This window comes from Triticum aestivum, chromosome 1A, assembly GCF_018294505.1.
Source record: "Triticum aestivum cultivar Chinese Spring chromosome 1A, IWGSC CS RefSeq v2.1, whole genome shotgun sequence".
Taxonomy (NCBI): Eukaryota; Viridiplantae; Streptophyta; class Magnoliopsida; order Poales; family Poaceae; genus Triticum; species Triticum aestivum.
In genome coordinates this window covers 399770340-399842428 of record NC_057794.1, presented here as the reverse complement: position 1 = coordinate 399842428, position 72089 = coordinate 399770340, and the positions used below count along the sequence as shown (strand labels likewise).

General features: G+C 43.6%; 3 protein-coding genes across 5 annotated transcripts; 1 reads left to right on the top strand and 2 right to left on the bottom strand.

The window, feature by feature from the left end:
* Nucleotides 1–23953: 23953 nt before the first annotated feature.
* LOC123138484 (F-box/FBD/LRR-repeat protein At1g16930) lies at nt 23954–28044 on the bottom strand. Of its 3 annotated transcripts, none has more exons than XM_044558582.1 (7): nt 27877–28044; nt 27686–27741; nt 26502–26837; nt 26348–26425; nt 24881–25717; nt 24667–24804; nt 23954–24509 (listed from the first exon to the last, which is right to left on the bottom strand). In XM_044558582.1, exons 1-7 carry the CDS (start codon nt 27920–27922, stop codon nt 24114–24116), a joined length of 1887 nt encoding a protein of 628 aa, XP_044414517.1. In that variant the 5' UTR covers nt 27923–28044; the 3' UTR covers nt 23954–24113. The 3 variants fall into 3 exon arrangements, with proteins under 3 accessions (XP_044414517.1, XP_044414424.1, XP_044414476.1); XM_044558489.1 differs by having other exon boundaries at nt 23955–24509; nt 24881–25864; nt 27877–28043; XM_044558541.1 differs by having other exon boundaries at nt 23956–24509; nt 24667–24801; nt 24881–25864; nt 27877–28042.
* A 1312-nt stretch (nt 28045–29356) lies between these two features.
* Nucleotides 29357–31237, bottom strand: LOC123138411 (putative FBD-associated F-box protein At5g56820). The gene is made up of 3 exons (XM_044558405.1): nt 30272–31237; nt 30050–30184; nt 29357–29910 (listed from the first exon to the last, which is right to left on the bottom strand). The coding sequence occupies exons 1-3, from the start codon at nt 31076–31078 to the stop codon at nt 29521–29523; spliced, it is 1332 nt and encodes a 443-aa protein (XP_044414340.1). The 5' UTR covers nt 31079–31237; the 3' UTR covers nt 29357–29520.
* Nucleotides 31238–42295: 11058 nt separating this feature from the next.
* On the top strand, nt 42296–43136 carry LOC123138343 (uncharacterized). The gene has a single exon (XM_044558328.1). The coding sequence runs from the start codon at nt 42460–42462 to the stop codon at nt 42952–42954; it is 495 nt and encodes a 164-aa protein (XP_044414263.1). The 5' UTR covers nt 42296–42459; the 3' UTR covers nt 42955–43136.
* Nucleotides 43137–72089: the final 28953 nt, after the last annotated feature.

Sequence of the window (72089 nt, the reverse complement as noted above, 5' to 3'; positions counted from 1 at the left end):
TGGGTTTGGGCGCCCCCACCCCTAGGAAACTTGCCCCCCAAGCCGGGAGGAGTGGCTGCCCTAGGGGAGGCACCCCCACCTCTCCAGGTTACGTGAGATGGGGTGGGAGGGGCGCTCAACCCCTTAGTGGGCTGATGTGCTCCCTCCCCTTGGCCCATAAGTCCCCCAATGCTTGCCGGGGCCTCCGAAACCCCTTTCGGACACGCTGGTCGTCACCCGGTACCCCCGGAACAATTCCGGACTCCAATACCCTTCGTCCAATATATCGATCTTCACCTCCGGACTATTTCGGAACTCCTTGTCATGCCCGGGATCTCATCTGGGACTCCGAACAACCTTCGGTAACCACATACTATTTCCCATAACAACTCTAGCGTCACCGAACCTTAAGTGTGTAGACCCTACGGGTTCGGGAACCATGTAGACATGACCGAGACATCTCTCCGGCCAATAACCAACAGAGGGATCTGGATACCCATGTTGGCTCCTACATGTTCCATGATGATCTTATCGGATGAACCATGATGTCAAGGATTCAATCAATCCCGTATGCAATTCCCTTTGCCTAACGGTATGTCACTTGCCCGAGATTCGATCGCCGGTATCCCCATACCTTGTTCAATCTCGTTACTGGCAAGTCTCTTTACTTGTTCCGTAACGCATGATCCGTGACCAACTCCTTAGTCACACTGAGCTCATTATGATGATGCATTACCGAGTGGGCCCAGAGATACCTCTCCGTCATACGGAGTGACAAATCCCAGTCTCGATTTGTGCCAACCCAACAGACACTTTCGGAGATACTTGTAGTGCACCTTTATAGCCACCCAGTTACGTTGTGACGTTTGGTACATCCAAAGCATTCCTACGGTATCCGAGAGTTGCACAATCTCATGGTCTAAGGAAATGATACTTGACATTAGAAAAGCTTTAGCAAACAAACTACACGATCTTGTGCTACGCTTAGGATTGGGTCTTGTCCATCACATCATTCTCCTAATGATGTGATCCTGTTATATATGACATCCAATGTCCATGGTCAGGAAACCACGACCATCTATTGATCAACGAGCTAGTCAACTAGAGGCTTACTAGGGACATATTACGATATATGTATCCATACATGTATTATGGTTTCCGGTTAATACAATTATACCATGAACAATAGACAATTATCATGAACAAGGAAATATAATAATAAACATTTTATTATTGCCTCTAGGGCATATTTCCAACACCATTGTCACCACAGATAAGCACATGCAAGACATACATCAAGTGTTCTCAAATCCTTAAAGACTCAATCCGATAAATAACTTCAAAGGGAAAACTCAATTCATCAAAAGAGAGTAGAGGGGGAGAAACATCATAAGATCCAAATGTAATAGCAAAGCTCGCGATACATCAAGATCGTGCCGACTCAAGAACACGAGAGAGAGAGAGAGAGATCAAACACATAGCTACTAGTACATACCCTCAGCCCTGAGGGAGAACTACTCCCTCCTCGTCATGGAGAGCGCCGGGATGATGAAGATGGCCACCAGAGAGGGATTCCCCCCTCCGGCAGGGTGCCGGAACGGGTCTAGATTGGTTTTCAATGGCTACGGAGGCTTCTGGCAGCAGAATTCCCGATCTATTCTGCTCCTCGATGTTTTTAGGGTATATGCACATATATAGGCGAAAGAAGTTGGTCAGGGGAGCCACGAGGGTGGGGGCGCCCCCAGGGGGGTAGGGCGCGCCTCCCTGCCTAGTGGCTTCCTCGAAGCTTCCCTGACGTCTACTCCAAGTCTCCTGGATTGCTTCCATTCCAAAAATAACTCTCCCGAAGGTTTCATTCCGTTTGGACTCCGTTTGATATTCCTTTTCTTCGAAAAACTGAAATAGGCAAGAAAACAGCAATTTGGGTTGGGCCTCCGGTTAATAGGTTAGTCTCAAAAATAACATAAAAGTGTAAAATAAATCCCATTAACATCCAAAACAGATAATATAATAACATGGAACAATCAAAAATTATAGATACGTTGGAGACGTATCAGCATCCCCAAGCTTAATTCCTGCTCGTCCTTGAGTAGGTAAATGATAAAAACAGAATTTTTGATGTGGAATGCTTTCTAGAATATTCTTCAATGTAATTTTCTCTATTGTGGCATGAATGTTCAGATCTGAAAGATTCAAGATAAAAGTTTATTGTTGACATAAAAATAGTAATACTCCAAGTATGCTAATCAAGCAATTATGTCTTATGAAAATACCATAGCCAAAGAAAACTTATCCCTACAAAGTCATATAGTTTGGCCATGCTTCATTTTTGTCACACAAAATGCTCTCATCATGCACAACCCCGATGACAAGCCAAGCAATTGTTTAATACTTAGCCTTTTCAAACTCTTTCAACTTTCACGCAATATATGAGCGTGAGCCATGGACATGGCACTATGGGTGGAATAGAATATGATGATTGAGGTTGTGCGAGAAGACAAAAAGGGATAAAGTCTCACATTGATGCGGCTAATCAATGGGCTATGGAGATGCCCACCCATTGATGTCAATGCAATGAGTAGGGATTGCCATGCAACAGATGCACTAGAGCTATAAATATGTGAAATCTCATCAAAGAAACTAAGTGGGTGTGCATCCAACTCGCTTGCTCACGAAGACCTAGGGTATTTGAGGAAGACCATCATTGGAATATACAAGCCAGGTTCTATAATGAAAAATTCCCACTAGTATATGAAAGTGACAAAATAAGAGACTCTCTATCATGAAGATCATGGTGCTACTTTGAAGCACAAGTGTGGAAAAAGGATAGTAACATTGTCCCTTCTCTCTTTTTCTCTCATTTTTTTCGTTTTTCTCTTCTTCTTTTATTTGGGCCTTCTTTTTTTCTTTTGGCCTCTTTTTTTCGTCCGGAGTCTCAACCCGAGTTGTGGGGGAATCATAGTCTGCATCATCCTTTCCTCACATGGGACAATGCTCTAATGATTATCATCACACTTTTATTTTCTTACAACTCAAGAATTACAACTCGATACTTAGAACAAAATATGACTCTATGTGAATGCCTCCGACGGTGTACCGGGATTGCGATGAATCAAGAGTGAAATGTATGAAAAAATTATGAACGATGGCTTTTCCACAAATACAATGTCAACTACATGATCATGCAAAGCAATATGACAATGATGATCTGTGTCATAATAAATGGAACGGTGGAAAGTTGCATGGCAATATATCTCAGAATGGCTATGGAAATGCCATAATAGGTAGGTGTGGTGGCTGTTTTGAGGAAGATATAAGGAGCCTTATGTGTGATAGAGCGTATCATATCACGGGGTTTGGATGCACCAGAGAAGTTTGCACCAACTCTCAAGGTGAGAAAGGGCAATGCACGGTACCGAAGAGGCTAGCAATGATGGAAGGGTGAGAGTGCGTATAATCCATGGACTCAACATTAGTCATAAATAACTCACATACGTATTGCAAAAATCTACAAGTCATCAAAACCAAGCACTACGCACATGCTCCTAGGGGGATAGATTGGTAGGAAAAGACCATCGCTCGTCCCCGGCCGCCACTCATAAGGAAAGCAATCAAAGAACACCACATGCTTCAAATTTGTCACATAATGTTCACCATACGTGCATGCTACGGGACTTGCCAACTTCAACACAAGTATTCATCAATTTCACAATTACTCAACTAGCACACTTCTAATATTACCACCTTTATATCTCAAAACCATCTATCAAGCATCCAACTTATCTTAGCATTTAAAATTTATAACCAAAGTGAATTACCATGCTGTTATAAAGGACTCTCAAAATGATATAAGTGAAGATGTGAGAACAAATATTTCTATAAAATAGAACCACCGCCATGCTCTAAAAGATATAAGCGAAGCACTAGAGCAAAAATTATCCAACTCAAAAGATATAAGTGAAGCACATAGAGTATTCTAATAAATTCCAATTCATGTGTGTCTCTCCCAAAAGGTGTGAACAGCAAGGATGATTGTGGTAAACTAAAAAGCAAGGACTCAAATCATACAATACGCTCCAAGCAAAACACACATCATGTGGCGAATAAAAATATAGCTCCAAGTAAAGTTACCGATGGACGAAGACGTGGTGACGATCTTGATGCACTACAGCAGCAGGGCTTCGCCTAAACTCCGCTACAGTATTATCGAGGAATATGGTGGCTGGGGGCACCGCACACGGCTAAGGAATAAATCACGTGGATCAACTTGTGTGTTTCTAGGGTGCCTCTACCTCAGTATATAAAGGACTAGAGGGGGGAGGCTGGCCGGCCAAGCTTGGCGCGCCAGGAGAGTCCTACTCCCTCAGGGAGTAGGATTCCCCCCCCAATCCTAGTTGGAATAGGATTCGTGGAGGGGGAAAAGAGAGGGAGGGGGCCGGCCACCTCTCCTAGTCCTAATAGGACTAGGGGAAGGGGGAGGCGCGCAGCCCATGTAGGGCTGCCTCTTCTCTTTTCCACTAAGGCCCATCATGGCCCATTTCATTCCCGGGGGGTTCCGGTAACCTTCCCGGTAGTCCGGTAAAATCCCGATTTCACCCGGAACACTTCCGATATCCAAACATAGGCCTCCAATATATCAATCTTTATGTCTCGACCATTTCGAGACTCCTCGTCATGTCCGTGATCACATCCGGGACTCCGAACAACCTTCGGTACATCAAAATGCATAAACTCATAATATAAATGTCATCGTAACCTTAAGCGTGCGGACCCTACGGGTTCGAGAACAATGTAGACATGACCGAGACACGTCTCCGGTTAATAACCAATAGCGGGACCTGGATGCCCATATTGGCTCCTACATATTCTACCAAGATCTTTATCGGTCAGACCGCATAACAACATACGTTGTTCCCTTTGTCATCGGTATGTTACTTGCCCGAGATTCGATCGTCGGTATTCCTATACCTAGTTCAATCTCGTTACCGGCAAGTCTCTTTACTCGTTCCGTAATACATCATCTCGCAACTACCTCATTAGTTGCAATGCTTGCAAGGCTTATGTGATGTCCATTACCGAGAGGGCCCAGAGATACCTCTCTAACAATCGGAGTGACAAATCCTAATCTCGAAATACGCCAACCCAACATCTACCTTTGGAGACACCTGTAATGCTCCTTTATAATCACCCAGTAACGTTGTGACGTTTGGTAGCACCCAAAGTGTTCCTCCGGTTAACGGGAGTTGCATAATCTCATAGTCATAGGAACATGTATAAGTCATGAAGAAAGCAATAGCAACATACTAAACGATCAGGTGCTAAGCTAATGGAATGGGTCATGTCAATCAGATCATTCTCTTAATGATGTGATCCTGTTAATCAAATAACAACTCATTGTTCATGGTTAGGAAACATAACCATCTTTGATTAACGAGCTAGTCAAGTAGAGGCATACTAGTGACACTTTGTTTGTCTATGTATTCACACATGTATTATGTTTCCGGTTAATAAAATTCTAGCATGAATAATAAACATTTATCATGATTATAAGGAAATAAATAACAACTTTATTATTGCCTCTAGGGCATATTTCCTTCACGGGATGCCTTCCGGGGCATCCCCAAGTTTAGGATCTTGGTTGTCCTTGAATATTACCTTGGGGTGCCTTGGGCATCCCCAAGCTTAGGCTCTTGCCACTCCTTATTCCATAGTCCATCAAATCTTTACCCAAAACTTGAAAACTTCACAACACAAAACTTAAAAGAAAATCTTCGTGAGCTTCGTTAGTCAAAGAAAACAAACCACAACTTCAAGGTACTGTAATGAAATCATTATTTTTTATATTGGTTTTAAACCTACTGTATTCCAACTTTTCTATGGTTCATAAACTCTATTACTAGCCATAGATTCATCAAAAAAAGCAAACAACACACGAAAAACAGAATCTGTCAAAAACAGAACAGTCTGTAGTAATCTGTAGGTTTCGAATACTTCTAGAACCCCAAAAATTATAAAATAAATTTATGGACGTGAGTAATTTATCTATTAAGCATATGCAAAAATAATTAACTAAATATCACTCTCCAGTAAAAAATGACAGCAAATCTCGTGAGCGCTAAAGTTTCTGTTTTTAACAGCAAGATCGCAAAAACTTTCCCCAAGTCTTCCCAAAGGTTCTACTTGGCACAAACACTAATTAAAACATAAAATCACATCTAACCATAGGCTAGATAGATTATTTATTGCTAAACACGAGCAAAAATCAAGGAACAAAAATAAAATTGGGTTGCCTCCCAACAAGCGCTAACGTTTAACGCCCTAGCTAGGCATGATGATTTCAATGATGCTCACATAAAAGATAAGAATTGAAAATATAAAGAGAGCATCATGAAGAATATTACTAGCACATTTAAGTCTAACCCACTTCCTATGCATAGGGATTTTGAGAGCAAACAACTTATGGGAACAAGAATCAACTTGCATAGGAAGGCAAAACAAGCATAACTTCAAAACTTTAAGCACATAGAGAGGAAACTTGATATTATTGCAATTCCTACAAGCATATATTCCTCCCTCATAATAATTTTCAGTAGCTTCATGAATGAATTCAACAATATAACTATCACATAAAGCATTCTTTTCATGATCTACAAGCATATAAATTTTATTACTCTCCACATAAGCAAAATTCTTCTTGTTCGGAATAGTGGGAGTATCATAAGAAACTCGAATACTATAAATTGTTTCCATATTAAAAGAGTAATGTTCAAAAAAGGGGTAATCATAATCATGACAAGTTTTAATATAATCATCACTACTTTTTATAGCATACATGTCATCACAATAATCATCATAGGTAGCAACTTTGTTCTAATCATAATCAATTGAAACCTCTTCCAAGATAGTGGAATCATTACTAAATAAAGTCATGACCTCTCCAAATCCACTTTCATCAATATAACCATCATAAATAGGAGGCATGCTATCATCATAACAAATTTTCATATCAAAACTTGGGAGGCTAAAAATATCATCTTTATTAAACAATGCATCCCCAAGCTTGGGACAAACATTAATTGCAGCAAATACATTCTCAAACATGTCATTCTCATCAAACATAGCATCCCCAAGCTTGGGCCTTTTCATATCATAAGCATAATCATTCTCATCATTAATAGTATGGATAGCACCAATATTATAACAATTATCATCATCACAATGAGTAGTAGGAGCAACATCATTTGGGAGGGATACATTTTTACCTTTACTTCTCTGTCTTTTCTTTTTCTTATTCACATTATGTGTGGGTTCAATCCTCTCTTTGGAGCTCCTTATTAATGAGATTGGTTGAATAGAAGGCTCCTCCTCGTTACTTGATTCATCATAAGAAATAATAGGCGGATATTGGGAAGCCTCTTCCCTTTCATTAGTATTCTCTTCATCCTCTATTTGTTTTCTTTTCTTTATGTAATTGGCAATATAACAATTTTCAATGCAATTCACCGCACAATACATAAAAATTTCTTCTAGATCAATATCGAGGAATTTCTCAAGGTTATATTCTGGAATATGCTTAGTTATACGTTTCATTTCTTCATAACCCAAAAGCAAACTAAGTTCATTATGATGTGCAAGGGAAATCAAATCATCACAATTTTTGGACACGATACGATCATGAAAAAATTTGCATTTGAGATTTAAGTGACCATGTTCATTGCAAAGTTCACAAGTATGGCGAAGAAATTTTAAATTTTCAGCACAAACATCTAGCCTCTATTGCAACCATTTGGTTTCTAAATACTTATGCCTCTTGCAACACCTATCTTCCCTATTTGGTGTGTACTTGCAAACTCTATGCACTCCACAAAAGTTGGCATGCTTATAAGAGACATTTTCAGCATGACTAGTGCAATCATCATTAGTACTATGGATATTCAAGGAGTTCATAATAACAACATTGCAATCATGCTCATCATTCAAAGATTTAGTGCCAAACATTTTAGAGACTTCTTCTTCTAGCACTTGAGCACAATTTTCCTTTCCATCATTCTCATGAAAGATATTAAAAAGATGAAGCGTATGAGGCAAACTCAATTCCATTTTTTTTTTGTAATTTTGTTTTATAAACTAAACTAGTGATAAAACAAGAAACTAAAAGATTCGATTGCAAGATCTAAAGATATACATTCAAGCACTCACCTCCCCGGGATGATGAAGATGGCCACCAGAGAGGGATTCCCCCCTCCGGCAGGGTGCCAGAACGGGTCTAGATTGGTTTTCAGTGGCTACGGAGGCTTCTGGCGGTGGAACTCCCGATCTATTCTGCTCCCCGATGTTTTTAGGGTATATGGACATATATAGGCAAAAGAAGTCGGTCAGGGGAGCCACAAGGGGCCCACGAGGGTGGGGGCACGCCCAGGGGGTAGGGCGCGCCTCCCTGCCTCGTGGCTTCCTCGAAGCTTCCCTGACGTCTACTCCAAGTCTCCTGGATTGCTTCCGTTCCAAAAATAACTCTCCCGAAGGTTTCATTCCGTTTGGACTCCTTTTGATATTCCTTTTCTTTGAAACACTGAAATAGGCAAGAAAACAGCAATTTGGGTTGGGCCTCCGGTTAATAGGTTAGTCCCAAAAATAATATAAAAGTGTAAAATAAAGCCCATTAACATCCAAAACAGATAATATAATAGCATGGAACAATAAAAAATTATAGATACGTTGGAGACGTATCACGCATACGTACGAGAGAAACGTGCATCACTCAGCCCCCGACCACCACCGTAACTGGGAACTCCCCCGATATTTTCCTCGCCCTTGCTTCTACCACAGTTTTCTCCATCATGGACGACGCAAAGAATGTCATGCAGCTGCGTCTCCGGCCCGCCCAGGACGAATGTCATGATTTTTTGTCATAGAAGTAGGACCCCACCATATCTATAATGATACCGGGTTTTGTCACAATTATCGTCATAGAAGTGTCATAAGCATGACAGGAAAAAAATTCGTTCGGCCCAAAATGTCACGGATGTGTCTTTTTTGTAGTGTCTAGTGCAAGTGGGAGACTGAAGGAAATATGCCCTAGAGGCAATAATAAAGTTGTTATTTATATTTCCTTATATCATGATAAATGTTTATTATTCATGCTAGAATTGTCTTAACCGGAAACTTGGTACATGTGTGAATACATAGACAAACAGAGTGTCACTAGTATGCCTCTACTTGTCTAGCTCGTTAATCAAAGAGGGTTAAGTTTCCTAACCATAGACATGAGTTGTCATTTGATGAATGGGATCACATCATTAGATAATGATGTGATTGACTTGACCCATCCGTTAGCTTAGCACTATGATCATTTAGTTTATTGCTATTGCTTTCTCCATGACTTATACATGTTCCTATGACTATGAGATTATGCAACTCCCGAATACCGGAGGAACACTTAGTGTGCTATCAAACGTCACAATGTAACTGGGTGACTATAAAGATGCTCTACAAGTGTCTCCGATGGTGTTTGTTGAATTGGCATAGATCGAGATTAGGATTTTTCACTCCATGTATCGGAGAGGTATCTCTGGGTCCTCTCGTTAATGCACATCACTATAAAGCCTTGCAAGCAATGTGATTAATGAGTTAGTTGCGGGATGATGCATTACGGAATGAGTAAAGAGACTTGCCGGTAACGAGATTGAACTAGGTATTGAGATACCAACGATCGAATCTCGGGCAAGTAACATACCGATGACAAAGGGAACAGCGTATGTTGTTATGTGGTTTGACCAATAAAGATCTTCTTAGAATATGTAGGAACCAATATGAGCATCCAGCCTCCGCTGTTGGTTATTGACCGGAAGTGAGTCTCGGTCATGTCTACATAGTTCTCGAACCCGTAGGGTCCGCACGCTTAACGGTCGATGACGATCGGTATTATGAGTTTATGTGTTTTGATGTACCGAAGGTAGTTCGGAGTCCCGGATATGATCACGGACATGACAAGGAGTCTCGAAATGGTCGAGACATAAGATCGATATATTGGAATGCTATGTTTGGACATCGGAATGGTTCCGGGCAAGTTTGGGCATTTACCGGAGTACCGGGGGGTTACCGAAACCCCCCGGGGAGTGTATGGGCCTTATTCGGCCTTAGTGGGAGAGAGGAGGAGGCGGTCAAGGTGGAGGGCGTGCCCCCCCCAAGCCCAATCCGAATTGGGTGGGGGGGCCTTTCCTTCCTCTCCTACTCCAACTAGGGAAGGGGGAATCCTACTCCCACTGGGAGTAGGACTCCCCCCTTGGGCGTGCCATGAGAGTGCCGGCCCTCCCCCTCCTCCACTCCTTTATATACAAGGGAGGGGGCACCACATAGACACACAAGTTGATTGTTTTAGCCATGTGCGGTGCCCCCCTTGACAGATTTCCACCTCGGTAATATCGTTGTAGAGCTTAGGCGAAGTCCTGCGTCGGTAACTTCATCATCACCGTCATCACGCCATCATGCTGACGAAACTCTCCCTAGACCTCAGTTGGATCTCGAGTTCATGGGATGTCACCGAGCTAAATGTGTGCAGATCGCGGAGGTGTCGTACCTTTGGTGCTAGGATCGGTCAGATCGTGAAGACGTACGACTACATCAACCGTGTTGTCATAAGGCTTCCGCTTACGGTCTACGAGGCTACGTGGAAAACACTCTCCCCTCTCGTTGCTATGCATCACCTAGTTGGATCTTGCGTGTGCATAGGAAATGTTTTGAAATTACTGCGTTCCCCAACAAGGAGCACTTTTGCCCTCCGGCGGAGCAATTCCGTCGGGAAAACTTCCCTCACAGAGGGGCAAATCATCGTCACCAACAACTCTCCCATCTTGTGGAGGGCAATCTCCATCAAAATCTTCAATAGCACCATCTCCTCTCAAACCCTAGTTCATCTCTTGTGTTCAATCTTGTTACCGAAACTATAGATTGGTGCTTGTGGGTGACTAGTAGTGTTAATTACATCTTGTAGTTGATTACTATATGGTTTATTTGGTTGAAGATTATATGTTCAGATCCAATATGCTATTTAATACCCCTATGATCATGAGCATGTTTATCATTTGTGAGTAGTTACCTTTGTTCTTGAGCTCACGGGAGAAATCATGTTGCAAGTAATCATGTGAATTTGATATGTGTTCGATATTTTGATAGTATGTATGTTGTGATTCCCTTAGTGGTGTCATGTGAACGTCGACTACATGACACTTCACCATATTTGGGCCTAAGTGAATGCATTGTGGAGTAGCAATTAGATGATGGATTGCGAGAGTGACAGAAGCTTAAACCCCAGTTTATGCGCTATTCCGTAAGGGACCGATTGGATCAAAAAGTTTAATGCTATGGTTAGAATTTATTCTTAATACTTTTGTCATAGTTGCAGATGCTTGCGAGAGGGTTAATCATAAGTAGGAGGTTTGTTCAAGTAAGAACAACACCTAAGCACCAGTCCACCCACATATCAAATTATCAAAGTACCGAACACGATTAAACCAACATGATGAAAGTGACTAGATGAAATTCCCGTGTACCCTCAAGAATGCTTTGCTTATCATAAGAAACCGTTTGGCCTGTCCTTTGCCTCAAAAGGATTGGGATACCTTGCTGCACTTTTGTTACTACTATCGTTATTTGCTCGTTACAAATTATCTTGCTATCAAACTACTCTGCTACTTACAATTTCAGCACTTGCAGACATTACCTTACTGAAAACTACTTGTCATGTCCTTCTGCTCCTCGTTGGGTTTGACACTCTTACTTATCGAAAAGAGCTACAATTGATCCCCTATACTTGTGGGTCATCAGTGTTTTGCAGTCTGAATGGCATCATGATATAACAAAAGTAGAACAATGGCGGTGATGAATGTTTTTTATTTCATTCGGACTATACATTCGGATCTGGTGGTACCCGGAGTACCCACCAGAAAAGACAAGCGCTCGCACCCCGTGAAGGAAATATGCCCTAGAGGCAATAATAAAGTTGTTATTTATATTTCCTTATATCATGATAAATGTTTATTATTCATGCTAGAATTGTATTAAACCGGAAACTTGATACATGTGTGGATACATAGACAAAACACCGTGTCCCTAGTAAGCCTCTACTAGACTAGCTCGTTGATCAAAGATGGTTAAGTTTCCTAACCATAGACATGTGTTGTCATTTGATTAACGGGATCACATCATTAGGAGAATGATGTGATGGACAAGACCCATCCATTAGCTTAGCATAATGATCGTTAAGTTTTATTGCTATTGCTTTCTTCATGACTTATACATATTCCTTTGACGATGAGATTATGCAACCCCCGGATACTGGAGGAATACCTTGTGTGCTATCAAACGTCACAACGTAATTGGGTGATTATAAAGATGCTCTATAGGTATCTCTGAAGGTGTTTGTTGGGTTGGCATAGATCGAGATTAGGATTTGTCACTCCGAGTATCGGAGAGGTATCTCTGGGCCCTCTCGGTAAAGCACATCGTAATAAGCCTTGAAAGCAATGTGACTAATGAGTTAGTTGCGGGATGATGCATTACTGAACGAGTAAAGAGACTTGCCGGTAACGAGATTGAACTAGGTATGAAGATACTGACGATCAAATCTCGGGCAAGTAACATACCAATGACAAAGGGGATAACTTATGTTGTCATTACGGTGCGATCGATAAAGATCTTCATAGAATATGTAGGAACCAATATGATCATCCAGGTTCCGCTATTGGTTATTGACCAGAGATATGTCTCGTTCATGTCTACATAGTTCTCGAACCCGTAGGGTCCACACGCTTAACGTTTGATGATGATTTGTATTATGAGTTATGTGTTTTGGTGACCGAAGATTGTTTGGAGTTCTGTATGAGATCATGTACATGACGAGGAGTCTCGAAATGGTCGAGAGGTAAAGATTGATATATTGGATGATAGTATTCGGACACCGGAACAGTTCCAGATCCTTTCGGGTATTTTTCGGAGTACCGAAGGTTACCGGAACCCCGCGGGGAAAGTAATGGTCCATTATGGGCCATATGGGAGAGAGGAGGCAGCCCACAAGGGGTGGCTACCCCCCCCCCCCCATGGGAGTCCGAATTGGACTAGGGGAGGGGGCGGCGCCCCTCTTTCCTTCTCCTCCTCCCTCTCCTTCCCCCTTTTCCCCCTCCATGAGAAGGAATAAGAGGGGGGCGAATCCTACTAGGACTGGGAGTCCTAGTAGGACTCCCCCCAGTTGGCGCACCCCCTAGGGCCGGCCTCCTCCCTCTCCCTTCTTTATATACATGGGCAGGGCACCCCTTGGAGATACAGCAATTGTTCCAAGCCGTGTGCGGCGTCTACCTCCACAGTTTACTCCTCCGGTCATATTCACGTAGTGCTTAGGTGAAGCCCTGCATGGATCACATCGCCATCATTGTTACCACGCCGTCATGCTGACGAAACTCCCCCTCGACACTTTGTTGGATCAAGAGTTCGAGGGACGTCATCGAGTTGAATGTGTGCTAAACTCGGAGGTGCCATACGTTCGGTACTTGATCGGTTGGATCGCGAAGACGTTCGACTACATCAACTGCGTTAACCTAACGCTTCCGCTTTCGGTCTACGAGGGTACATGGACACACTCTCCCCCTCTCGTTGTTATGCATCTCCTAGATAGATCTTGCGTGATCGTAGGAATTTTTTTGAAATTGCATGCTACGTACCCAACAGTGGCATCAGAGCCAGATTTATGCGTAGATGATATGCATGAGTAGAACACAAAGAGTTGTGCGCGACCATAGTCATACTGCTTACCACCAATGTCTTATTTTGATTCGGCAGTATTGTTGGATGAAGCGGCCCGGACCAACCTTACATGACCACGTTCATGAGACCGGTTCCACCGACAAACATGCAACTTGATTTGCATAAAGGTGGTTGGCGGGTGTCTGTTTCTTCAACTTTAGTTGAATCGAATTTGACTACGACCGGTCCATGTTGAAGGTTAAAACAACACACTTGACGAAAAATCATTGTGGTTTTGATGCGTAGGTAAGAACGGTTCTTGCTAGAAACCCGTAGCAGCCACGTAAAACTTGCAACAACAAAGTAGAGGACGTCTAACTTGTTTTTGCGGGGCATGTTGTGATGTGATATGGTCAAGACATGATATGATATAAGTTATTGTATGGGATGGTCATGTTTTATAAAAGTTATCGGCAGCTGGCAGGAGCCTTATGGTTGTCACTTTATTGTATGAAATACAATCGCCATGTAATTGCTTTACTTTTATCACTATGCATTAGCGATAGTTGTAGAAGCAATAGTTGGCGAGACGACAACGACGCTATGATGAATATCAAGGTGTCAAGCCGGTGACGATGGAGATCATGACGGTGCTTTGGAGATGGAGATCAAAGACACAAGATGATGATGGCCATATCATGTCACATATTTTGATTGCATGTGATGTTTATCTTTTGTGCATCTTATTTTGCTTAGTACGGCGGTAGCATTATAGGATGATCCCTCACTAAAATTTCAAGGTATAAGTGTTCTCCCTGAGTATGCACCGTTGCGACAGTTCGTCGTGCCAAGACACCACGTGATGATTGGATGTGATAAGCTCTACGTTCACATACAATGGGTGCAAGACAGTTTTGCACATGCGGAATACTCGGGTTAAACTTGGCGAGCCTAGCATGTACAGACATGGCCTCGGAACACTGGAGACCGAAAGGTCGAACGTGAATCATATAGTAGATATGATCAACATAGAGATGTTCACCATTGAAAACTACTCCATCTCACGTGATGATCGGACAGGGTTTAGTTGATATGGATCACGTGATCATTTAGATGACTCGAGGGATGTCTATCTAAGTGGGAGTTCTTAAGTAATGTGATTAATTGAACTTAATTTATCATGAACTTAGTCCTCATAGTTTTTTCATATCTATATTGTAGATCAATAGCTCATGTTTAGTTCCCCTATTTTATTTTGATATGTTCCTAGAGAAAACTAAGTTGAAAGATGATAGTAGCAATGATGCGGACTGGGTCCGTGATCTAAGGATTATCCTCGTTGTTGCACAGAAGAATTATGTCCTTGATGCACCGCTAGGTGACATACCTATTGCAGGAGTAGATGCAGACGTTATGAATGTTTGACAAGCTCGGTATGATGACTATTTGATAGTTTAGTGCACCATGCTTTACGGCTTAGCCGGGACTTAAAAAACGTTTTGAACGCCATGGAGCATATAAGATGTTCCAAGAGTTGAAATTGGTATTTCAAACTCATGCCCGTGTCGAGAGGTATGAGACCTCTGACAAGTACTTTGCCTACAAGATGGAGGAGAATAGCTCAGCTACTGAGCATGTGCTCAGAATGTCTAGGTACTACAATCGCATGAATCATGTGGGAGTTAATCTTCCAGATAAGGTAGTGATTGACAGAGTTCTCTAGTCACTATCACCAAGTTACTAGAACTTCGTGATGAACTATAATATGCAATGGATAATGAAAACGATTCCCAAGCTCTTCGCGATGCTGAAATCGGCGAAGGTAGAAATCAAGAAATAGCATCAAGTGTTGATGGTTAACAAGACCACTATTTTCAAGAAAAAGGGCAAGGGATAGAAAGGGAACTTCAAGAAGAATGGTAAGCAAGTTTCCACTCCCATGAAGAAGCCCAAAGCTATACACAAACCTAAAACTGAGTGCTTCTACTGCAAAGGAAATGGTCACTGGAAGTGGAACTGCCCAAAAAACTTGGCGGATAAGAAGGATGGCAAAGTGAATAAAGGTATATTTGATATACATGTTATTGATGTGTACTTTACTAGTGTTCATAGTAGCCTGGGTATTTGATACCGGTTCAGTTGCTAAGATTTGTAACTCGAAACAGTAGTTGCAAAATGAACAGATACTAGTTAAGGGCGAGGTGACGATGAGTGTTGGAAGTGATTCCAAGGTGATAAGATCACCATCGCACACTCCCTCTACCTTCGAGATTAGCGTTGGGCCTAAATAAATGTTATTTGGTGTTTGCGTTGAGCATGAATATGATTGGAGCGTGTTTATTGCTATACGATTATTCATGTAAGTCAGAGAATAATTGTTGTTCTATTTACATGAGTAAAACCTTCTATGGTCATGCACTCAATATAAATGGTTTATTGAATCTCGATCGTAGTGATACACATATTCATAATATTGATGCCAAAAGATGCAAAGTTGATAATGATAGTGCAACATATTTGTGGCACTGTCGTTTAGGTCATATTGGTGTAAAACGCATGAAGAAACTCCATGCAGATGGGCTTTTGGAATCACTTGGTTATGAATCATTTGATGCTTGCAAACCATGCCTCATGGGTAAGATGACTAAAACTCCGTTCTCTAGAACAATGGAGTGAGCCACTGACTTATTGGAAATAATACATACTAATGTATGTGGTCCGGTGAGTGTTGAGGCTCGCGGCGGGTATCGTTATTTTCTGACTTTCACAGATAATTTGAGCAGATATGGGTATATCTACTTAATGAAACACTTGAAAGGTTCAAAGAAATTCAGAGTGAAGTGGAGAATCATTGTAACAAGAAAATAAAGTTTCTATGATCTGATCGTGGAGGCGAATATTTGATTTACGAGTTTGGCCTTCATTTAAAATAATGTGGAATAGTTTCACAACTCACACCACCTGGAACACCACAGCGTAATGGTGTGTCTGAACGTCGTAACCATATTTTATTAGATATGGTGCGATCTATGATGTCTCTTATCGATTTACCACTATCGTTTTGGGGTTATGCATTAGAGACAAATGCATTCACATTAAATAGGGCACCGTCTAAATCCGTTGAGACGACACCGTATGAACTATGGTTTAGCAAGAAACCAAAGGTGTCATTTCTTAAAGTTTGGGGTTGCGTTGCTTATGTGAAAAGGTTTCAACTGCTAAGCTCGAACCCAAATTGAAGAAATACGTCTTAATAGGATAACCAAAAGAAACTGTTGAGTACACCTTCTATAACAGATCCGAAGGCAAGATTTTTGTTGATAAGAATGGATCCTTTCTAGAGAATGAGTTTCTCTCGAAAGAAGTGAGTGGGAGGAAAGTAGAACTTGATGAGGTAATTGTACCTTCTCTCGAGTTAGAAAGTAGTTCATCATAGAAATTAGTTCCAGTGATGCCTGCACCAATTAGTGAGGAAGTTAATGATGATGATCATGAAACTTCGTATCAAGTTACTACCGAACCTCGTAGGTCAACCAGAGTACGTTCCGCACCAGAGTGGTACAGTAATCCTGTTCTGGAAGTCATGTTACTAGACCATGAAGAACCTACGAACTATGAGGAAGCGATGATGAGCCCAGATTCTGTAAAATGGCTTGAGGCCATGAAATCTGAGATAGGATCCATGTATGAGAACAAAGTGTGGACTTTGGTGGACTTGCCCGATGATCGTCAAGCCATTGAGAATAAATGGATCTTCAAGAGGAAGATGGATGCTGATGAATGTGTTACTATCTACAAAGCTCGACTTGTCGCAAAATGTTTTCGACAAGTTCAAAGTGTTGACTACGATGAGATTTTCTCACTCGTAGCGATGCTTAAGTCTGTCTGAATCATGTTAGCAATTGCCGCATTTTATGAAATCTGGCAAATGGATGTCAAAACTGCATTCCTTAATGGATATCTTGAAGAAGAGTTGTATATGATGCAACCAGAATGTTTTGTCGATCCTAAAGGTGCTAAAAAAGTGTGCAAACTCCAGCGATCCATTTATGGACTGGTGCAAGCATCTCGGAGTTGGAATATACGCTTTGATAAGGTGATCAAAGCATATGGTTTTACACAAACTTTCAGGGAAGTCTGTATTTACAAGAAAGTGAGTGGGAGCTCTGTAGCATTTCTGATATTATATGTGGATGACATATTATTGATCAGGAATGATATCAAATTTTTGGATAGCATAAAACGATAATTGAATAAGATTTTTCAATAAAAGACCTCGGTGAAGCTGCTTATATATTGAGCATCAAGATCTATAGAGATAGATCAAGACGCTTGATAGGACTTTCACAAAGCACATACCTTGACAAGATTTGAAGGAGTTCAAAATGGATCGGTCAAAGAAAGGGTTCTTACCTGTTCTACAAGGTGTGAAGTTCAGTAAGACTCAAAACCCGACCACAGTAGAATATAGAGAGAGAATGAAAGTCATTCCCTATGCCTCAGCCATAGGTTCTATAAATTATGCTATGATGTGTACCAGAATTGTGTACCTTACCATGAGTTTGGCAAGGGGGTACGATAGTGATCCAGGAGTGGATCACTGGACAGCGGCCAAAGTTATCCTTAGTTACCTAAGAGGACTAAGGAAATATTTCTCGGTTATGGAGGTGATAAAGAGTGCGTCGTAAAGAGTTACATCGATGCAAGCTTTGACACTAATCTAGATGACTCTGAGTCTCGATCTGGATACATATTGAAAGTGGGAGCAATTGGCTAGAGTAGCTCCGTCCAGAGCATTGTAGACATAGAAATTTACAAAATACATACGGATCTGAATGTGGCAGACCCGATGACTAAACCTCTCTCACAAGCAAAACATGATCACACCTCAGTACTCTTTGGGTGTTAATCACATGGCGATGTGAACTAGATTACTGACTCTAGTAAACCCTTTGGGTGTTGGTCACATAGCGATGTGAACTATGGGTGTTAATCACATGGTGATGTGAACTATTGGTGTTCAATCACATGGCGATGTGAACTAGATTATTGACTCTAGTGCAGGTGGGAGACTGAAGGAAATATGCCCTAGAAGCAATAATAAAGTTGTTATTTATATTTCCTTATATCATGATAAATGTTTATTATTCATGCTAGAATTGTATTAAACCGGAAACTTGATACTTGTGTGGATACATAGACAAAACACTGTGTCCCTAGTAAGCCTCTACTAGACTAGCTCGTTGATCAAAGATGGTTAAGTTTCCTAACCATAGACATGTGTTGTCATTTGATTAACGGGATCACATCATTAGGATAATGACGTGATGGACAATACCCATCCATTAGCTTAGCATAATGATTGTTAAGCTTTATTGCTATTGCTTTCTTCATGACTTATACATATTCCTTTGACTATGAGATTATGCAACTCCCGGATACCGGAGGAATACCTTGTGTGCTATCAAATGTCACAACATAACTGGATGATTATAAATATGCTCTATAGGTATCTCCTAAGGTGTTTGTTGGGTTGGCATAGATCGAGATTAGGATTTGTCACTCCGAGTATCGGAGAGGTATCTCTAGGCCCTCTCGGTAATGCACATCATAATAAGCCTTGCAAGCAATGTGACTAATGAGTTAGTTGCGGGATGATACATTACGGAACGAGTAAAGAGACTTGCCGGTAACGAGATTGAACTAGGTATGATGATACCGATGATCGAATCTCGGGCAAGTAACATACCGATGACAAAGGGAATAACTTATGTTGTTATACGGTTTGACCGATAAAGATATTCGTAGAATATGTAGAAGCCAATATGAGCATTGAGGTTCCGCTATTGGTTATTGACCGGAGATGTGTCTCTGTCATGTCTACATAGTTCTAGAACCCGTAGGGTCCGCACGCTTAACGTTCGATGACGATTTGTATTATGAGTTATGTGATTTGATGACCGAAGTTTGTTCGGAGTCCCGGATGAGATCACAGACATGACGAGGAGTCTCGAAATGGTCGAGAAGTAAACCCAATCAATATGAATAAACCTCATCATTTTGTCCTTAATGGCAACAATACAAATACATGTCTTGTCCCTTTCTGTCACTGGGATATAGCACAATGCAATATTGAACCCATCACAAAGTACCTCTCTCATTGCAAGATAAATCAATCTAGTTGGCCAAACCAAACCGATAGATCGGAGAGAAATACAAAGCTATAACAATCATGCATAATAAAGTTCAGAGAAGACTTAATCAATATTCATGAATAAACTGATCATAAACCCGCAAATTCATCGGATCCCAACAAACACACCGCAAAATAAGATTACATTGGATAGAACTCCAAGAAGATCAATGAGAACATTGTATTGAAGATCAACGAGAGAGAAGAAACCATCTAACTACTAGCTATGGACCCGTAGGTCTGTGGTGAACTACTCAAGCATCATCGGAAGGGATCAGGATGATATAGAAGCCCTTCGTGATTAATTCCCCCTCCGGCGGAGTACTGGAAAAGGTCTCCAGAAGGGATCGTGGAAGAACGGAAACTTGCGCTGGCGAGAAAAGTGTTCCGGGTGGCTCTCTGTTGGTTTCCTGATTTTAGAGAATTTATGGAGGTGGAATTAGGTCAGAGGGAGCGACATGGGACCCACAAGGCATCAGGGCGCGCCTACCCCTGGGCGCGCCCTGTTGGCTTGCCTTCTCCTTGCTTCTTGTTTGGTCTCCTCCCAAAGCTTACTGGGTCTCTCTTGTCCAAAAAAAATCGTCAAAAAGTTTCGTAGCGTTTGGACACCATTTGGTACTGATTTCCCAGAAAACAAAAAATAAGCAGAAATCAGCAACTGGCACTAGGCATTGGGTTAATATGTTAGTCCCAGAAAATGATATAAAATAGCATATAAAACATCCAATATTGATGCTATAATAGCATGGAACAATAAAAAAATTATAAATACGTTGTAGACGTATCATCCTTCTGCAGGCACTCTTCCGCTATTTTCCTGTTCCCCGAGATGGTGATCACGCCATTCGGCCCTGGCATCTTAAGCTTAAGATACACGTAACATGGTGTGGCCATGAAACGTGTGTAGGCGGGTCTACCCATGATGGCATGATAGGCACTATGGAAGTCCATCACCTCGAAGCTCAACCTCTCCTTCCTGAATTTTTTCTCGCCACCAAATATGACGTCTAGGGCTATCTGTCCGAGTGACTTTGCCTTCTTTCCGGGTTGATCCCATGGAACTGCATGTTGCTTTTGCTCAGTCGGGACATCGGAATGTCCATCGCCTTCAAAGTGTCGGCGTAAATGATGTTCAATCCGCTGCCTCCGTTCATGAGGACTTTGCGCAGTCGGACTCCACTGACAGCTGGATCAACCGCTAGCGCCTGCTGCCAAGGGGTCGGTATGTGAGCTGGATGATCCAACTGGTCAAAATTGACGGGTGTCTAGGCCTAGTCAAGATACTTGGTGACAGTCGGCACGGCCATGTTAACCTCTCGCTTTATGACCTCCAACATGCGCTTGATCTCGACGCCTGTGAATATCATCAGGACTTTCTCGACATTGGGATAGCTAGAAGCATGCTTCTTCCCTTCGTCATCATCGTCCTCATCTTTACCCTCTGAGGGTTCTTCTCACATTTCTTGCTTGAGCAATCGGCACTCCCGAGTGGTGTGCTTTGGCAGGATCAGGTCGCCATCTTCGTCTCTTTTGGTGTGAATCTGACAGGGTTGATCAAGAATGTCGCCCTTTGGGTAGCTCTTCTTCTTGCCAGCCCATTCCTTCTTCTGCTTCAGCTAAACTTTGCCCTTGCTTTGCCCAGCTGGGACCGCAGCTTCAGCATTGTCTGCGGAATCGGCTTTTCACTTTTGCTTCCGACTGGAGTATTGCCCGACTGGTGGGCCTCTCCAGCTCGACCCTTGCCGCTTCTCAGCCGGTCTTCTTCTTCGTTGTTGGCATATCGACTGGCAATCTCCATTGCTCAGCTCAAAGTTAGGATCTCGGTGCGGCCAAACTTCAGAATAAGCTCTCGGTATTTGATACCCGCCTTGAAGGCGCAAATGGCTTGGTGCTCAGTGACATTCTCCAAGGTGTTGTGCAGAGTGGTCCACCGTTGGATCTACTCTCAGAGAGTCTCATTGTTTTTCTGTACGCAGTTTTGCAGCTCTGATAATCCACTCGGCCGTTTGTACGTGCCCTTGAATGTTTTCACAAAGACTCGGGCCAGGTCATCCCAGCAATAGATGCTCCCGGGTGTGAGCTGGTTCAACCAGGCTCTCGCTGACCCCTCAAGCATCAGTGGCAGATGTTTCATGGCCACATTGTCATTGCCGTCACCGATCTGGACAGTCACTCGGTAATCCTCCAACCAAGTCTATAGCTTCGACTCGTCAGTGAACTTGCTAATCCTCGTCACCAACCTGAAGTTGGACGGGATATCAGCAGCACGGATATACCTGCTGAAGCACTCTGGTCCTGAAGGTGTGGATCCACTCGGGACATCCCTGTCGAGCTCGTCTCTTTGGGCTCAGCCCATGTCAACCAAGCTCTGAGCGAGAATAGATCTCGCGTTGAACTGCGGGTCCCGAAGACCTCCCGTGGCCGTGCGGAGGACTCGGCCTCCGATCATCTTTGTACGGTTGCCTCGCGTCATAGGGCCGGCGCCCATATGCAACGTCTCGCGGAGGGGGCGTCCGAGTCCGACGATAATCGTCGTGTCGCCATGGAGGAGTGATTTGGTCACGTCTTTGGTCTCCGTACTGATCTCTCAGAGGGGGCGATGGTCTATGCCTTCCCGATGCAATCGGATTGTGAGCCGACTGGACTGTCTTGACACGAACAGATGCGCTATGGGTGCGATCCCGCGACTGTGACACAACCGCATTTTGCGTCAAAGCTATCTTCAACATGGCCCGGATCTGTCAAATCCCTTCTTCAGCAGTTGAGCCGGGGGCCTGGATGGATTCAGCGATTCAGGCCGTTGCCACCAAATTCTGCAATGCGACCACCATGTCGCAAAGGGGCTGGAGTTGGAGCTGAACCATCTCCACCAAACGAGAGGCGGTGAAGGCTTGCAGCTCAACTCTCCAAAATGGATATCAACCTTCAAAATAAAACCGAGCGTTCTAGAAGCCCTACTATCCAGTCGTAGCTGCCTGCGCTAATTAGCTTCCATTTCTCGGCGAATGTGTCATCCCAAACACCAGTTTCCATTCATAACAAAGAACTGGGGAAAGAAAATCCGACTGTTTGCCTTCATAACCCTTCAGGACTATACTTCTATATCCAATGTGATCTTTTTTTAGTGATAAAACATCCAATTTGAAATTATGGATTAAGACGGCGCACATTTTCTTTTTTCATATCAATTTCCATATGTGCCTGCCTGTTGAAAATTTTAAATTACCTGCAAATGTGGCGCCCGATGCACGGAAAAGCGACATACCATGACTAGAAAAGGCGAATCTGCTGATCCAATCACTTCAGAGTTCAAACATCGTTGAGTGATCTCGCTGATGCCTAATCTTCTGTACTTGGGGCTGCATCCTGGATTTGCATTTTCGCTTGTCAGGGTCGTACCCGTTCGGAACCTATGTTGCATGGCACTTATGTTTACCGCTCATGCGTTGAGTTTCATTTTTGTAAGAGCATCTCCAACAGGTGCATAAAAATTTTGCGTCCTAAAATAGTTTTAGCGCGTCACTCTAGCACTTTTAGTGGGTCAGACCCAACGTTACTTTCGCAGATGCCCAAAAACGCGCGCCCAAAAGAACACGCAGTGTAAATTGTGAAGGCGCGCAATCCGGCGCTTCAAATTTGCAGCTTTTGATAGCATTTTTCAACCCGCGCACAACCCCTTTTTGCGCGCGCGCTGTTTTACAGCTTCTGCTGGAGCTGTCCGGCGTCCAAAAAACTCGGATTTTAGCGCACGGCCCAGTTTTTGGGCGTCTGTTGAAGATGCTCTAAGGCCATGCACGGTGGTTTGCTGCTTTATTATTTATATAACCTTTCATCTAAAAATACATGTTCCAGGACGAGACAAGAACCACAATGTCTTGCATACGCAATTTCTGCATCCTCCAACAGCTCCGACCACTCGTTTTATGTCTTCCATAACACTACATCAATACACGATATAAGAAAGAAGCATAGTTGCGGATTGCCAACTACTTATAACTAGCAAAAAGCAAATAGCATTAAAACTGACGCCAAACTGGCTAGTGAATTTTGATTGCACATAACACAAGTATTGACTCAAAACATTCAACATAGTCATGAACATGTGTTAAAGGTCTTCCAAAACATTCAAATGAGAGACATACTGCAATGTTTGCACATAAAGGGGAGGGATCAGCCACGGACAAAACATGAAGAGCTATCAACCTGCTCAGGCATCTCTGCAGTGACTACAAGAAGAGCTATCGAAGGGATTAGCCATGGACAGGACATGCTCATTATGGTGATTGCCCCTTCGGATACATCCAGCAGGATATGCATGACCAGAGTAAGATCTAAAATCCAATAGAGCATTTGGAGAAGCCCTGCTATCAAACTGTAGGCACTTGTATTGATCAGTTCTCCATTTCTGAGTGCATCTGCCTTCGACAACAAATTTCATCAACTCAAGCGCCTTAGCATTGTGAACAAAGAACTTAGCAAAGTCAACATCCGAATCCGTGCCCGTGTAACACTTCAACTCTACATATCTGATATGGTGAAGAGACTCAATCAGAGCTGTTGGCTCATGATGATGCACATTTTGCATATCCTTCTGCAGAGATGACTGGAAAGAGTATAAACAATTCAGAAACAGTTATTACAAAGCTAGAAAATAAAATTTTCTAACTGGCAATGTCAGGTAAAACAATGACTGATTGGATAACATATAAAATAAGTAAAACAGATTTTCACACTACTGAAGAAGAGATTCAACAACTCACCATTATGTATAGCTTCTCCAAGAAAGGAAAGACTCTGAGGAAGCCAAGAACTGCATCAAGATTAGGGCCACTAGACGTGATATTTAAAACCTTAACACCTCGCATCAACATTTCCAGGTTACCAGCGACCATTTCCTGCTAACAGAAAAACATTGCAAAAAAGTCAGTGTATGCTTCGTGGCATGTCGAATATGAAATGGCCATCCGCAGCTACCTGTGAAACTCTGGTTCCAAGCTTGAGTTTATCAACGTTGTCTGTCAGTGAGCCCAAGATCGCCAGTTTCGGCGCACTAATTACCCGGAAGACTGGTGCTCTGCGCAGTGGGCTGGTTCTGCGAAATAAATCTGATCTGACGAATCTTTCCAGGCAAGGGGCATTCTCGATGACTATTTCACTCATGCTGCCCATATCATTACAGACACCGATGCTCCTAAGTGTCTGCGAGTTGATCACCAAGCGCCTGAAGCCATCACAACTGTCAAGCAGCAGGTCCTCGAGGACAGGGCAGCCAGAGAGAATGCTGTGGAGGGTACCTTCATATACAGAAAGGAAGCCCAGAACGAGTGTTTTCAGGTATGGGAAGTTAAATACTGGGACCTCCTCATCCTCAAAGAAGCTGCAGTGGGCAATGCGGGCCACACGGAGGGTCGGTGCGAAGCGGAGCACAGACAGTGGCAGCACATCATCAAATTTAGCGACATAGATGTCGAACTCCTGAAGATTAGCAAGGGCTGGGGACCTGAACCAGCCATCAAGATCAGCAAAATAGAGGCTGTTGAGGTGAAGGCGGCGTATGGGGCCCTGGTGCTCAGAAAGGATCTCGGTTACAACCTCAATTTGCTCGGGACAAAACCCAGGGATATGGGCAGTGTCAAGGTTGATCGAAGCGGAGCGCCACAGGTGACGCCAGCGGCGAGAGAGGGCAGAAGTGCGCACGGCATCATCAGTGCGGAGGAAGGAGATGATGGTGCAGAGCGTCTCATCCGGGAGGTCACTGATCAGATCGATTCCCTCCCGTTTCACCTTCTTCACTCCACAGTCTGCCGCCGCCTGCATGTTGGAATGTGCAAGTGCACGCACGGCTTCAGCTGCTCGTTCACGAATAACCAGTTTGGGATCGTTCAAAGCTTTCAGTATAACATCAACAAACTCAGGGATATAATTCTTGAAAACTGTGAATGCATTTTCAGCCATCTCCTACAACAAGAGAAGGAGGAACTTTATACAAATCATAATGTAGGTCATCTGGAAAAAATATTGGCATAAAGTTAAACTACTATCATAATATACTAAGTTGCAAAACTGAAACAACTCAGGATGCTAATTGTACTGTGCATAGGGTTATTTTCAGGGCATCTTGGAGTGAAAGAAATGGTACACATGGTTTAATAAGAAGATAGCTAGCACGAAGCCACGAACCAATATTATTTAATTTGTACACTCAACTGAATATTTGTGACTTGCAGATCAGTCACGGGCACGGCTAGTCATAATTAGTTGTCCACTAGTTGTTGTTGATCATGACTTGCTTGCTAAAAATACTATATATATGCAGAGAAAACAATCATACACATACTACAAATCAGTGGTACACAACTACAGTACATGCTAAGAATCAGGGGTAACCTCATGATCTTGATTGTTGATTAAACACTACAGAAGCTGATCGGTTCAACTTACTTTGAGAATAAGGAGAGCTGCAAAGCGGCGATATTCCACTCGATCAGCACCAAGCCACCCTAACGCAGTTGTAATAATCTAAAAGAAGTGCTTCTTAGAGAACTGGAAAAGAATGTCCATGAAAACTGGAACCAGTAGTAAAGTTATAACTCACCTGTCGCTCAACCTCGTGTCCAGTTAATGCTCCCCCAGCATTTGCCAAATGACCAAGCACTGTGCTAGCTGGAACTAGGATTTCAGGATCACGCTTGACTTCAAACACATTTTTTAAGACATTAGCCAGCTTAGAAACCTTTGAAGCGCCTCCAACTGGTAAATCAATCAGAGCATCGATAGCATGAAGAGCCAGTAAACTTTCAGTAGCATCATTGCTTTGTAATAAGCTAGATATTTGCTCATAGAGCTGATCCATAACGCTTAGAAGATCTTCACTGCTGAGATGTCGAGCTTCCTCCTCAACATGTTTCCGCAGGGCAGCAGCAATACCACCCTATTATAGATGAGAACAAATTATATCATCCTAGAAAATATCATTGTTCGGCGTAAACGAAAGTACAGTTAACATAGAGAGTCTGTGGGTTAACATCAGGCCCCTGGTTAACATCCCAGGAACCTAAACCTCCCAATGAGCAGCAAAGGTACCAAATTTATGAATGCATTTATTCTGCATTACCATGAACACACAAGGCATAGATGTGAACTATGCGCTTCACGTTATCCCCGCCAACAAATCCATAAGATCAGCATTTGTTCATAATGTTATCTGACAGGCCAGCACATTCATAGACCCCAACAGTACTTCAACAGTCAAGTCCTCAGCAAAATGTGTACATGGTGCAAGAAATCTACTCCCTCCGTAAAGAAATATAAAAGCGTTTAGATCACTAAACTAAAGTAGTGATATAAACTCTCTTATATTTCTTTAGAGAGGGAGTACATAATTACAGTACTCTAGAGTAGGCACGAAAAGCACTGACTTTTATGTACTGCTACTGAGCATTGACACAAGTAAAACAGCATCACAAAGCCCGCAAGCCCAGATCACCAATACCCACAACCACAAAAGGCACCAACCCAAGCAATTAACTTGGCAATTGATCGTCCCATGCCCATCCATCTATCCATTCCACACTGGCCAGCACCCATGCAGTGCCCTAACAAGAAACAACCAACTAGGTTCAATTCACACCCTCGGCTGATTAGCCTGTACACGCACAGAACCCCGCACGCAAACCCAACACCACCGGCCAAAACCAAAGTCTACCATAACCGCGCCACAGCGAGGACGGCGATATCTCACAGCATGAACAAGAGAGGGCGATCGAGCGAGACACGAACCTCTCCAGATGAGATGTAGGCGGCGATGCTGAACCAGCGGTCCTTGGCGATCAAACCTGCGCGCCAGGCAAATCGATGGTTTAGCCATGGCCAGAAGAGAAACCCCGGGCGATCGAGATCGGCGGGGAACAATCCGGGAGCGAGGGAGGCGTACGCACGGCGGCGCCGGGATCTGGGGAAGGAAGGCGTACCTTGAGGCTTGCCCGCGGCCTCCGGGGAGAGCCGCGAGGGTTCCATGTCGGCGGCTCCTCGGGAACCGGCGGTGCCAAGGGAGGCGGAAGGTTTTAGCCAATCCCAGCCTCGGCCTGGCGCAAGGCGCAGTTACACGGCGAAATGGCTCGGGAATTTTTTTTTTATTTTTTTGAGAAAAGCGAAATGGCTCGGGAATGTAGTGGAATGGGGAGATGCCGGCCTCGCACGGGCTTGGGCCGTGACATCATGGGTTGATCGTGTCCCCAGATCGCTCCACCAAAACTGGCCTGCGACCCCTCAAAAAAAAAAAACTGGCCTGCTATTTTACAGTTTTGTACCGCTACAAAAAATACAGTTTTGTGCCACTGTTTATCCATCCCTGTCCCATCCTATAGAGAACTCTCTCTATCCAAGGTTTTTTTCGCCGGAAATCTCATTGACCCCCAAGGAATTTTGCTACCGTTAAAAAAAAAGGTTGCAGATGCAGGCGTGATCCATGCACTATGTGCCCCTTGCCCCTCTTGTTGTGGTCGTGGTCGTCGTCGCATTTGGAGCGTGAAACAAAGGTTGCCTCAATGCCAAGCTTAGGCAAGAATGAATCTAGCTCGCTCGATTTAGCTTCAATGGGGCTACCTTGAGCCTAAATCGAGGAAGGCGGCGCTTCCAACTTTGTTGCTGCGAGATTGGTGAATTTAGTATGAATTTATGTTGCACAGGTTATTTGCATGTGTCGCAAGCACACAAATTTCCTTATTGCATACATACAGACATTGTGTTGCAATAATTATGGTGTGCTGCAAAATACTCGATTTATACTACAAAAAAATTGTCGTAATTGCACATGTTATATTTATATATTATTTAGTGGAAATAGAAGAGTCTAACCGCAAAAAAAAGGTGTCTGATGTTATTCAACGATTGGTGAGCTGAACCACGTGCATGCCTTCACCACATCAGAGTTGCTTAACAAATCCAATGGCTCACGCAGTTCAACAAAAATTTGTAAAAGGAACAATCCTTATGCACCCTTACGAATATTTGGATTGCAAGCGACAAATCCTGATCCATTATGTTAGCAAAGCTCACCTGGCTACTCCTAAGGTTGAGTGACAACATCTCTACTATGGAAGTCTTTCATAAATAAAATTTCATTTCATTGAATGGTTACAATAACTTTGGTTACACGACCTGGCATCAATCATATTCTGCCAGATATGTAAATATCTGATGCATTTGTTCTAATGCCTGAATGATGAAACGTGTTTTACGTTTTGCACACATCTCTACTGATAAAAGCCCGAACAAACAGCCCAAACTGTTTCAGCAAACCATATTATCCAGCGCATCCTCCTGTAGGAACTGCTGGTTTCTTCAGGTAAAATGAAAAAGAAAGAAAATAAATCCCTGAAGCAGAACCACATTCAACTGAACAGTTCACCCATAATTTCCAAAACCCAACAACCTATTTCCAGAAATATAAGCAGTTCATAACCAAGGGTATATTGCAAAATTAAAGTAGCCTGATGAGGTTGTCCTCAGGCCTTTTGCAGTTCTAAATAGAAAACAAGTGCTGGTCGTAGTACATGATAAATAACATAGCTGCATACAGAAAAAGTTCGAAATACACGTGAAGGGTGATTTCATCAATCAGTATGCCCGCAAACTCCGCAAGAGGTACCAACAGGATCAGCCATGGTCAAAACATGAGCATGCTTGCTGCATGCAAATGTAGTGAAGGGATAAGCTTCTCCAAACTCAAACCGAGCATTTCTAGAAGCCCTGCTATCCAGTTGTAGCCGCCTACGCTGATTAGTTTCCCATCTCCTGGTGAATGTGTTATCCTGGACACGGAGTTCCATTGACTCAAGCACCTTAGCATTCAGAACAAAGAACTTGGCAAAGTTAAGATCCGACCGCTTGCCCTCGTAACCCTTCAGCACTACTTCTTTCAGACTGAGGTCAAGACATTCAATGCGATCTTGTGGGTCGAGATGGCGTACATTTTTCTTTTTCATATCAACTTCCAGGTATAACTGAAAAGAGCAGAAGTGCATTGTATTACTTGTATGTTTGTTATATAAAGGCTAGTTTCTACCTGGACCGATGGATAACGTATGAACTGAATGGAGTTTATCCGGCGCTATAAGCTACCAAAAAGATCAAGAGAATCACCGTGATGACGAGCTTCTCCAAGCAAGGAAAGTATTTGATGAAGTTTAGAACTGCATCAAGATCAGGACCAACAGTATCAAGAATGAAAATCTTCACACTGTGCAGTGGCATTGCCAAGTTTCCACCAGAAATTCCCTGCAAACAAGAAGCACACAACATGAAACACAAGAGTATTATTTCCTGAGAAATTAATGTGACTGTTACAATGAAGGCAGTAGTTACCCGAGAAGCCATTGTTCCAACATGGAGTGTAGTCTTGTGGCTGTCCAAAAAGCACACCATCTGCAGTCTAGGCGCTCTGATCACCTGAATGTCGAAATTATCAAATGCAATCAATCTCTCCAGGCGAGGGGCATAGTGTATGACCAGCTCGCCCACGTAGCTGTCCGCGACAATGCCGAAGCTCTGCAGAGTCGGCGAGTCGATGACCACCCGGTCGAAGCCGCCGCACCAATCCAGCTGGAGCACCCTGAGCGCGGAACAGGCGGAGAGCAGGCCGTGGAGGGCATCCTCGGAGATCTCGACCTCGGTGAGGGCGAGCCGCGTCAGACGCGGGAACGCGAGGGTCGGGGAAATGCCCTCGGGGAAACGGCAGCGGGCGAAGCTGGCGACGCGGAGGGTCGGCGCGAAGCGGAGGGCGCACGGCGGCAGCAGAAGGTCGTAGCGGTAAGAGATATGGATCTCCTCGAGGCCGTCGAGGGCGGGGGATCTGATCCACTCTGCGAGATCGGCGATGCTGTTCGGGCCGTCGAGGTGGCGGAGGCGGAGGCGGCGGGCGGGGCCGCGGTGCTCGGCGAGGATCTTGGAGATGCAGTCCCAGGACCATCTGGGGAGGCGGGCGTCGTCGAGGTTGAGCGGGGAGGCGCGCCAGAGGGGGCGCCAGCGGCGGGCGAGGGCGGCGGTGCGCGCGGCGTCCTTGGTGGGGAGGCGGGTGATGACCTGGGAGAGAATGCTGTCGGGGAGGAGGCTGATGCGGTCGGCCCCTTCGGCTTTCGCCTGCTTGGACGGGCGAGCCGCCGCATCCTCCATTGCCGGCGCGCCGCGCGACGGCGGAGGGTCCGTCGCTGCTGGAGTTTTGGGGGGAGGTGCGGTTGCTGGGTTCCGAGGAATCCTCACCCTTTTCCCTCTCTTTCTGCGAGTGGGTTTCCGGAGAATGAGAATCTGGCTCGGCCGAACGCCGCAGCTCCACCCACACTGCTGGGCCACAACTCCAAGGCCTCCAATTGATTCTTTTAGACAAAGGCTCTGGCTTACTGATAAGAAGGATTCAGGCCCAGATTGTAAGTGAATGCAGCGACAATAGGGTGGGCCGTGGCCGGACATAAGGGTGTGTTGTCTCAAAAAAAAATATAAGGGTGTTTTTTTAGATGAGAGAAGGGCATCGGTCTTTTTCAGCCCAAATTGTAGGGCATCGGCCAAAGTTGGGGTAAGGAATATTTTACAAATCTTTAGAGAAGCTTTGACTGAGAAGTACCTGGGTTGCCTACAGCAGCGGGGAAGATCACGGAAAACAGCTTTGTGCATATTAAGGAGCAGGCAAGATCCAGGGTTCAAGGTTACTGTGAGAAGTTGATGTCGATTGCGGCAAGGATGGTTCTTCTAAAGGCTGTGATTCAAGCCCTACCGGCCTATGCTATGAGTTGTTTCAAGCTCACAAAAGGCTTATGTCAAAAAGTTACGGCAGTGATGTCAAAGTTTTGGTGGGATGAATCATTGGACAAACAAAGAATGCATTGGCAATCTTGGGGAAAATGGCTATCTCCAAATCGAAGGGAGGCCTGGGATTTCGTGACTTGGAAAAATTTAATGATGCTATGCTAGCAAAACAGGCTTGGCGACTAATGGAGAAGCCTGATAGCTTATGCGCGCGTGTCCTCAAGGGACGGTATTTCCCGGATGGGGAATTTCTGCAGGCGGGATGCCCTGTGAGTGCCTCCACTACGTGGAAAGCGATCATCACCGGCAGGGAAGTGCTTAAACAGGGCTTGATCCGCAGGGCCGGGGATGGAATGACTACTGAAGTGTGGCATGATAACTGGATACAAGGAAGCTCATCTTTTAAACCAGTGTGTAGCGTGGGGAGCGACCCTATACACCTGGTTGCGGATTTGATGCATGAAGATGGTGAATGGAATGAGGAAATTATCAGTGGGAATTTCATTGCCTCGGATGCGAAAGCTATACTTAACATGCCAAGACCATGGATGGCTCTATCTGATTTTTGGGCATGGTGGCATGAACGATCTGGACTTTTCACGGTCCGATCTGCATATCGTATGCTTATGGAGGAACAACAAGCAAAGATGTTACAAGTTGGGAACTCATTGTTGGGGAACGTAGTAATTTCAAAATTTTCCCTACGCACACGCAAGATCATGGTGATGCATAGCAACGAGAGGGGAGAGTATGATCTACGTACCCTTGTAGATCGCAACGGAAGCGTTGACACAACATAGAGGAAGTAGTTGTACGTCTTCCCGATCCGACCGATCCAAGCGCCGTTACTCCGGCACCTCCGAGTTCTTAGCACACGTACAGCTCGATGACGCTCCCCGGGCTCCGATCCAGCAAAGCTTCGGAGATGAGTTCCGTCAGCACGACGGCGTGGTGACGATGAAGATGTTCTACCGACGCAGGACTTCGCCTAAGCACTACAACGATATGGCCGAGGTGGAATATGGTGGCAGGGGGCACCGCACACGGCTAAGGAACGATCACGTGGATCAACTTGTGTGTTTTAGGGTGCCCCCCTGCCCCCGTATATAAAGGATCCAAGGGGGGGTGCGGCCGGCCTAGAGGAGGGCGCAGGAGTCGTCCTACTCCTGGTAGGAGTAGGACTCCCCTCCCCGTTCCTTGTCCAACTAGGAGAGGTGGAGGGAGAGAAGGAAAGGGGGGGCGCCGCCCCTCCCTCCTTGTCCAATTCGGACTAGGGGGAGAGGGGGCGCGCGGTCTGCCCTGGCAGCCCCTTCCTCTTCTCCACATTAGGCCCATGAGGCCCATTAACCTCCCGGAGGGTTCCGGTAACCCCCCGGTGCTCCGATTTTATCCGAAACTACCCCGGAACGCTTTCGGTGTCCGAATATAGTCATCCAATATATCAATCTTTATGTCTCGACCATTTCGAGACTCCTCGTCATGTCCGTGATCACATCCGGGACTCCGAACAAACTTCGGTACATCAAAATGCATAAAACTCATAATAACTGTCATCGTAACTTTAAGCGTGCGGACCCTACGGTTCGAGAACAATATAGACATGACTGAGACAAATCTCCGGTCAATAACCAATAGCTGGACCTGGATGCCCATATTGGCTCCTATATATTCTACAAAGATCTTTATCGGTCAGACCGCATAACAACATACGTTGTTCCCTTTGTCATCGGTATGTTACTTGCCCGAGATTCGATCGTCGGTATCCAATACCTAGTTCAATCTCGTAACCGGCAAGTCTCTTTACTCGTTCTGTAATACATCATCTCGCAACTAACTCATTAGTTGCAATGCTTGCAAGGCTTATGTGATGTGCATTACCGAGAGGGCCCAGAGATACCTCTCCAACATTCGGAGTGACAAATCCTAATCTTGAAATACGCCAACCCAACATGTACCTTTGGAGACACCTGTAGAGCTCCTTTATAATCACCCAGTTACGTTGTGACGTTTGGTAGCACACAAAGTGTTCCTCCGGCAAACGGGAGTTGCATAATCTCATAGTCATAGGAACATGTATAAGTCATGAAGAAAGCAATAGCAACATACTAAATGATCGGGTGCTAAGCTAATGGAATGGGTCATGTCAATCAGATCATTCACCTAATGATGTGATCCCGTTAATCAAATAACAACTCTTTGTCCATGGTTAGGAAACATAACCATCTTTGATTAACGAGCTAGTCAAGTAGAGGCATACTAGTGACACTCTGTTTGTCTATGTATTCACACATGTATTATGTTTCCGGTTAATACAATTCTAGCATGAATAATAAACATTTATCATGAAATAAGGAAATAAATAATAACTTTATTATTGCCTCTAGGGCATATTTCCTTCACTCATCCCATGGTGAAGAAATCTGGAAGGCGTTATGGCGGATTAAAGTACAGCCAAAAATAAGAATTTTTTGGTGGCGAGTCCTCAAAGGTTTTCTGCCGGCAAAGGAGGAATTATGTAGGAGGCATATAGGGGAGGATTTCACCTGCCCCATGTGTGGTCACCGAGAGGAGTCACTTCATCACTCTTTGGTCCTGTGTGATCACGCAAAACTATTCTGGAGGGAAGTGGAGAGCTTCTTCGACTTCAAGCTGCCCCGGCTACACCCCGTCACTTGGTCGAGGGATTTGCTAGATGCCGGGTTTGTGAGCAAAGACAGAGCGGCCATCATTATCACAGTTATGTGGGCAATATGGTCGAGCAGGAACGAGTATACCCATGAGGAGGTTAAGTACCAGCCTGGTCGGTCGATGGTTCTACTAAAAGAACTTATTCAGGATCTATATATTCCGGCCGATCTTTCTGATCCTCAGCAGGGGAGAAGTGTGGTATGGACACCGCCAGAGCCTGGCTGTGTGAAAATCAACACGGATGCTGCCGTCGATGTGAATGCTGGAACTTCAGCTGTTGGGCTTGTGGCAAGAGATCCTGGAGGACTAGTGCTAGCCAGAAGTCACAAGTTGAGAGGGGTGACTGATCCTTATGTGGCTGAACTGCTAGGAGTTAGAGAGGCTGTGCGTCTAGCTATGGAGAAGGGCTGGACGCGGGTTACTGTCGAAACGGACTGCCAAACTGTCACGGAGGAATGGGTGGCGACGACGTGCAGATCGATGGGAAGCCCAGTCATCAGCGAAATCAAAACATATCTCCAAAATTTTCAGGAGCTATGCATCAATTATGTAAGGAGAGAGGCAAACCAAGCTGCTCATTGGTGTGCCCAGGAGGGCCTTAGAGGTGCCTCGGATGTCATTTCTTATGATGTATTCCCTGTCTTTTTGATTGCCTTAGTGCAATCTGATGTAAACCGAGTCAGAATTGAGTAAAGTGCCTTAGAGGGCGGTTTCTCAAAAAAAAAGGGTGCTCTTCCAAGTGCCTACTTTCAATCTCCTCAGCAAACACCATCTTTTGTGACGTCATATATGAATGAGTTGAGCCAGTTGGCCCCTGTTGCGCCGAGGCAAGTCCCAGGTGCTGCCCAACATAACTCTCCCAACTCCTGGATTGCATCACCAGTGGGAGTGGCGAAGATGAACGTGGATGCAGCGATTTTGCGCAACAAAAGAGGAGGAGCGGTGGCCGCAGTTTGTCGAGACCACACAGGGCTTTACCTTGGCTCCTCGGCCATCCTGGTTCGAGGCATCATCGATCCAATGATACTTGAAACTTTTGCTTGCAGAGAAGCATTGGCCCTAACAGATGATCTAAACATCCAGAGAGTGATGGTAGCATCAGACAGTTTGGGTGTGGTGAAGGATATTAATTCTGGTACTAGAGGCCCTCACTCAGCAATAGTACATGAAATAACAGAACGTAGCAGTAGTTTTATTTTGTGCTCTTTTGTTCATGAGCGTAGGAACCATAATTTCGAAGCTCATAATCTCGCCAAATTGGCCTGTAATCTAGGCTTAGGTAGAAATGTTTGGTTGGGCATTCCTCACGACCCGAACCGTATACCTATGAACATTATCGTTGAGTAATAAAGTGGCCAGATTTCTCAAAAGAAAAAAAAGTGCCTACTTTTTTTGTTTTGGAGCGCCTATGTCTCGTGTTCAGCGAGTCGACCTTCCGACTCGCTGAAGCAAGTCCCATGTAGTAACCAAATGGTGAAATATTTTCATCATGTATATATAAAGAAAATTAATTAAGCATTTGTAAAAATGTTGAATAAGTATTTCAAAAATATTAATCAAGCATTGGTAAAATGTTAAATGTGTATAGAAAAAATGTTGACCATGCATTAATAAATAATACTCCCTCCGTTTCAAAATATAGTGCGCCCGCGCTTCCCGAGGTCCAACTTTGACCATAAATTTAACCAACGAGACCAACTGCGGCGGGAGAAAAATTATATAATTGGAAACTTCTTTCGAATACGAATTCACTGATATAATTTTTGCTCCCGCCGCAATCGGTCTTGGTAGTTAAATTTACGATCAAAGTTGAAGCACGGGGATAGAGGAAGCACTACATTGTGGAATGGAGGGAGTATTTTTTATCATTGAATATAAAAATGTTAATCAAGCATTTGAAAAAAATGTTGAACAAAATTTCAAAAATGTTAATCAAGCATTTGAATTTTTTTTAATGTGTATAGAAAAGTTTTTGACCGTGAATTAAAAAAAATTAATCTTGCATTTGAAAAAATATTGATAAAGCATTTGAAAAAAGTTAAATGTGCGTAGAAAAAATGGTGACCATGTATTAGAAAAATGTTAATCTTATACTTGAAAATTATTAGCCAAGCATTTGAAAAGGTTTAAAATGTGGATAAGAAAAATGTTGACCATGTATCTAAAAAATATTAGTCTTGTATTTGAAAAATGTTATTCAATAATTTGAAAATGTTTAAAATGTGTATAGAATTTTTTTACTATATATTAGTTCTTTTAATTTCTTATTGAGAAATGTTAAACATGTATCAAAAAAATGTTGTTGACATATACAAAAAATGAAGAATGAAAACCCAAAAAAACAAAGGAAACCAAAAAACAAATAAGAAACAAAATAAAACAAAGATAAAAGAATATGAAAATAAAACCGAAGAAACAAATGAAAAAAAATGAAAAACAGAGAAGAAAAAGAAGTAACAAAAGAAAACGAAAAGAAGAAGAAAACCAAATAAAACAAAATAAAATGGGGAAAGAAAAGAAAAAACAGAAAACCGGTGTAAAAATGGATCTTTGCCTTCTAGTAGGTTGCGCCCGACTAATTTAACACAAACTCGATGTTGGCTTAGTGACTAACAATGCTACGAAGCAACCATGAGATCCTAGGTTCGATCCCCAACGCGTTGCCTTATTTACTCTATTTTTCTCAAATATATGCGCTAGTGGGCCGGCCCGATTAGTGAGCTCGTATTGAGTTCACCAAGGCCGTCACGAGGATTTTGAGTCCACTGTGTAGAATGGAAACAATGCCCAAAAAATTTAAAACTTAATCTAATATAACTAAGGAACCAATATAACTAGAGCATATATCCAGGTCGAGCCGTTAGGCGGGTACAAGTGCGGAGTGCTTCCTGCTCCAATGCCCTAGCTTTATGTCGACAACGATCGATTGCGTAGGACATTTGTCAAACGTTGGTCAACTGTCAGACGTGATAGTGGATCGCACATCCTATGATTGATCAGAGTTTTGACTATCAATTTCTATAGAATACAATGTTATTTCTTCCATACAAGCATTCTCACAAACACCCAGCAAACAAACTCCATTCCATGGTATAAACTCACAATATACACTCCAAAGCAAGTAATCGTTATAATTCACAAACACAACATGCGTTGCAAGCATATAATTTCACTATACTCAATAAATTGCACAATTAGAGAGGGAAAAATTAGAAGAAAGAAAGATATAACATAAAGGAAAAAAAGACATGAAGGAGGGAGAAGGGCATACAGATTACCTGGCCAGGGCGACAAGAAGTTGGCGCGGTAGCTACCACTTCGGATGATCAGACATAGGAGAATGAAGCTAGTACAAAGAAGAAGGGGATATGCCAATATGGGGCGGAGAAGGCTGGCATGGGGTCTTGGAGATATAAAAACGAAATGGTACGCTACTCGTCTCCTTGGTTTTCTTTCAATATGAGTTGTTTTCATGGTTTTGTCTCGCAGCAGATCGGGGGGAGGGGGCTGCGATTTTTGGGGCACAGTGGTCTCACTACTTGCATATGCTCGCCGACGGCCTTGGAGATCATGTTACAAATATAGTATATGCACTATGTTATCTTTTTAGCATTTGGAAATTAGGGGAAATACGAAACATGTGTGTTATCAGAAAGGGTGCACAATGGTGATGAGAAAGACGGTGGCATGTCATCTAGCTTGCGTACACTATATCTTTGAATATAGTTAGATCTAATCAATTTTCACCCTCAATTTTGTTGTTTATTTGAAACGAATTGCCTCATTTAAGCAAAATTTTGCCATATTTTACCTTTGTTAAGTGTGCACATTTTGTCAAGGTGGCACCACATGTCAGCACACACATGATGCGTCGTTGTGACAGTTTTTTCTTCCAATAGACAGTTTCTCCAAGCGATCAAACAAGAACATCTCAGACTTTTCCGACGATATTCTTCAATGGAAGAAGATGTTTCCATCGCCTACGAGATGTCTATGATGACTTCATCGATCTCAAAATATTTTTTCCGGCATAGTCTCTCGAAGATACTCATAGGGGTACGGTGTCAGAGCCAGCCCTGAGGGGGGCAGGGGGGCGGCCGCCCCGGGCCCCCCAGATCCAGGGCCCCCTCCCCAGGTGTATGTAGGTAGGCTCTGGCCCAATGTATTTTAACTGATAAGGAAATTCGATGGGTCGAAGGGCTGGGCCTCACGGAGAACTGCACGCAAGAAGACCCACAGAGCCAGCCAACGATCGGCTCGTCCCTGTGTTTATAGATGTTCACGTAAAAAAAGGAACTGATTGATGAGCTTTGCTACACACGAAGATTAGTTAGCGAAGAAGTCCGTAAAGTCCCCGTATTAGTCCGTGCATTTAGAATTTTCGTTGATTGATCCCTTCTATCACGCATGCATCCACGCAGCAATTCCCACCGGCCGTCGACTCGTCGCCTCTTTGTGTTGCGACTACACGCTCGACGCTCCTTTCCCCTTTCTCCAAGATCGTAATTTCGCTGATTTCCTTTATACATAATTTAGATCGTCCACCGATTACAATTCGCTGCTTTGCTCTCTGTTCCGTCCATCGGCTATTCGACCATCCAAGGTATGTCATACATTCATATTGGGGTTTCTGGATGCATAGTCGCCACTGACCAATTGATGCATTTATTTATTTGTTTATTTTTAGCACCGTGTCTTATCATGTGATCTGGAAGAAAGTATGCATCTAAAGGAAGAAAATTGTGGATGAATTGGCGTAATCACAAGGGGGAGATATTCATACTTTTTCAAGAGTAATACTAAAATACTAGTGCTTCTAGTACTTAGATAAACGTGGATGATGAGTTGGCGATAGTTGTCATAGTGGAAGAGCAACCAATGGAAATTCAGAATATGATAAGGAAGAAGTAAACATCGACGCCAACATCCACGGTAACAATGTAAGTAGCCTTGAGAATGTAGGAAATTCATCAGATGTTATCTTAATATACCCATTGCTTATTGCATGTTATTTACTGTGCCTTGGACTGTCACGTCGGTCGAAAGAACCTTTTTCAAGTTGAACTTTGTGAATAGCTATTTGAGGTCAACAACGGCTCAAGAGAGGTAAATAGTTTAGCAACATTATGCATTGAGAAAAAACATTGGATGATATTGACATCAACCTCATCATAAGTTACTCGCATCAAGGAATGTTAGAAGAATTCTATAAGGTAAGATGTATAAATTACTTGATATGCATACTGGTTTTGGATGCATTTAACTCGTCTTAATCTTGACTCTTCCCGTCTCCGGGCCCCACTACGCACGCGCACCAGCACATAGCACTGAGCAGACCACCTCGAACTTCCGACGCGGCGCGTGCACGCACGGAAGGGATCGCATGGCGACGTACCGAGCCCATCCTGTACCGACGTGACCGGTGGCAGCTGGACCGCGTGCCCGAGTGAATCAGCAAATGAACACCATCGCACCCGCTACAGTGAAACACATGGGCCGGCGTAAAAGCGCAGGTGCCGCTGGCAGGCGCGCATTGATGGCGGTCTGATCTGATCTGATCGCCGGTGGTGGATCGACCGGTGGCGGTGGGTGTGGTGCCAAACCGGGACCGGACATCACGCCGCCGGGATCCGTTGGCGGGCTTCGGCGTGTGGTCGCTATCCGGCGAAGCACAGGAGCACCACCTACGTACGCCATATTTATGCCGCCGCTCACAGGCACGGTCAGCAAAGAGATGCCTGGTTTGTCTTTCTACAAGTGCTTTTGTTCTCGTCTGCCATTCTACTGTGCATGACCACAATCTTCGTTTGTCCCCGTTGATACATAAACCGATTTATGTTTTTAAATTAGGCGATGAGGCGGAGTCATGGCCGGGGACTGGCTGAACGGCGGATGGTACTGCTGCTAGTGGACTGCCCCTGGAAAATCGCACCAGCGTCGATCTGATCGGAAATGATATGGTATATCTTATCATATCCCCTTCAGTTCTTCAATCATTCGCACGTCCTAGTGCTTTGGCAAAGCGGCGTTCCCCAGTGCGGGCAATCGATCTATATTCAGACAAAAGTCTGACTTTGGCCGCAAGCGTGTCTAGTATACAAGTACTTCCATGATCGATCGGTTACCCCGGAATGATATAAAAAGATGTTTGTATACAACATGCAATCTCGAAATTAAAATGTTGGTGTCCAAAATACTCCCATCCACATGACCCGAGAACTACATAAAGATTAGTAGAGCTAGCATATGCGTGCTAAAAGACATACTGATGCCCATCGGGAAAAAAAAGACACGCTGATGGATGCGTACGCTACAAGGTACTGTACTTAATCCGCATCCATGCACAGCACGGTGCCACCGAACACCCTAATCTCAACACGTCGGCTCATCAGGATTGGCCGATTGGATATAAGCCGCATCATGACTGACGTGCTAACGGAATAAGTGGCCTAGTTAATTACGATGGCGACCACCATTTAGAACATTTTGTAAACCACTTCTACCATAGCAGCCTAACAGCATGGTCCGTCATTTCTTTGCATCTTGTGATCGATGACCAAGCACGGGTTTAATGATTTTCCATAACGCAGATGCGAGCGAAAACCGTATCTTACAAAAACATCTTATATTGTTGGGCAGAGTGAGTAGAAAATTTGAGTAACTCAGGATGAACAAGTTCCAACATCTGCCTGGCTATCTACACATAAACCCATTAATCCCACCATACCGGCCTACCGCGGTGCCCAGAGAGAGAAGGAGGGTAATAATCGACACATCTCTGCGAGTTGCCTGCAGCGCCTTGAATTATCCTGGAACAGAAAATTACTCCACAGGTAAAGCAGGCAACACAGAAATGCCTAATTGTGTACTGAAACTGTAGTTGATAACTTGATGTTAACGGGCGCCATGCATGACGTATAACGAACTTGGCCGGCTGATTAATTGTGACGGCGACCACGCCACTAAACCGAGTCAAGCAGTCATGTTCATTTTCTGTCAAAATTTGGCGAGAGACGAAGGTTGCTTGTGAGATAACAAACTTTGTCCGCACTCTTAGCCACCGAAAATCAGAATTCAGATTTCATCAAAAATGGAATTTTTTTTTCATACTCCCTCCGTCCCATAATATAAAAGCGTTTTTTTTTACATTAGAGTAGTGTTAAAAACACTTTTATATTATGGAACGGAGGAAGTATATTTTAAACTATGCAGATTCATTTTCTGGTAGATACGGTGCGAGTAAATGCGTGTGGCTGTGGAAGTGCATTGTACTGGTACTCGGTGTTTAATAAGAACTTGTGTATTATAATTTTTTTGCGCAAGAAGATCATTTATTTTTCTTTCATGAAACAGGAATAGAAATAAATTAAAGTACTGAACGCCGTAATAAGTTAGGCCCCGTTTGGTTTATAAGTCCTAAGACTTTTTTTAGTTCCAGCTACAAAGTTTCTAGTCCCTAAAAAGTCCCTCCCTACTTGTTTCCAGAGACTAAAAAGTCCCTAGTCCCTTCCTAAAGGTTATTAACTTACCATGTTGCCCCTAGTATATAGAGAAATAATAATCAAACAACATTATGGGGTGGCGGGCCAATGAATGCATGGAGGGGCATTGTTGAAAAAGTCACAAAAAGTCTCAAAAAGACTCACCTTGAGAGTCTTCTTCTTTTAGTCCCAAATGCCTAGTTTAGTCCCTAAAAAGTCCCTCCCGTTTGGTAAAAAAATCTCTAAAATAGACTTTTTCTAATCCCTACATAAAAAATCCCTGGAAACAAACACCGTACAATCTGAGATGAGGTTAAACCGCAGTAATCTAGAATCTACGAAGCCATCGTGATTACTTTAGTACACAACGGAAAAAAAAAACTCACTCTGTGATGACACAGGTATAAGTGCATGGCAGCTAGCTGGTGCTACTGCCTACTAGTAGAGCATACGCACACACGACACACCCTCCTGCCTGCCATTACAAACCACCCACCATTTTCGTACACCACGCGAGATCAGGGCACCCGGCCCAGGCCAGCCTCCCCCAGCTCCACCACGGGACCAAGAAGCTCGAGGGCAGCCATGGCCGGCGCCTCCGCCAGCAGCACCCGCAAGGGCGGCATCAAGGCCTACTGGAAGCACCGCGGGTACGACCGCCTGGACGCGGCCGCCGCGCAGCGCCGCCCGGCCCTCGCCACGGCCGAGCTCGGCGCCGGGGGCGGGGCGGCGACCGCGACCGCGGGCCGTCGGCGCGGGTGGCGCGTGCGGCGCCGCGGCCTCGGGCGGCGCCTTCTGCGCGCGCTCTCGCCGCGGCGGCTGCTCTCGCGGCTCCGGGACGCGTACGTGAGCGCCATGCTCCGGCTCGCGTCCTCCGCCGCCGTGGGCTACGGGAGCGCTCCCTTCTGCGCCGCCCCCGAGCCCTTCGCGCGGCCGCGGCCGCTCAAGGAGTACGAGGAGAAGGTGCTGGTGGAGATGTACCGCTCCATCCTGGCCCGCGGCGGCGTCATCCCTCTCTCCGGCGACGCCTCCCTGGTGGTCAGCCCCGCCCCGCTGCCGGCCACGGCCACCGTGGCCTGAGCGCCCACACCGGTCGACTGAGCGCGGCCCGGACGCTAGCTTGTCACGCCATTTGCACCTTCGTCTCGCCGCGCAGAACTCGTGAACTGTACTAGCACCATCTACTAGCGTGTATGTTGGAATTTCTGCGGTACTACGTCTTGCTGCAATTTGCAAAATGGTCTACCTACGTGATTGCTCAAGTGATCTTCCGTTTCTTCTTCTTCTTCTTACGCATTTTACTCCTGAAAACGAGCGCAGAAGCCTCGGAAGCTGGCTGTGCTGTCGGCGATTGTTCACTGGAACTCGCAGGATTTTGCGGGAATAAGTTTGGTTCCGTAGAAACAAGGCGTTTCAAGCGGTGGCATTTTACGGTTGGTCGCATACCATATAATTAAGCGTGGATGGTAACAGAATTGGGGTGCAAGAATCAGGAAGCGGGGAACGCGCGACCTTTTAGCTTTATAGAATATTGTTGCTGTTGACGGTAGTACTGGCCATACAGACTGGCAGGGCTGCCGGTATTTAAAGCTCAGTAGCGCCACAACAACCTACGTGGGGGGGTGCGATGGGACGGGCCGGCGCTAGCCGCCCGCTCACGACGCTCTTCTCGACTTGGTTAAGAATAATTGTTCGTGTCCTTACGTGCATGGCTGTAGGTTTCTGGCGTGATTATGGGGTTGGAGATTCTGAGAGCACCATCTGTAAGATTTTCAGTACGTGGTGGTGCTGTACCGCCTTCAGGGGAGATAGTGTACCGCCTTCGGTTGGATTCTACCGCTCGGTACTCTTGCGCCGGCGATGAGTACCTTCAGAGTGGATCATCTTAATGTTTTTTTCTAAAAAATATTTTCTTTTCAAACGCAAAAAAAAAAACAGATTTTGATCTAGTAACCAAATCAACAATACTAGCAAGCCCAGCAAATAAGGAAATTACACTGAAATCCCTAAAAGTCGACCGTTTGCTTCCTCTCATAAATGGTGCGCCATCGCATGCCACTACGATGTCGAAGTCAGCCTAACATTGTTGTTCGTCGATGGGAAGTCATCATGGTGCAGTCCTAGCGGATCATCGCTTTGGCTAAGCCTCACCACCGAAAGAGTCGCACATCAAGAGCCCGATCTCCACAAAATACCGTAAACCTTAGGAGGGCACATCAAAGTGATAGAGGTGAGTGTGTGATGCCGGAGGACCCAGCCGCGAAAGGATGTTGCCGCCATCACCTCAAAGAAGCCCGCAAACCTAGCCTCACTGTCCAAAACGGATAACAGGAATCTAGGCCCGCGAACCAGCAACGCTGCCACATATAACATCGTTGGGATGTCAAGGGAAAATTATACGTCGAACAGACGTCACCACCACCATCAACATTGTACGCACCGTTGGAAGCCCGAAGCAACGAACAACAATGAAGGCATATCTTAAATTAACCTCGAAACAATGAAACTATATCTTCATTCGATAAATCGAGGTATCAAAACACTCGAGCCACAACATACCGGCGGAGGAAAAGTGGCGGCAAAGATCACCTCTTGAGACAGTTCACATAACCTTAATTGATGGTAATCTATAAAAACTTAGGCCTCCTTTGGTTCATAGGGTAGAAAAATCATAAGAATAGGAAAGTCATAAGAAATGAGATGGCATATATTTGAAATCCTATGAATAGGAATATGAAAGAAGATGCCCTTTGGTTCACATCGCAAGACTTTTTGCATTGAGTCTAGGCTAATGTTTATTTTCTTATGAAATATGGAGAATAGTGAGAATTCCTTCATAGGAACAGGATTCTATTCTTAGAAACCAAAGGGCTCTAAAGAAAAAAATTCTATATAAATCCTATACTATGAGATTCCCACAAAATTCCTAGGAACAAAGGAGGCCTTGACCCCCCCCCCCCCAAAAAAAAGAAAAGAAAGCTCAATTAGTATTGTATGCATCTCTCCAAAATTAGAATCCGAAATTGGCGGAGGAGAAGTGGTGGAAACGACTTTTCCTATTGCAAATTAGAATCCATTTTTTTGCCGGATAAAGCACAGGTTTTATTCCTAAGAAATAGTGTTATAGTTTGCTAATACAAACTTTGAAACATCATCTGGAACTCGGTGCAACCAACAGGCGGTGCAACCTCCAGAACGATCAATATTAGCTAGAGTATAAGGAACTCCTATTTCGACTATGATCTACTTTTAACGAAATAAACACCCGACTCCAAAACTACATACATGTTGCAACCACCTTGCGTGGCTATTTTAAGTTGATACCCTGCTATAGCACGACACATCTCTCTTGGGTGCATGGCAAGAATTGCGGTCGGTTGATGATGGAAAACAAAAGATGCCTGGTGCCTCTACCAGTAGTTGCAGGTCAACTAGATCAGCACGTAAAATAATACTCCCTTCGTCCGAAAATATTTGTCGAAGGAATGGATATATCTAGACGTATTTTAGTTCTATATACATTCATTCTTATACATTTTTTCGACAAGTATTTTCGAACGGAAGGAGTATTAGTAAAAGCAGGGGAACAGAAAGCTGAACCGATGTACCCGTAGCACGTACGTAGGGCGTGATGTCTTCTCATCGCCATGTGTGTGTTTGTATATAGTTTAAGTCGCGCGAGGCAGAGCTGAAGTTGATCACGATGTGGCGCGTATGCGTATGCGTACGCACACTGGGTGCGGTTTTCTTTTCATGATTGGATTGAGCATAGACGAGAAAAGAAAAGCGTAGCTGCCTGCGCCTTCTAGTAGGTCATGGGAATCAAATCCACATCCACTGATTTTATTTTCAATATCGGCCGCACTGATCACGAGTGTGTTGGTCTTGAGGAAAGCAAGACGAGAAAACGATCCGCGTGCGCTAAATTTTGTGTTTTGACCTTTTTCTAAAACTTATTTGAAATCTGATCCTAGTTTGAAATTTTTCAAGATCTGACCCTTTTGCTACCGCCAAGGTCCATGGCGATAGGGTCTAACGGCCTACCGCCAAGGTCCCTGATGGTAGGGTTGCATGCCCTACCACAAAATTCTTCTAAGTGTTGCACACAATGCGTTCTCGTGTCTATCGTCAAGCACCTTGGCGGGTAGGTTTGTACAGGCTACCGCCAATATGTTTGGTGGTAGACTGTTACATCCTATCGCCATGGACTCTGGCGGTAGCAAAAGGGTCAGATTTTGAATTTTTTTTAAACTAGGGTTAGATCTTAAATAGGTTTCAGAAAAGGGTCAAAATACAAAATTTTGCCTCCACGTGCTGCGTTCGGGCAGCTGCCGCATGTTACTCTAGTCTACTCCGTTGAGGTGAAGTTGCTCCCCACGGCAAAAAATAATCAAGATTCAAGTTTTCATTTCCTCCCTGGATGAAAATATTATCACGAATCATGTTCCTCGGTTCCAGGCAAAAAATAATAATATTCATGTCCCTTGATGATAAATAATCAATATTCAAGTTTTGATTTCCTCCCTAGATGACGCTGAATGGAGAATAGAAGAAGCAACAGAAGATGCAGAGATGCCATGTTCCTTGAGGCAACTGCGCGCGTCCAAGGTTCGGCTTTGGCTTGAGCTGAACGCAAACAAGCCATCGGGAGCTGCAATCTGAGGGTGTACTAGTGGTTCGGGCGCCACCCTATGGCGTCGCTTAAGAGGAAGTTGTGTGCATGTTTTTATCTAAAAAAATACATAGAGTTCTCGGCTTCATTCAAAAATACATTTCATGAAAAAATTCTCACCTTGATCTAAAAAAATAAAAAAAATTACCACCGCAACCTACCAGCGAGTGCCACTTTGCATAACCTTCATTTGAAAAATATAAGTGGCCCTCAACTCCATCTAAAAAGAAAAGGTGCACTTAAAAAATAATCCACACCTTCATCTAAAAAAAATTCAAAGATTTCTCACCGCGGCCAACCAGGTTGCATCATGTGGCATAGCTGGTTGGCCGCCCTTCACAAGTAGCTTAATAGGTTTAATTTTCTTTTCCAATAAAGAACATGTTGATCCAATCTTTATATCAAGCTTATACAAGCGAATACCCAACCTCTTCATAAGAAGATGCACACAGCCAACAAAAATTAGTATGTGCCCAAGCATAAAGTTTCTAAGTCCGTGTATTCCTTAAATACCTATGCCCCCCGCAAAAAAATATAAAAAAAATAAATACCTATGGGCCGCCATGTATAGAAATCTTGTGAGAATAAAGCAGTCGACCGGTTCTAAAACAAGTGCAATTATTACTACATTTGAACAATGACCGTGTGTTGCAACGGAATATAAATATTCTAGTACGTTAGCGTATGATTTACCTGCCAATGATATGTGACTGTGTAAATAAATATTCATCAAATTATGTCCGTGATTTACCTTATATTTTGATCAAAAATGATTTACCTGCCCATAGTATGTGATTGTGTAAGTAAATGTTTATCATATTTTGCCTGTGATTTACCTTATATTTTGATCAAAAGTTTGATAAGTAAATTAAAGTGAATTTGTTTCAGAAGGTAAATAAGTTAAGCTGTTTAGTTATTATACGAGAAAGGTTGGACGAAGGGACGGTGGCAAGAAAGGTGAAACGGAAACCTTATGTTATTTTTAAGTAACTAGTTAAATGCCCGGGCGTTGCTACAGGCAACAATGCAAAGTGTGTGCATTTGTTATTCTACTTTGTTTGCTATGTGCAATAATTCGAAGTCAATGCAAAAAATGTGTAGGTCTGTTATGTTATTTTGTACATATGTTTAGTTTATATTTACCTCATAGCTATATATGCAAACATATTTCATTTGTTCCCTCCCTCTTGGCCATTATGTGTAAAAATACCCCACGGACATGTCGTGTATGGTTTCTAATAGCACTATGATTAGCTGATGGGCACGTCTTTATCTCCCTACCTACCACCCCTCATCAAACAAATGGAAGCTCCGACGACATTTAGCAAATGAAAACACTTGACACGCAAGGGAGCGACAGCCAACTACATTTATATGGAAAATCATTCTTCACCAATAAATAATAATAACAAATGGAAAATGGAAACTCCGACGACATTTAGCATTTCCAACGCTGACTCTCAAACCGTCTGCATTTTTCAGGACCGAGCGGTCCGGACGCATTTTATCATCAATGCGGTACCCCATCCACCCATGGACCGGTCCGGACATTCGACTTCCCGCAAACCGAAACCCAATCCGAGGGGCTTTGCGGGCGTCTGGACCATTTTCACCTAAGCATCCGACACCCGGATCCAACCCAAAAGCCTCTCCCGCCATTTCTCATTTTACCATCAATGCGGTACCCCATCCGTCCATGGACCGGTCCGAACATTCGACTTCCGCAAACCGAAACCCAACCCGGGGGGCTTTGCGGGCGTCCAGACCGCTTTCACCTAAGCATCCGACACCCAGATCCAACCCAAAACCCTCTCCCGTAATATCTTTTCAAAGGACTTGCCGCTTTCCGTGCCGCATTCATGTAGGCCCGGAGTCGCAGCGGACGACAATGATGACACGCGATGTGTCCGGATGGGAGGGCGCCCCTGACCGACATGACCAGACTAGCGCCACTTCAATGTGTAAGCATTATCTCGAGAAACAACTCCGGCCGCTGTGCCACATTGAAGCGGGCTAGCCGCCTATTTTTCTGGCCGCATCTCTTTGAGCACGGATTGGCACCATCCAAATTGCACTCTTCACATATCCGCGCACCACCCCACTCCCCTCTTCCTCCACTCAACGACGATTGGCAAGTCCTGGATCTTGGCACCGATGGGAGGATCCTGGCTCCACCGCCCTTGCTCTCGAGGGCCCTCTTCCTCTATGCGGTCGGTTCCTCGGAGAAGGAGGAGACCGTAATTTCCTCTTGCGACGAGCAGGACCAGCCACAACAGCAGCAACCACACATGCGTCCATGGTGGCCATGGCCGTGCTAAAGCAGAGAGGATAATCCGCGAGCGCCAACGGGCCACCGGGAGACCCTGTCGCGACCCCGCGCCCTTCCGTCACTAGAAGCCCAACTCCGACGACAGCGCCCGACCGTCAGCTAGCCCAATGATGCATATGAGGTCACCATCAAGTATAGGGTAGTTCCGTAGTTTAGATATTTTTTATTTTATTTAGTTCACTGGACAAAATATCGTCTAGTTTTATGTAAAAATATCTAAATTTGAATGAAAGTTATTCACTTTGTTTAAATTTCTATCAATTTTTTCTTTTCGTTAAATTTCGTTTGAAATGTGAACGGACAGTTGCGGCTAGCTTTGGATGACCGGCTCCCATATTAGTGTCCAGACATCTATCCGGATAGGTCCGCGGACAGATTTAGTGTCTGTTTTAGGGGGTCCATGTTGAAGTTGGATATGCCCTTACTCTATTTTATAGTCTCACCTGTCACAAATCACGTGTCGATGTTCCTTAACCTTCTACACAAAACAAAATAGTGAAAAATGGTAAACAAATAAAAATGGTGCATTTCTTGTCCAACCAAGAATGAACACATTTTATCGTGATTGTTCTTGTTCATTTTTAGCTGCCGTATCAAAAAGTGAGTTGTTACCTGGACAATTTCTTGCAATAACATGATGGTGTTCTGTTTATTTTCTGGGCACGGTAACATGTAGTGATGGAGGAGGATTTGGAATATAAATAACCATGTTTAGTTTGGTGATTAGATGCATAATTATAGGGGTACATTAATTATCCTTCAAAAAATAACACACTGCACGATTACAGCATGGCTTCCAAAAATAATTGGATGTGGCATTTTCTTTAGGGCTGGAATCGACAATGCATATAGGAAGTAAAAAATATATCAATTTTGCTAAAACACATCTAGATGTGCCATAAGTATTGCACATCTAAGTCCTATATCATTGATACGCGAAGATTTGTGTGGATATTTTGTCCTTTTTCTTTTCCTTTCTATGCTTACTTGTGTCACTTAGATGTGCAATGACTAAGGCACATCTAGATGTGCGCTAGACAAACCCAAAATATATACACCTACAAATTTGGACTTTCTCTCAAAAACCAATATACCTAATATTAAGGAACGGAAGGAGAATATAATTCAGTGCAAACAAATGCAACCATTCTCGTCGCATTCAGTGCAAACTACTTTGGTAATCATTCATCAACCAGGTACAACAATGCAGACTTCAAACATATACTCAGCCGCTTCGAAAGAAAAAAAACATATACTCAGGAAAGTGCACACACCTTAATATAAAGTGTGTTTTCACATAAACTTGTTGGATCCTTGTAATTTATTTTTGTTATCCTTCCTGATGCAGTGCAACAATGCGCCATGATGATTTCCGAACCTGACTACTAATTATGCATAAGCTCTCTGCTGCTCTAGCATTATATGCGTTAAGCAGAGATGCAATTAGCTGTTCATAATAAGAATGATCTTATTCGTTAATATAAAAACCAAGAAGAAATGACTGCTGCTAGGACTCAAGTCAGTGGAAAATCTGCACAAACAAGGCATCAATCTCTTCGGCTCTATTGCTCTTAACAAGTGTACAACAAATGCTTTATACAAAAAAAATCAACATAGTAAAGAGATCTCTCAGAGAAGGGAATGTACGAGTAGCAAAGCATTCTGATTCACATTCAGCACAATCAAGGAATTAACAAAGAGCAAAAACATATGTCGAGGAGTCGCAGACAATGGTGATCTGTTCATACACATGATTAAAAATTAATCTTCCTTTGAACCGGGTGAGGGACTATAGTACGAACAATGGGGACTGAGATTGATCGACGATGTGGAGAGACAACGCGATAGCCAGGAGTCGCAGACAATGAAGGACTTGATGACGATGGCCGCTCTCCATGCGTACACTGCTGTGAGTTCCACTGTCGCGTCTTGCAGCTCGCAATCATGCCTCCCCACGCCCTCTCCTCGTCATTGCATAATTAGATCGTCCTAGCTTGTTCCTTGAACAGCCATACGGCGCCCCGGGGACGCCAACCAATCCAGAGCTGCAAGATGTGCGGGATTCACCGGGGAGTGGCGAGCATGATAAACACGAGCCAAGAAACTCGATCGTGTGTTTGATGGTGGTAGAATTATCTTGGGTTCTCACGTAGGTATGCACACATGGAAGGCAGGAAGGGCCACGTGATTGATGGAATCAATCTCAGTCATTCCGTATGGAATGTGTGATTAATGCGAGATCATGGGAGGAGTAAAAACTTTGGTAGGAGAGAAACAGAAATGGAAGGAGGTAAGGAACGGAAGGACAGATTTATGTCTCCTTTCATTGCTACGGACGATTTTTACAGACATGATTTGTAGCAAAAATTAGGGCAGTTTCCATGATTTATTTATTAGGTGCCGAAAATCGGTGGACATGGCCACGTGGGGTTACTAAGGGTGGGGAGGTGCGGACGAAAACAACGACGTAAGAGGGGAAACGGAACCTTACGGTTCTTTTAGGTAGTAGAGATAGAGATAAAGATAACAAATCAACAAGTGGACAATTCGAATATGCTATTTTGCGCTCGGTCGCCACATCGAATAAATTGCTGGCTTCTTTGATTAGCAGAATCATAAAACAAATGAATGAGAAAAATATAGAAACACAAGTGTAAAACCAAGGATTGAAAAGTATAATAGAAAATTAACATTGATATCAAATAAGTTTTTCCCAAGACATACATGATTTAGTTGTGGATGTTGGACTTCACGGGCTAAAGTTATATGAATCTTTCCTCAAACCACATTATTATTATTATTATTATTATTATTATTATTATTATTATTATTATTATTATTATTACCATTGTGGAAATTGGACTTCACCCACTAAAGATGGTTTTTTTTGCGGGTGCGCTAAAGATGGTTTTTGCTCTTTCTTTTCAAAAGATCGGTCAAACTTAGAATTTGGCAACAACCATGTGGGACAAAAATACATACCTATTGATATTATTCTGATTGTCACATGGTGGTGGCTACCACTCGTAAAATGATTTTTTTAAGCCCTCAAGGCTATCTGGCTCCGTCGATCGGGACCTGGCTATGTTGAACAGATGTGTCTTCGCGCTTGGTGTGCCTTCATCTGGCACTTGAACAGATGTGTCTTGACGAACGACGACAGTAAACATTCTGTTGAGTAATGCAATCCTCCTATTCAGAAAAAAAAAGTTGTACAAGAAATGGTGGTGGCTATACTAGGTACTCCCTAATGATCTAAACGCTCTTATTTTTGGTTACAGAGGGAGCATATGGCATGGCGCAAGATAGTGGCAGAGTAACTTGTTTAGCACAGAGTTTGGCTAGCCTAAGATCGACATATGCACCAAAACACATGCATTAGGCCATCATCCTCGAAATCACGTCACGGTCACATTAACTAACGAAACTTGCGAAATACGACTCGATAATGCATGGCACTCCGGAGTAGCTAGCCTGGCTGGGTTGCAGCAATAAGTGCCTCGAATTCTCTATGGTCGTCACGTCCATGTCCGGTCCAAGGTCGGAGAAGTGATGTGCGGTGCGGTGCGGTGCATGCCCAACCGCCAGCGACCCTGATGTCCGTCGTAATTAGTGCCAGCCTCCACAATCGGTCACGATCGTCCGCCCCTCTCGTCTCCGCCGCACGCCGCGCCATCATGCATGACGTGACGCCTGATCAATCAAGATCAAGGTCGAGCTCCCTAGAATATTTCTTTCTTTTCTGCGAGGGAAACTCCCTTTTCTTTTTCTTTTGGCGAAAATACTTCACCTACGGCAGACGAGACGGAAAAGGACGAGCGGGGAATAGTCAGCAGACAGCGCTGGTTTGTTTTTGGCACTTTAAAAAGAGAGAAGAAAACTCTGTATTTCGAAGAAAATGAAACAATTCCTATGTATATCAAGATATGCGCTATCCCCGTAAATTTCTACGAATAAATATACATTTGTGATTTGTCGTGGATCCATGTAAACAGATACTAGTAAATTCATTAGTTGCATATAATCAAATGATAAAGAGGCATCCGCAAAAAAAAACAATAAAGAGACCGTGATATTTTTCTTCTCCAATTATTTAAAGTTGAACAGGACATCATCAGCCAAAAATTGAAAGTGTCCAGGACCCAACTAATCGGTCAGAGACTATGGTGTCATGTGATTTTGATTCCGGTTCATTAATTTTGGTAACTGAAGTGCCATCATTTGTTTTTGGCCACTGCTAGGCGCCGACGCACCGGCTGAAACTTTTGACGTTAGCGCCCTAGCGTCGGATACAGGCACTTGTAACCATCAGATTTAGGGAAGAAAAAAGAGAGGAAAAATCCCCTCCTCGCTCGGGTACACCTCCATGACTTCTCACCTCCTCCCGCTAGAGCTCGCTGGAGCCACTCGTTGGCATGCTCGCCGATCGGAAATCTTGCTCGTCTCCGGAGCTACTCATCGGTGCGCTCGCCGGAGCCGCTCATCAGCGCGCTCGTCAGAGCCGCTCGTCGGCGCACTCGCTGGTCGCAAATATTGCTCGTCTTCACTGGTAGCAAATTTCGTTGTCGGTCGTAGCAAACGGAGATAATGGTTGCAGCAAAAAAGTTGTCATCACCGCTAGCGGTTGTAGCTCACCGTTGCAGGATTTAGCAAAAAATGTTGCCAGACGTACCAAAATCTATTACAGTTGAAGCAAAAAATCCATTGCCACCGTCGCAAATCACAACTCAACCGTGGACGTATGTAGCAAAAAATGAAAACAGTTGTAGCAAAATGTGACACCGGTCGTAACAAAAATGCGACACCACTTGTGCATTGTAGCGAAACATGACGCCAGTGGCAGCAGTATGTGATGTCGTTTGTAGCAAATTTCAACGCTGGTTGAAGCGTGTAGCAAAAACTGCGACATCAGTTTTCCTCGGAGGAGCGGAGGAGCGTTGCCCCATCCTCATCGTCCTGCGGTGACCATGCTCGCTGTCTCATGGTCAGTCGCAACCTCCTCCGGCACCGGTTGCAGCCTCCTTCCCGGACCGTGCGTCGCCATGAACTGTGGCTTATTTGTGAGAGCGAAGAAGAGATGTGTTTTAAGGAAGAAGATGTGTGGAGGACGACGAGTCATAATAGATAAGGCAGGCTGTGGGGACGTGGAGCCACCAAAAAGCATGGTTTCTACGCGAGGGACGCGAGACATGAGGCGTACGATCTAAACGAAAGTGATGCGCGTTGGACCGGCAGAGCGTTCCGCCAGCCTATCGTCCGGAAACGTTTCCCTTTGTTTTTTGAGTGTATCTACATTTTTTTTAGGTGAAGGGGTACCAACATTTGGGAAGAACGCCTTGCACCTGGATGCAGCTACTTTTTTCTTTCTTTTTGAGGATTGATGCAGGTACGTAGGCCTGTCTAGTGCCATTCCACCAGGCTTGTTGCATACCGACAGGCCTAACTCTAATTTGGGCTTTATGCCACAAGGGCGCGACTTCATATCTGGCACCCTTTAAATGGGCCGGCCCATATACTGCTCTGCGTGTTTTTCCTTTTTCATATTTTACTATTTTTATGTATCTAAAAAAATATTTTACTTTTTTATTTATATTTCCAAAATGAAAATTATTATGTTCAAAAAAATTTAAAACGCTCAGGAAATTTTAAATTTCAACATATTCCAAAACTTTAAAAAATGCAAACATTTTTTCAATAATTATATTCCAAAAATTAGATTTGAGTAAACTTTAACAAAAAATATCATTTTGAAAAATGTTAGCACCATGTACAAATTTGTTAGTGTAGTTAAAAAAACGATGATAGCATTACAAAACGAAAACACTAATGCCCACACGTGTGGCAACTGGCAACATTGCAACTCGTCCACACGCCTGGATCATTGTCCAATTAAGTTTGCATGAATCTTGACACACCGAGGCAGTTTTCTCGTGCCACGTAGGACATGGCCGGTGTGTAGGCTTTGGAGAGGTCGCCCACATACTCCACAGCACGCGGTTGCCAGCTGCGCTGTGTGGGCGAAGTAGTTTCTGCCCACAGAGCCACCACCTAGTCCACGCGCGTGTGGGTGATCTGCTTTTCGCTCACATGACAGTCGTACGTTGTTGAATGGCAACTGCAGTTGCGCGTACATGGCAACTAGGTAAACACACATGAGTACTATGATTCGTTTGCTAGACGGCACTGCACTTGCGCGTACGTGGCGATCAGACAAACATATATGACGACTGTGATTAACCACACGTGGCAACTAGATAAACACACATGGCAACTATTATTTGACCATATGTGGCAAATAATTAATCACACGCGATAATTATGGTTTGATTACACGCGACAACTATCATAAATTAGATATGACAACTATAGTTAACCAAAACAGAAAGAGTTGCCATGCTTTTACAATCATATTTGCCATTCCGGATAGCAACTAAATTGTCACCCCGCGGGTATCTATTGTCGGGCATATTTGCTTCGTGCCACACGCACGAGTTGAGGATGAGTAGTACTTGTCGGGCGTGTGGCACGAAGTAGCCGCGCTCACACGTGTGGGCAATTCTACCATTTGTCCACACATAGCCCGTGTGGGCTGCCGCCTGCTCATGCCACATACGGTGTGTGGGTGAATGCCTATTATGCTACACGTGTGATGGATATCGGCGTCCTTACAAAAATGTTCATAACAAAAAATAGGTTGATGTGTTTCCAAAAAGTGTTCTTCATATTGTAAAAAATGTTAATTATGTATTCAGAAAATATTAAACGTGTACAAAAACATGTTCCTGACATATATGCCAAAATTTACAATGTGTATGAAAAAAATAGATATTAAAACATATGTTTAGAAAAATGTAAATTTAAGTATTTAAAAATGTTAAACATGTATAAAAATTGTTATGGATGTATAAAATATATGTAAAAACATACATGAAAAAATATAGAAATCAAAACATATATTTGAAAAATATTAATCATGTATTTGACAAAATGTTAAATGTGTATAAATAAATATTTTATTATATATATGAAATATGTACAACGTGCATAAAAATGAATTAGATATTAAAGAAGCTTAATCATGTTTTGTAAAAATGTTAAACATGTATAAAAAATGGTCACTGGTGTATAAAAAAATGTACATTGTGCGTGAAAATGAAAAATGAAAAAACCATAAAAATTGAAAAAAACCCTGAAGAAAACCAGAAAGAAGAAAAAGGAAACCTGCAAAATAACAAAGAAAACCAGAAGAAACTAGAAGATAAAGAAAAAGGAAAGAAATAAAAGGAAAACAGGGTGGAAATGACAGAAGAACCTAAATGCTACGGTGGTGGGCCGGTCCGCGAGCTTTCGCCCATAGGTGCTCGTCTCGAAAAAAAATAGGAGTCTGTACAGGCGAGAAATAGTGTTTGCGTGGGCACAAAGATACGGCAAAGCACTTCATGTTATGATTGAAAAAACACTTCATATTAAACACATACCATTTGTGGCGCCACCTGGTGGCCTATAATATAAGGATTTTTATAACTATCAAACGTTCGGATTTTAGCAATAGGCAAAAACGACCCTTACTTTACTCTAATTATATACATGTATGCATTAGAATGACTAATTTTCTTTTCACGCGCACTTCTCCATCTAATTACATGCATATATGCACTAAAAACGAAAAGCTGATGTCATCCTAGATTCTTTCTTTTTTCAAACTTTAAAATGTTTTGTAACTCAAATCGTTGCTTCGATTGAAAAACCGTCTTCACAAAAAAATCTTCTCGACGAGATCTTCGAAACTAGATCCCATGTTAATATATTCTGATGACTTTTTTTTGGACCAGAAGTTACCACATTAGGGCTACGTAAGTTATCATGTGTGTCATACATATGTTATTGTGTCATTTAGACAAAAGTTTTCGGGGTATATTTTCAACAAACTTTTATCCCAGGGTCAAAAAGTGATTATAATGTTTGCAGTGAGTTATCAGCTTCATTGTGTATATTATCACGTCGCACAAAAGTTATCGGGGTATGTTTTTCAACAATTTTCATTCCCTAAGTCAAAAAATTACCGTGATATTTGTATATGAGTTATCATCTCTCATGTGCATGTATTATCATGTTGTTTACACATGAGTTATTGGGAGGTATTTTTTAACAATATTTTTCGCTGGTCAAAATGTTACCACATCTGAATTAACTAAGTTATCAACTCTGTTATATGTATATTACCATGTTATTTACACACAAGTTATCAGGGTATGTTTTCAACAAACTTTTATCCCGGTGTCAAAAGTTACCATGGGGTTTGTAGTGAGTTATTAACTTTATTGTGTGTATAATACCGTGTTATTTGCACACAAAGTACCAGAAATATGTTTTTCGACAAATCCCCCCTCCCCCGCGCGGTTCACCTAAGTATCAGGTATGCACTGCTTCTATTACCATAATATTCACGCAAACATTATCGAGATTATATTTAAAAAAAATTCCTCAGGGTCCAAGTTATCATGGTGTTTGTATCTAAATTATCATGTATATGATGCGTTATTACCATGATGTTTATACAAAAGTTATCGGGGTATATTTTTTACAACTTTTTCAGGTCAAAGTTGTTGTGGTGTTTGTGCCTAAGTTATCAGGGTTGCCATGCAAAAATTACCGTGTTGTTTACACATAAATTACCGAGGAGATGTTTCAATCATTTTTTTTTCACCCCGGTGGAAGTTACCATGACATTTATACGTAAGTTATCGGGTCCCGGTTCACAAATTACCATGCCATTTGCACAGAAGTTATCGGGGTATGTTTCAACCCAAAAATCTCTCATGTGAAGTGCCATGATATTTACAAGGCGGCTACATGGACAAAGTATACAACCAGTTGGTATATGGAATACTACAAGACAACTTGAGAAATCCAAAAAGACACAAAAAGAAAAATGCTTTTTTGGCTCATATGAAAGGTTAGTTGGTTGGTACACTGCTGCTACATCGCAAGGACTATGGATTCAAGTCCCACTTTAGATGATTACCTTTTCTTTTATCAACACATGAAAAATAAATCCCGATCTGGACATGGGCATGCCGCATGTGGGTAAAGAGTTTTAAACAATTTTTTGCATCCTGGTCAAAAGTTTATGTCATTTTTCTGAGTTCAAAGTGTATTATCAGACATCAATCAATAGGGCTAAGTTGCTTGGTTGTCGGGCCAAATGTTCGATGGATTGGCCATTATCATTTGTTTTTCCCTACTCACATTAGAAAAGTTACCTACTATCGATTTACTAATCACCAGATTAAACTAGCCCAAGTGGTTGTCTCCTGGATCACTCAAGCAGCAGGTCACGTGCTCGAATCCCTCATGCTTCAACTTGTTTCCACACCTTACAAAGAAACGGTAGCTCAGCCTCCGTCTCTTTCCGTCGGATCAGATCGAGCGCCTGATCAAAACGAACGACGCGGGATTCGTTCGATAATGATGCTAAAAGGGAGAAAATCGCGGGACTAACAGCGGAGGGTTTGTTTGGAGCGGAAAAAAGGGAGTTACCAATCTATTTAGCGAGGGAGATAATCGCGGGAGTTTTGTTTGGATCTATTCCCAAGATAAGAACGTTTGGAAAATAGAATTGTCGATAATATAAACATTTCTGGGCAATATAGAAAGTTGTTCTCAAAAGAAAAACTTCCGCAATTTCCTCAAAAAAGAAAAAAATTCGCCCAACCCCATCATTGGCAGCTGAGGTAAACCCTATACTCCAAACTCCAAAGAAAAGAATATATGTCTGGTCATGTGCTTTTGTTTGTGCTTCTCTTGGTTCTAGAGGTACATTCAGTGCCTAGGCGGGAGGAACACAAAATCAGTGCTTATCACTCAAACTATGTTTGTCAGAGTCAGCTTGATTATGAAAAGAATGTCGTACATGATAGAAGTGCTCTGACTATGGTTTGGCCGTTGGATCAATATAGCCGACGCTCGGAACCTTTGATGTTTGGCTTCCTGGATCGTTGGTCCTAAATCTGGTGTTATGATTTTTTTGCGGGTGAATCTGGACAATGATGTTGATTGCAATGTAAAGTTTGACCATGTAAGTGCATCTAGTGCCCCTTAGTGATTTCGGTGTATTGAAGACTTATAGATTAAGGGACTAATGCATTTGTGAGTGTACACAGGTCTATAAGTCTATGAGGAGTTTGATATTTACAGAGAAAGTCGACCCTTAAAAATGAAGTTCTTCGACTGAAGACTTTGGCTTTCTGAAGACTTTGAAAGTGAAGAAATTGGTGTGACCTTGAAGACTTGGTATTCATTCGAGAACATGAAGCGTGAAGATTTTTGTTTTCCTAGTTTCATTTTCTCTTTATTGAGTCATAGGAAACACCGTACTGTTAAAGGGGGTCGAGGAAATACTAAGGAAAAATTTCCATGTGATGCTCAACTCAAAATCCTACACCTACCGATCCCTTCGAGTGAAACCATTGGAAATCTCATACAGTCCAGTCATATTCTGACTGAGGAGTTAGGAATTCGCCAGTGCGGATTGCCTACACAGTGAGGAACATGATAGCCCTGAGGATTTTGCTACTCAAAATTCCGACCGTTGCTGTGCTATGCGCCAGCTGTCCCAAAATATCTATCCATCTAACGGTCATATAATTGAAGGGCATTTATGTCTTATCATGTCGGGCTGCTCCCTAGACTATAAATAGGCGCCCCCCTACAACCACTAGCTGGCTCGCTGCTCCGAGAGAAACTGACACTTGTCATTTGAGAGCAACCCATCCTCCAAGGACTTTGAGCGAAAATCATCAAGTGAGGAAAAACCCAAACCCAACCCAAACACCTACAAACCCCAAGTGATTGAGCATCACTGAAGAGATTGATCCTGCATGGATCCGACGCTTATTACCTTTGAAAAATGTGCTTCTTCCAGACGGTTAGGCGTCATGGTCTAGAGCATCCAAGAGGAATTATGGATCGCCGAGTGACCAAGTTTGTGAAGGTTTGGAAGTTGCCTGAAGACTTACCACGAGTGATTGGGCGAGGTCTGTGTGACCTTAGCTCAAGGAGAATACGGTGAGGACTTGGTGTCCTGAGCTGCGTGCTCAGGACTGGGTGTCCGGGACTGTGTGTTCTCGAGTTTAAATACTCAGCCGCTCCAACCAGACGTACAACTGAGACAACAGTTGGAACTGGGCTACCAAATCATTGTCTTCACCAAGCTTACTGGTTCTATTTCCTCAACTCTTTCATTTCCTCATAACTGTGTTGTGTGCTCGTTCATATCCGTGTTTGAAGACTTTGACTGAAGACTTTCTTAATTTTCTCAGTTTAATTTCTTCAGCCTGTTTGTCTTCATCCTGTGTTATCCTATGCTTACACTTCCTGTACTCTGTACCTGTCTTCATTTCATCATGATGACTATGCTTGTATTCTATTATGTTTACTTTTGAGTACTTATTCCGCTGCTAGTAATTCTTCGCTAAGGAATTTCCTCACCGGCAAATTCCTCAGTGAGGAATTTCATAAAAATCGCCTATTCACCCCCTCTAGTCGATATGACGCACTTTCAATTGGTATCAAAGCAAGGTACCCCCTTATTATGTGTGATTTTGGTTTAACCGTCTGGAGTTTTAGTTATGTCGACCGCAGGTATGATCAAGGTCTCTGCTGGGTGTCCTATCTTCGATGGGACGGACTACCCCTACTGGAAGAATAACATGCGGATGCATCTTGAGGCAATTGATAACGATCTCTGGTATGTTGTGGAAAATGATGTTCCCTTAGTCACTCCTTAGAGATTCAAGCAACTCGACTCTCAAGCTAAGAATATCATATGTGGCCATCTGAGCAAAGGACAGTATGGCAGAGTGAGTGCTTTGGAGACAGCGAAGCTTATCTGGGACAGGTTGTCCAAAGTGAATGAAGGAGTCTCAACACAGCGTGACTCTCGAGTTGATGTTCTTCACAATCTCTTCAATCGCTTCAAAAGACTCGACAATGAAAATGTTCAACAAACCTTCAATCGCCTCACTAACATCTCAAATGAGCTTCAAGCACTTGGTGCCACTGACATCACCGACCATGAGGTGGTGAAGAAATTGTTGAGATCGCTTGATTCCTCATTTGACACTCTGGCATTGATGATACAAGAACGTGCTGATTACAAGTCACTTGATCCTGATGACATTCTCGAGAGGCTAAATACTCATGAGTTCCAACTTGCTGAAAAAAGAGATCTCTATGGTTCGAGCTATGGCAGATCACGTGCACTGAAGGCCAAGGCAGTATCTAAGTCCGAAGATGAAGACTCTGGTAGCAGCCTTGGTGATCCTGAAGAACTAAGCATGATCTAGCTCTGCTCGTGAAGAAGTTCCAAAAGTTCTCAAGACGTGGTCGCTTTGGAAGACCCACAAGGAGCAATGATTCCTCATCCAGTGACTACAAGAGGAGGCTCTGTCACAAATGCAAGAAACCTGGACATTACATTCAAGACTGTCCTCAGTGGGAAAAGAAATCAAAGAAGAAGAAATACAAGGATTACAGTTCTGATGATGTGAAGAAAAAGAAAAAATCCACAAAATCTTCATCATCAAAATCCTCAAAGCCTTTATATCACAAGAAGAGCAGCTCCAAGAAGGCTAGGGCATTCATTGGCAAGGAAATGGACTCTGAGGCTGAATCTGAAGAAAATGAGGAAGAGGAGACATCTGAGGAGTCCGAATCCGGAGTGGCGAGCCTAGCTCTTGCTACTGCATTCGTCAGCAAGTCTATCTTCAACATTGAAGAAAATGACCTCACCAACAAGGCTGATGAAGGCGATGATGACTACGCTCCCATCTATTGCTTCATGGCAAAGGGTGCCAAGGTACTCAAATATACCTCCTCTGAATCAAGTGAGAATGAATCTGATGAAAATCTTAAGCCCAGCTATTCTAAACTTGCTAAGATTGCTGTAAAACAACAAATGGCTCTTGAAAAGGTTCAAAACATGCTAGACAAAAGTGATGATAATGTTGGGTGAAGAAATGGATCGCACTAAAGCCTTGACTGAAAATCTTCAAAGACTTCAGACTAGGTTTGACAATCTTCAAGGTCATCATAACACTCTCTTATCTGATCATGAGAAGCTTTCTTATGAATTTCTTCAAAGAAAGGAAGACCTTGAGAAGCTAAGAGTGAGTTATGAAGATCTTCAGAAGGAGCGCGATTCATTACTTGCTCAACAAATCAGCGCTTCTCAGGAAGAATTTGTTCCTCCATGCTTGAAGTGCATTGAACGTGAATCAGCTAATTCTTCACCTGAATGTTCAAATGCTACTAATGTTTCAAATTCTTCACATTCCTCTGCTATCACTAATTCCTCATCTGAGGACATTGCTAGTATCACTAATGATGTAGGGTTGAAGGAATTGTACATGACAGGCATGTATAAAAGCCTCAAAGGGCATCAGACTCTTTGTGATGTGCTTAAAAAGCAGATCCTTAACAGGAACCCTAGGAAAGAGGATATTGCTTTTAAGAGGAAACTCAATGCTGATGGTACATATTGGAAGCCTGAGTAGTATCCCAAAACTACATGGGTTGCTGCAAAGGGACCTCCAGTTGATCCACCTAACTTATCTGGATTTGCATGTGAATCTCCTCATTCTGATGATGAGTCATTTCACTCCAACTACAAACTGTTCAAAAATCAGAATGATGAAGTATTTGCTAGATATGTTGGCACTAACTGCAGGAACAGTCCCCCTATGAAGAAAATCTGGGTTCCCAAAAGATGCCTTGAAAACCTTCAGGTGAATGTTATCACGACGCCACCTGTGAAGAATATGAACCCCAGATCAAATTCTTTATATGGACCAAATTCTTCATATGGATCCAAGTCCTCATACGGACCAAACTCCTCACATGGATCGCGTGGTGGTGGAAGCAACGGTGATCTCGGCAGGGCTTCGCCAAGCTCAGGAAAAGGGAGGAGTGTCACGGGAGGGAGAGGGAGGCGCCAGGGGCTAGGGTGCGGCTGCCCTCCCTCCCCCCACCATATATAGGGTCCCTAGGGGGGGCACCGGCCCTAGGAGATCCAATCTCCAAGGGGGGCGGCGGCCAAGGGGGTGGCTTGCCCCCCAAGCCAAGTGGGGCGCCCCCCACCCCTAGGGTTTCCAACCCTAGGCGCAGGGGGAGGCCCAAGGGGGCGCACTAGCCCACTAGGGGCTGCTTCCCCTCCCACTTCAGCCCATGGGGCCCTCCGGGATAGGTGGCTCCACCCGGTGGACCCCCGGGACCCTTCCGGTGGTCCCGGTACAATACCGATTACCCCCGAAACTTTCCCGATGGCCGAAACTTGACTTCCTATATATAAATCTTCACCTCCGGACCATTCCGGAACACCTCGTGACGTCCGGGATCTCATCCGGGACTCCGAACAACTTTCGGGTTACCGTATACTAATATCTCAACAACCCTAGCGTCACCGAACCTTAAGTGTGTAGACCCTATGGGTTCGGGAGACACGTAGACATGACCGAGATGACTCTCCGGTCAATAACCAACAGCGGAATCTGGATACCCATGTTGGCTCCCACATGCTCCTCGATGATCTCATCGGATGAACCACGATGTCGAGGATTCAATCAATCCGTATACAATTCCCTTTGTCAATCGGTACGTTACTTGCCTGAGACTCGATCATCGGTATCCCAATACCTCGTTCAATCTCGTTACCGGCAAGTCACTTTACTCGTACCATAATGCATGATCCCATTATCAACCACTTGGTCACATTGAGCTCATTATGATGATGCATTACCGAGTGGGCCCAGAGATACCTCTCCGTCATACGGAGTGACAAATCCCAGTCTCGATTCGTGCCAACCCAACAGACACTTTCGGAGATACCTGTAGTGTACCTTTATAGTCACCCAGTTATGTTGTGACGTTTGGCACACCCAAAGCACTCCTACGGTATCCGGGAGTTGCACAATCTCATGGTCTAAGGAAATGATACTTGACATTCGGAAAAGCTATAGCAAACAAACTACACGATCTTTGAGCTATGCTTAGGATTGGGTCTTGTCCATCACATCATTCTCCTAATGATGTGATCCCGTTATCAATGACATCCAATGCCTATAGTCAGAAAACCATGACTATCTTTTGATCAATGAGCTAGTCAACTAGAGGCTCACTAGGGACGTGTTGTGGTCTATGTATTCACACATGTATTACGATTTCCGAATAACACAATTATAGCATGAACAATAGACAATTATCATGAACAAAGAAATATAATAATAACCATTTTATTATTGCCTCTAGGGCATATTTCCAACATTATGTCCATAAGTCCTCGAAGAATTTCTCTGCTTACTCTTATGCTTATTCTAACCCCTCTTATGTGAAACGAAATGGACTGGCTTCTATGCCATCCTTCTCGTATGGAGCTCGCAGAGTGATGAACTCTTTGCCACCCCTTTAGATGTGGGTGGTGAAGAAAAAGAACTCTCTTCTGCAGGGTCAGGTCTCCAGATGTATATAATCGTCTGAAGAATTTGCTGGAGATCTAAGTATGCCTGATAGGACGCAGGCTAATCATGAAGAAATGAACTTTCATTTCTCACGTCCTCACACTGCTTTATCTGTTTTGTTGCTTGATGAAATTGATCTGATGAATTGATGTCATATTCTTCACTGATGAAGTATATGAGTTCGTAAGCTGCACTAATTCATCTGCAGGATGATCAACCCAAAGCCACTGAATGGGTCATCGATAGTGGATGTACAAATCACATGACCGGTGACAAGAATCTATTGATGGATGCTCCATTATCTCCGTCGCATCTGAAGCATATCATCTTTGCTGACAAAGGCAAAAGTCAGGTATTGGGTCTAGGTAAGGTTGCGATCACAAAGGATCGACACATAGACAAAGTCATGCTTGTTGAGTCCTTAGGATACAACCCTATGTTTGTCTTAATGCTTTGTGATCTTGATATGGTTGTTGTCTTTGGCAAATACCTTTGTGTTGTGGTTATGGAAGCTGAAAATTCCAAAGTCTTCGAAGGCTTTAGGAGAGGAGACCTGTATATTGTTGATTTCTCTATAGGACCACAACCAGCCGTGTGCCTACTTGCAAAAGCTTCAAAAGGCTGGCTCTGGCATCGACGACTTGGTCATGCAGGCATGAGGAATTTGCACACGCTTGCAAAGAAGAAGCATGTCATTGGCATCGAGAATTTCAAATTCCTCAAGGATCACCTATGCGGAGCCTGTGAAGCTGGGAAGATGACAAAGGCCAAGCATCCAGCGAAGACTATCATGACCACTACTCGCCCATTTGAATTGCTTCACATGGATCTCTTCGGTCCTAATCATTATTCTGCTGTTTCAAATGAAGCATCTCAATATGGCTTTGTTATTGTTGATGATTACTCTCGTTATACATGGGTACACCTTGTTACTTACAAACATGAAGTGCAGGAAGTCTTCAAATGATTTTCCTCGAGGGCTTCAACCAACTTTGGTGTGAAGATCAAGCACATCAGAAGTGACAATGGCACTGAGTTCAAGAATTCTGGTCTCGATGACTATCTTGATGAACTTGGTATTACTCATGAGTTATCTACTCCTTATACTCCTCAGCAGAACGGCGTCGTGGAGCGCAAGAACAAGACTCTTGCTGAGATGGCTCGCACTATGCTTGATGAATACAAAACGCCTCGTCGGTTCTGGACTGAGGCAATTGATACTGCGTGCCACATCATCAACAGAGTATATCTTCACAAATTCTTCAAGAAGACTGCCTATGAACTCCTCACTGATAAGAAACCCAATGTAAGTTATTTCAAAGTCTTCGGTGCTAAATGTTGGATAAGAGATCCTCATCACAACTCAAAATTTGCACCGAAAGCACATGAAGGTTTTATGCTTGGTTACGGAAAGGACTCGCACACCTACAGAGTCTTCAACAACGTTCTTCACAAGGTTGTTGAAACTGTAGATGTGCGGTTCGATGAAACTAATGGCTCGCAAAGAGAGCATCTACCTACTGTGATAGATGAACCAGCACTTGAAGAAACTATCAAGTTCAAGGCTACTGATGATGTCATTCCTACTGAAGAATCTTCTGAAGAATTCATTCTAGAACATGAAGAACGTCGAGCTAATGCACCTGAAGAAAATACTGAAGAAAATGGTGCTGAAGAGAATGCTGATCAAATTCTTTAACGGCAACCAGCTCATCCTCGCATTGCAAAAGAAGTGCAAGTTGAAAAGATCATCAATGACATCAAAGCGCCAGGTCCTCTCACACGCTCAAAAGCTTCACATTTATCTAACTTTTGTGGGAACTATGCTTTTTTCTCTATTACAAAGCCCACTAAGGTAGATGAAGCATTTCTGGAGCCTGAGTGGATTCAGGCCATGCAAGAAGAATTACATCAGTTCGAGCTCAACAATGTCTGGGAACTGGTCAAACGTCCAGATCCTCGCAAGCACAATATCATTGGCACAAAGTCGATCTACTGCAACAAGCAAGATGAAAATGGCCTTGTGGTGAGGAATAAGACACGGCTCGTAGCTCAAGGCTACACACAGGTTGAAGGAATTGATTTTGATGAAACTTTTGCACCTGTTGCTAGACTTGAGGCTATTCGCATATTACTTGCTTATGCTAACCATCATGATATCACTTTATATCAAATGGATGTGAAAAGTGCATTCCTCAATGGTAAGCTTGAGGAAGAAGTATATGTTGCTCAACCCCCAGGTTTTGAAGATCCAAAGAATCCTGACAAAGTCTTCAGACTCAACAAGGCCCTCTATGGCCTCAAGCATGCCCCACGGGCGTGGTATGATACCTTGAAGGAATTATTCATGAAGAAAGGCTTCAAACCCGGTTCACTCGACCCTACTCTTTTCACTAAATCTTATGATGGTGAATTGTTTGTGTGCCAAATATATGTTGATGATATTATCTTTGGCTGCACTGACCAACGTTATAGTGATGAATTTGCCTATATGATGAGTGAAGAATATCAAATGTCTATGATGGGAGAGTTGAAATTCTTCTTAGGTCTTCAAATTCGTCAACAACACAATGGCATATTCATATCTCAGGAGAAATACCTCAAGGATGTACTGAGGAAATTCGGCATGCAAGATTGCAAAGGCGTCAAAATTCCTATGCCCACAAATGGCCATTTGTGCACTGATGAAAATAGTATTGACTTCGATCATAAGGTATACCGCTCCATGATTGGTTCTTTATTGTACTTATGTGCATCTAGGCCAGATATAATGCTTAGTGTTTGCATGTGTGCCCGATTTCAAGCTACACCCAAGGAAACACACCATAAGGCTGTGAAGCATATTCTTTGATATCTAGCTCACACACCAACACTTGGATTATGGTACCCCAAGGGCTCTGCTTTTGATCTCATTGGATATTCTGACTTTGACTATGCTGGTGACCGTGTGGACCGCAAGTAAACATCTGGTACATGTCATTTCCTCGGACGATCCTTGGTCTATTGGTCCTCGAAGAAACAGAACTGCGTATCATTATCTACTGCTGAAGCTGAGTACATTCCCACTGATACTTGCTGTGCTCAATTGCTATGGATGAAGCAAACTCTCAAGGACTATGACGTCGACGTGAAGAATGTGTTGGAAATATGCCCTAGAGGCAATAATAAATTAGTTATTATTATATTTCCTTGTTCATGATAATCGTTTATTATCCATGCTATAATTGTATTGATAGGAAACTCAGATACATGTGTGGATACATAGACAACATCATGTCCCTAGTAAGCCTCTAGTTGACTAGCTCGTTGATCAACAGATGGTTACGGTTTCCTGACCATGGACATTGGATGTCGTTGATAACGGGATCACATCATTAGGAGAATGATGTGACGGACAAGGCCCAATCCTAAGCATAGCACTAGATCGTGTAGTTCGTATGCTAAAGCTTTTCTAATGTCAAGTATCATTTCCTTAGACCATGAGATTGTGCAACTCCCGGATACCGTAGGAGTGCTTTGGGTGTGCCAAACATCACAACGTAACTGGGTGGCTATAAAGGTACACTACAAGTATCTCTGAAAGTGTCTGTTGGGTTGGCACGAATCGAGACTGGGATTTGTCACTCCGTGTGACGGAGAGGTATCTCTGGGCCCACTCGGTAGGACATCATCATAATGTGCACAATGTGATCAAGGAGTTGATCACGGGATGATGTGTTACGGAACGAGTAAAGAGACTTGTCGATAACGAGATTGAACAAGGTATAGGGATACCGACGATCGAATCTCGGGCAAGTACAATACCGCTAGACAAAGGGAATTGTATACGGGATTGATTAAGTCCTTGACATCGTGGTTCATCCGATGAGATCATCGTGGAACATGTGGGAGCCAACATGGGTATCCAGATCCCGCTGTTGGTTATTGACCGGAGAGTCATCTCGGTCATGTCTGCATGTCTCCCGAACCCGTAGGGTCTACACACTTAAGGTTCAGTGACGCTAGGGTTATAGAGATATTAGTATGCGGTAACCCGAAAGTTGTTCGGAGTCCCGGGTGAGATCCCGGACGTCACGAGGAGTTCCGGAATGGTCCGGAGGTAAAGAATTATATATAGGAAGTGCTATTTCGGCCATCGGGACAAGTTTCGGGGTCACCGGTATTGTACCGGGACCACCGGAAGGGTCCCGGGGGTCCACTGGGTGGGGCCACCTGCCCCGGGGGGCCACATGGGCTGTAGGGGGTGCGCCTTGTCCTACATGGGCCAAGGGCACCAGCCCCTAGAGGCCCATGCGCCAAAGGGACAAGAGGAGGGGAGAGTCCTAAAAGGGGAAGGCACCTCCGAGGTGCCTTGGGGAGGATGGACTCCTTCCCCCCCTTGGCCGCACCCTTCCTTGGAGGAAGGGGCAAGGCTGCGCCCTCCCCCTCTCCCTTGGCCCTATATATAGTGGGGGGAAGGGAGGGCAACCATACCTAAGCCCTGGCGCCTCCCTCTCCCTCCCATGACACATCTTCCTCCTCCCGCAGCGCTTGGCGAAGCCCTGTTGGAATCCCGCTACTTCCACCACCACGCCGTCGTGCTGCTGGATCTCCATCAACCTCTCCTTCCCCCTTGCTGGGTCAAGAAGGAGGAGACGTTGCTGCTCCGTACGTGTGTTGAACGCGGAGGTGTCGTCCATTCGGCGCTAGGATCATCGATGATTTGGATCACGACGAGTACGACTACATCAACCCCGTTCTCTTGAATGCTTCCGCGCGCGATCTACAAGGGTATGTAGATCCACTCCTCCCTCGTTGCTAGATGACTCCATAGATAGATCTTGGTGACACGTAGAATTTTTTTGAATTTATGCTACGTTCCCCAATAGTGGCATCATGAGCTAGGTCTATGCGTAGTTTCTATGCACGAGTAGAACACAAAGTAGTTGTGGGCGTTGATTTTGTTCAATATGCTTGCCGTTACTAGTCTTATCTTTATTCGGCGGCATCGTGGGATGAAGCGGCCCAGACCGACCTTACACGTACTCTTACGTGAGACGGGTTCCACCGACTGACATGCACTAGTTGCATAAGGTGGCTAGCGGGTGCCAGTCTCTCCCACTTTAGTCGGATCGGATTCGATGAAAAGGGTCCTTATGAAGGGTAAATAGCAATTGGCATATCACGTTGTGGTTTTTGCGTAGGTAAGAAACGTTCTTGCTAGAAACCCATAGCAGCCACGTAAAACATGCAAACAACAATTAGAGGACGTCTAACTTGTTTTTGCAGGGTATGCTATGTGATGTAATATGGCCAAAAGGATATGATGAATGATATATGTGATGTATGAGATTGATCATGTTCTTGTAATAGGAATCACGACTTGCATGTCGATGAGTATGACAACCGGCAGGAGCCATAGGACTTGTCTTAATTTATTTATGACCTGCGTGTCAACATAAACGTCATGTAATTACTTTACTTTATTGCTAACCGTTAGTTGTAGTAGTAGAAGTAATAGTTGATGAGACAACTTCAAGAAGACACGATGATGGAGATCATGATGATGGAGATCATGGTGTCATGCCGGTGACAAGATGATCATGGAGCCCCAAGATGGAGATCAAAGGAGCTATATGATATTGGCCATATCATGTCACTATTATTTGATTGCATGTGATGTTTATCATGTTTATGCATCTTATTTGCTTAGAACGACGGTAGTAAATAAGATGATCCCTCACTAAAATTTCAAGAAGGTGTTCCCCCTAACTGTGCACCGTTGCGACAGTTTGTTGTTTCGAAGCACCACGTGATGATCGGGTGTGATAGATTCTAACGTTCGCATACAACGGGTGTAAGACAGATTTACACACGCGAAACACTTAGGTTGACTTGACGAGCCTAGCATGTGTATAGACATGGCCTCGGAACACAGAAGACCGAAAGGTCGAGCATGAGTCGTATGGTAGATACGATCAACATGAAGATGTTCACCGATGTTGACTAGTCCGTCTCACGTGATGATCGGACACGGCCTAGTTGACTCGGATCATGTAATCACTTAGATGACTAGAGGGATGTCTATCTGAGTGGGAGTTCATAAGATGAACTTGTTTATCTTGAACATAGTCAAAAAGGTTTTCACAAATTATGTCGTAGCTCACGCTTCAGTTCTACTGTTTAGATATGTTCCTAGAGAAAAAAAATTAGTTGAAAGTTGATAGTAGCAATTATGCGGACTAGGTCCGTAAACTGAGGATTGTCCTCATTGCTTCATAGAAGGCTTATGTCCTTAATGCACCGCTCAGTGTGCTGAACTCGAACGTCGTCTGTGGATGTTGCGAACATCTGACATACACATTTTGATAACTACGTGATAGTTCAGTTAAACGGTTTAGAATTGAGGCACCGAAGACGGTTTTTGAAATGTCGCGAAACATATGAGATGTTTTGAGGGCTGAAATTGGGATTTCAGGCTCGTGCCCACGTCAAGAGGTATAAGACCTCCGACGATTTTCTTAAGCCTGCAAACTAAGTGAGAAAAGCTCAATTGTTGAACTTGTGCTCAGATTGTCTGAGTACAACAATCGCTTGAATCGAGTAGGAGTTGATCTTCCAGATGAAATAGTGATGGTTCTCCGAAGTCATTACCACCAAGCTGCTAGAGCTTCATGATGAACTATGATATATCAGGGACATATATGATGATCCTTGAGATATTCGCGATGTTTGACACCGCGAAAGTAGAAATCAAGAAGGAGCATCAGTTGTTGATGGTTGGTGAAACCACTAGTTTCAAGAAGGGCAAGGGAACAAAGGGATACTTCATGAAACAGCAATTCAGCTGCTGCTCTAGTGAAGAAACCCAAGGTTGAACCCAAACCCGAGACTGAGTGCTTCTGTAATAAGGGGAACAGCCACTGGAGCAGAATTACCCTAGATACTTGGTAGATGAGAAGGCTGGCAAGGTCGATAGAAGTATATTGGATATACATTGTGTTGATGTGTACTTTACTAGTACTCCTAGTAGCACCAGGGTATTAGATACCGGTTCGGTTGCTAAGTGTTAGTAACTCGAAACAAAAAGCTACGGAATAAACGGACACTAGCTAAAGGTGAGCTGACGATATGTGTTGGAAGTGTTTCCAATGTTGATATGATCAAATATCGTACGCTCCCTCTACCATCGAGATTGGTGTTTGCGTTGAGCATAGACATGATTGGATTATGTTTATCACAATACGGTTATTCATTTAAGGAGAATAATGGTTACTCTGTTTATTTGAATAATACCTTCAATGGTCTTACACCTAAAATGAATGGTTTATTGAATCTCGATCGTAGTGATACACATGTTCATGCAAAAAAAAATATAGTAATGATAGTACCACCTACTTGTGGCACTGCCACTTAAGTCACATCGGTATAAAACGCATGAAGAAGCTCCATGTTGATGGATCTTTGGGCTCACTCGTTTTTGAAAGGTTTGAGACATGCGAACCATGTCTATTGGTGTATATGCATGAAGAAACTCTATGCAAATGGACCGTTTGGACTCACTTGATTTTGAATCACTTGAGACATGCAAATCATACCACATGGGCAAGATGATTGAAAGCCTCGTTTTCAGTAAAATGAAACTAGAAAGCAACTTGTTGGAAGAAATACATTTTGATGTGTGAAGTCCAATGAGTGCTGAGGCGTGTAGTGGATATCG

Coding starts and splice junctions, on each gene's coding strand:
- LOC123138484 (XM_044558489.1), bottom strand. CDS start 27,922: ATGGAACCCTCGCGGCTCTCCCCGGAGGCCGCGGGCAAGCCTCAAG. Junction 26,426..26,501: donor GACACGAGGTTGAGCGACAG/GTGAGTTATAAC, acceptor CACTTCTTTTAG/ATTATTACAACTGCGTTAGG. Junction 24,805..24,880: donor TTGGAACCAGAGTTTCACAG/GTAGCTGCGGAT, acceptor TTTTTCTGTTAG/CAGGAAATGGTCGCTGGTAA.
- LOC123138411 (XM_044558405.1), bottom strand. CDS start 31,078: ATGGAGGATGCGGCGGCTCGCCCGTCCAAGCAGGCGAAAGCCGAAGGG. Junction 30,185..30,271: donor TTGGAACAATGGCTTCTCGG/GTAACTACTGCC, acceptor TCTTGTTTGCAG/GGAATTTCTGGTGGAAACTT. Junction 29,911..30,049: donor TGGAGAAGCTCGTCATCACG/GTGATTCTCTTG, acceptor TGCTCTTTTCAG/TTATACCTGGAAGTTGATAT.
- LOC123138343 (XM_044558328.1), top strand. CDS start 42,460: ATGGCCGGCGCCTCCGCCAGCAGCACCCGCAAGGGCGGCATCAAGGCC.